Raw genomic sequence first — 72,089 nt, 5'->3', positions numbered from 1 at the left:
TAGGGTTGTATGTTCATCTGCCACAGAACTCAACATGCCAGACTTTCTTTATTGTAGAATGCTCCACCTGGGTCCTAGTGCCTACCTAGCCCTGTTCCCCCTCCCCATCTGTTTGAAAGTAAGAATACATTTTGGCATTCAGCTCTCGTATTAAAGTACCAGGTTTAATAATGGTTTTGACAAAGGCAGTGTGTAAAAATGGTAATTCTCATATTAGTTTGGGACTGTATTCTAATGTAGAAGCATACTATTTTCTCAACTTCTGCACTCCAACTGACCGTACTATATTGTTCCACAGAAAGATGATAGTTTAGTCAGTTGAGGTGAAGTGGTTGAGAAACTTACATGCTTCCACATTAGAATGTAGTCCCGAATGAATATGAGAATTATCATTCATTTTTACAAGCTACCTTTGTCAAAACCGTTATTTTGTGCATTACTGAACATGGTACTTTGATATATTTTTATTTTCACACTTTTAAACGGTTGGGGGAGCAGGGTTAAATAGGCACTAGGACCTAGTCACAGCATTATACAACAGAGAAGGTCCAGCATTCTTTGTTCTGTGGCAGAGGAATATACATCATCTTTCTGTGGAACAGAATATAAATTTTTTTTTCTGAGACAGAATATAATTTGCCTTGAATTGTCTGTGGAATAGATGCCTTCAGATAATTTGAGTGAACCAGTCAAGGCAGAGGAGAAGGTTCACTGGTCATCAAATCACTCTGTTCCCAAACATGATCCCAAATTATTTGCTGACCTGCATAGTACCGGTATAACCACTGTATTTCCTCTCTGGTCATGAAAGCTTTTCATTTCCCAAGAACTCGCATTTCCTGCATGTGGCTTGCATAACTTGCTGTTCTGTGAAAATAAACAATATGTGAATTTTCAGATTGTACTCCAAAAGCGGAATAACATTTTTATATAATTCCCTTCTTAATCTACTTGGAACTGCAGCTCAGATTCGTAAATACCCAGTTACTTATTTCTGAGCTTAATTATGGTTTGATACTTGTAGAACCGTAAAGGTAAAAAGAAAGGAGAAAGCAGGAGTGAGCAATTCAAAAAGTCCCATTGAATTTCCTGAACATTGTCTCCTGTCTGAATTTCAGAATTTGAGGTTTTTCTATCGTAAGAACTGCTAAAGGAAGTAAGAGGACTCTGTTTCCCTTATGCCTGTGTTAAGTTCTTAGACATATTCACTGATGTCACAATTTCTGCTTGGAATCTGTTCACACTTTTGCATTATAGGCTCATGTATGAACCAAGGTCAGGGAGGGATGACAATTGGAGCAGTGTTTATTTGGTATTCTCAGGGAGGGAGGGGAAGGGTTATGTAAACCATGTACTGAAGAATTAAATAGCATCATCTTCTCTTTCTCTCTGAGGTATGTACATAAATGGGGCTAGCAAGGACCCCAGCCAGTTGTCTGGTTTCAAAAACAAAACCACTATACATGTAATACCCTTTATTATGACCAACCAAGTGGACACAAAGCACTGTGCAAACTTTTCGAGTTCTCTAGATCTCTTCATCAGGTTGGATTTTCAAAATAAAGAAGAGGGGAAGGAGGAATGTTTCTGTCCATGATTTTTGTTGGGATTCACACAGACTTTCTTTTTTACCTCAGCTTTTCCTTTCCCCCCCTCTTCATAGAGAATTTAAATTTGAAAGGGTCACAATGTTGTTAGTAAGGTGCCACTGGACTTTTGTAATATAATTTTAAGGACATTTCTGTATCCCTGTGCTTAGTGCCTGGTGGACAAGTATATAAATGGCTGTCAGGTTACACACTGGTTTCCATGAGCAGGAAAAAATAAATGGTGCCTCTCCATTGAAATGACAAAAGCCAGCAATTTTCCTTGTATCTCCTTGGCACCAGGCAAGATGCACATCTCCCTTGAAGGTGAAAGCAGAACTACGTGATAGTCATCTTAACAGTTTTCAAGATAAATGTAAGGTGATGTAAGAGTTACAGAGTCAATTAAAGACAGATGGGGTAGTTCTACCTCTGTATAATGTCAAGCTTGTCTCTGTACCTGGGCCAGCTCTTAACTGTAATAAAGGCTGAATCCTTTGTTTGTATGCAGGGCTTGTAGAATTTCCTTTTCCACAGGAAAAAGTACCTCCCTGCTTCTCATGCTTGAATTAACAGTGCAGTGGTTCTCTTGCTCTTGGGTTCTAATAGGTGTAGTGGATGCTCTTATGATGGCGGCGGCAGGGGGAATGCAGAACACATGCTACAGTTCTGGAGTCACCATGAGAAACAGATTGTGGGGAAATGTAAAAGCCCAAAATGCAAAGAACACTGTATGGCTGTAATGCATGACCATTATTTAATTGTGTCTGTGACATACATTCAGGATAATTAATGTTTTAATTTTTATCATACTTTTAAAGAAAGGTAATAAGTATAATTAGAATGTATTGTCGAAGGCTTTTGCGACCAGATTCAACTGGTTGTGGTGGCTTTCCTGGGTTGTGTGGCTGTGGTCTGTGACTTCTCTCTGTGATACACCTCTGAAGATGCCAGCCACAGCCACAGATGCAGGCGAAACATTGGGAATAAGATCCACCAAACCACGGTCCCACAGCCCGGAGAACCCACCACAACCAGTATAATTAGAATGTTTACACGCCACTGGATTGGACCCCATGAATTCCTGATACAGGTCTCTCTGCCTTCTCCTTGAATCCTCTGGAAACTGCTTCAAAGGTTTTGGGGTGCTTTGGATGCATCGTTATGGCACTGCAGCTCTAGAGATAGTTGGCAGGTCACCTCCTGTTTTAGCATAAACTGAATAAGAGGTCATGCAAGAAATTGACATATTTGTACTTCTGTTGATTTAAACTTGTTACTGCAGCACTGTATGCCATGCATTCTTGAATGGAATGGTTGAAATCCAGTTTAAAAATGAGTGCTTTCTTTTTGCATCTCAATCAGTTAATCTTCCAAGAAACAGCAAAATGATTGTGCACAAATTGTCTTCATGGGTCATGGCATCATAAGAGACCCAGAGCTGCTTCCACTCTAGTTCTTTTCTCCCTTGCAACTTTTAGCACAGACATGGCATGGTGTGATGTCATCATCACACAGCATGTCTCCTTACCAGCCAATGATTTGAAGCAGCAGCAGAGAAATGCACAATGCAGAGGTGTTACATCATGCTGTGTGTGTATTGGATGCTATGAAAAAGAGGCTTGGAGTGACAGCTGATCTGGATCATTTGTGTCGTCTAGTTTGGCCCTAAACGCTGCTATGTGTATAGATTATGCAACTGCACATAACTTTTCAAATGACAGAGCTTTTTTTCTTTTTGGAATCAACAGTACCTGAGGGAAGGCATGCCAAGCTGCAAAACTAAAAATAGTGGCACTGCTTGGTGTTCTCAGGCACTAACTGCTGCTTCTAATTAAAATGTTTGCATTATTGCAGCCTGATTTTTTGTTTAAGCAGAGCATATAGATGTGATATGAAAACTGGCTTCTTAGAAAGTCTTTGGGGAACAGTTTCTGTTTGTGTTACATTGACAGTAAATTTTACGCTGAAAAATGACAAAATATAAATTCGCTTGAGGGAAGAAATTAGCTGCATGTGCGTAGACTTCAGGTAGATCAGGTACAACAGTTCTTTAGAACTGCTAGTTGTGAGTGGCTACAGTCTACTGAATTAGGTTAGTACTAAAAGATAGGTTACTTGCTGCTAAGGTCAAGTCACACTTTCAACTAGAAGATGCTATTTAATTTCAAGCCTGTGGCTAGCATTGACTTTAAGCAACTTGGCAGGGAAGTTTTGGTGTACAGAAATAAATTGTGCTACAAACCAGTCTTTCTCAAACTGTGGCCCCTGGGAATCAAATGAAGGTATTCTAGGAGATCTGCAAGTCTTTTGGAAGGATAGAGGGTGAGTCCTTATTGTGCCTCCTGGTTAACATGAAAACATGTCGCTGGCCTCTTTATAGAAGTTATTAACTAATAATTTCTTCCTATCCCTATTACTTTAGTCCCTTCCAGCCTAGGAGTGAGTGATTAGAACCTGGGTCGGAGCTTTTTTAGTTGTGGACCTGTAGAATCAGCTTCCTTTTGAGACCTGACCTTGTAGGCCACGTACAGATGGCAAATATGTATTTTTCTGGAACTTGCTGTTAAATGTAGCTGATACGTGTCTCACTGTATTATTCTGAGAACAGGAGCCTCCAGGCTGCATACACAACTCACACTTGCTTTTCAGAAGCAGCTCTCTGGCCAGTGGTGTGTGAAGGTGAGGAGGGAGAAGGAAGGTACACAAATTAAAAACAGATTGAGGAGTTACTAGACTTGGATAATAGGTGCTACGGAAGACTGACATAAATATGTATGGGCAGAAGGTCCTTTTAAAGAAATAATTTTCTTATAAATTTGCGACAAATTGTTAAGGTAAAACCAGGAGATGATTTCAGGTGGAGAAATGGATGGGTGAAAAACAGCTTAGAAGGAGAGACTTGAGCAGGCTTCTGAAAACCTAGAATGTTATATGTGACAAAGTAGTACACACTTAAATAGTTAAACACTGCTTTCCGATGAAACATCAGTATAGCCTGCTGTAGTCGTACCCACGAGGTCCCAGGGAAGAGACGAGGTCCCAGGGAAGAGACGACACGCGGAGATTTCATCTGGTGGAGAGAGCCAGCAAGCAGGAAGTGCGGGATCCCGTGATCCTGGCAACTCTGCTGTGCGCTCGCCCCTCACACCTTTTATTAGGATTTCAATGGGGGCGTGTAAAAGGGGTCGGGCAGGCGGGAGAACGGGAGAGCGGGAGATCATCATGTGATGCATGATCTCATCGGGCTGCTACGTGCGGGAGGAAGCATCCATGTCTGGGCCTAATCTTCACCTGAGGGCAGGAGCCTTTGTGTCCCTTTGTGTGGGACACCTGGTGACCGCGAGTCAGGCAGTTCATGACCCGTGACTCATGGGGGAGCGGGGGTTGGGGGAGCGTGTGCGCCCGGAAGGCCGTAGCCGGCACCGGCATGCCTAGTGCTCCTTCTACGGTTCTGCCGGGTTCGCGGGCTCACCCCTACAGCCTGCATCTCAAAGTTTGGGGTTTTTTGCAGTAGAACCATATTTTGGTGTTGGATGCCTTCCTTTATGCTTCATAGCCTTCCTCATAGATGTTAGTCCATGTCACTGAAAATTATCTAGACAAATTATTATTATTTGTTTCTTTTTGTTTGTTTTGTCTCTGCAGTGATCTTGACCACTATTGTCAATTTATATATTCCTAATTGGAAAGAATCATGTTCAGGAATATCTGAATAAAGATTGTTCAGAGCATTGTGTGTATAATAGGAAAGATACATGTGTAAAAATCACATGTGTAAAAATCACAAGATGACACAACTTTGGTGAAAACCTACCAAAACAACCTGGAACACAGAAGAAGGTCACATCTTATTGGTCTCAATAGGATTACTGTACCGCATTATAGAGTAGTGAGGAACGAGGCAAGTCTTCTGGAATTTTGTCCCTAGTCAAGATCACCTTTTAAGTCCACTTTAGAGTCCCTGCCTTGTGTCACCTTTGAAAACGGGCTTCAGAAAGAAAGCTGTTTAGACAGCGCTCTGTATTCTGACCATTGCATGTGAACAGTTTGTCTACCAGGAGAAATAGAAAACAAGGTCATATTCATTGGGACATCTTTTGTCAAAAGGTTGGGTCCTGTCTAAATTCTATGTGTGGAAGCACAACTCCGCCTTCCCCACTCCAGATAAAATGCCCTCACCTGAAATACTGTGGGGTGAGAAAGGTAAGGAAAGTTGTAGGGCTACTGCATGGGATAGAGAATAAGCAAAAATTATGTCCTCCCTTGCATACACAGATCTCTTCCTCAGGATCCAGCCCTCCAGTTTTCCCCCAGCCTCTACACACCATGTAGTCCACACAGTGGTTGTGTTTTGATGTGGATTTTGTTACCAATTTAAGCAAATGTCTCACCACTACTTTTATAGACCTTGCATAATTTATTAGTATGTTTATTAACTATACTGAGAACCAATAATATTTTTTCTAACCATCTTATAGATTGTTGGGAAGCATTCACTGTTTTAGATTCTAAATACTAGATTCTATTGGTGCTTTTGGCAGATTACAGCTCAGTTATAAAGCAAGTTAAGCTTAAGTTTTATTTGGTCATTTATGTGCTAAAACAGGCAAATTTACCGGTAGGTCCTATGTACTAGAAGGTTTGATAGTAACTATGTTTGTAATGGCTTTTATTAAAGGATGTAGATGCCTTCCAATAAACTGCCCTTCAGACTTAACTCAAGTTTTCTTCCAACAGGAATCTCCAGAAATTAAGTCTTTTTGGTGATATAAGCATTCTACAACAACATGGAAGTATATCGAATACATACCTCAGCAAGGTGGATCCAGATGGCAAAAAGATTAAACAGTGAGTTTTCAATGAGTGGTATTGAATTTAAAACCGTTTACTATTTTACTTGACATAAACGAAATTGTTAATGCTTTAGCTGAATAGAAATAGAATAGAATCCACAGGATTCTGTCTTTTGTAGACACAGAGTGGCCTGGGTTGAACAGAATTGTTTTGATGGCACCCCTTGTGTACTTATTTGTCACATTTTCTTTTGCAAACCATGCGACTCCTTTCTTTTTGCAATTGTTCTAAAACATAAACTGTTTGCAAGAGGTGGGAGACTGGTGTTTTGCAGGATGGAAACTTTTGTTCTAGAAGACTATTGGAGGGGGGATCAAAGGCCATTTCGTTCAGCCCACTGCTGCAGCAAGATGACTCATCTGTCTAGTTCATTTTTATCTTACTCTTACTCCAAGGAACTCAGGGCAGCGTACAGTTCTCCCTTCCCCGTTTTATTCTCAGAACAACACTGTGATCATCCATCAGGCTTCATGGCAGGATGCAGTTTTGAGCCTGGGTCTCCCAGATCTTAGTCTAGGGGTGGCCAACCTATGGTGCTCCAGGTGTTCATGGACTACAATTCCCATCAGCCCCTGCCAGCATGACCAATTGGCCATGCTGGCAGGGGCTAATGGGAATTGTAGTCCATGAACATCTGGAGCACCATAGGTTGGCCACCCCTGTCTTAGTCAAATATTTTGGCCACCAAACAGCACAGCCAGTTATGAGCCAGTCTATTAGCTCCCCACTCATAAACTATTCCACAGTGTGAAAAAAAGCAAATGTTTCCTTGATGCAAAAAGACTGATCTAGAAGACTGTAAATAGACTTTCATGCGTCCTGCCAATATTTGCTTAAATCTCAGTATTCATCCCTCCCTACTAAATTTATTTTTATTTTATTAAATTTCTATCCTGCCCTCCCTGACTGAAGTCGGGCTCAGGGAGGCCTACAAACAATTAAACAATCTTACTAACACATAAATGTTCTATGCCTATTTTAAGGATAGGCATAGTATGTTTATGTGTTAGTAAGGTTGTTTAATTTTTTGTTTTACACACTAAAGCACAAGATGGCCATAAACAAATTTAAGCCTATGAAAACCATCTTGCTCAGCTCAGGTGTAACTCTCCTTAAAGCTATCTGAGCATGGGCCAAGTTCAAGAAGGGGCAATGCATAATAAGCATGCACTGACTGTTGTAGGGAGTCTAGCTGATGACATCAGGACCCACAAGTGACCTTAGCCAAAGCCCTTGCTAACATCTCTGTCTTACAGGCCCTGTTGAACTGTTTAAAGTCCTGCTGGGCCCTAGTGTCAGCTGACAGAGTTCCACTAGGCTGCAGTCAGAGCAGAAAAAGCCCTGGCTCTGGTCAAGGCCAGTCACACATCTCTGGGGTCAGAGACCTTCAGAAGGTTCTTATCAGAGGACTGAAGTCTCCTCTGTGGGCAATATGGGGTAATGCAGTTCTGCAGGTGCAATGGTCCCAGACCACTAAGGACCTTAAAGGTTATAACCAAAACCTTGAACCTAATTTGGAATTCCACTGGCAACTAGTGCAGTTATCAAAATGTAGGTGTTATATGCTCTCTCACTGATGTTCCTGTGAGGAGTCCAGCAGCTGCATTCTAGACCAGTTCTAGTTTCCAGGTCAGTCTCAAAGGCAGGTGCAAGTAGAGCAAGATTCAGTAGTCTAGCCTGGATCGTTGAATGGATCACTGTGGCTAAGCCAGGGCAGGATAAGTAGGAGTTAGCTGCCTCGCCTGTCAATGGCAATCCTTGCTGTATTGGTGATCTGGGCCTCGATAGAAAGGGAGGACTCCAAGGTCACCCCCAGGTTTTTAACAAAAAATGTGACTGGATGTAATGCCACATCACCTCAGCAGACCACCCTGACACAGACACAGGACCTCTTTTGAAACCAACCAGACATAGCCTCCAGACACTGTGCCAAGACATCTGGGGTGGCTGACTGCCGGCCATTCATCAACAGAACAAGCTGAGCATCATCAGCACATTGGTGACAACTCAGCCCAAAGGTGGATGCATCACATTACGAATCAGAGTTGAGCCTGTCTATCTAGGGGTCACTAACTTTGACACTTGAGGATTTGCCTAGGAGCACAATTGAATTGGGGCTTAAGCTTTAAACTTCAAATGGGTTCTTAACTATAGAGAGTCACATGTATTTTAACTACTTGATTGTGGCATACTGAAGTCTATAGAATTTTAAAAATTGTGCTAGTTCAGATTAAAGCTGCCCCTTCATCCCATTGCTCTTTGTGAAGCATTCCCTCACTTCTCACCTGAATTTTTAGAAAAGCCCCCCTAACAGAGGAGAGAGAATTCTGAACTGCTGGGGGAGGAGAGAGAGATGTAGTAGAAAAGGAAAGGCAGAAAATATTTTTTCTGCAAACTTCCTTGGTTCAGGATTCAGTCCACTGTTATAATCCATCTCAGAACAAACAGCATGGAGTGATGGGAACTGTAGTCCATAACATCTTGAGGGCCGCAAGTTTGACATCTGTGGCATAGATAGATCTTTCCTCACCTCGAATGTTGCTTTCAAGTTCAGTTTTAAATTGAGTGACAGTCCCATGTGATTAACATATTTATTTACAGTTCCTGTGGTTACATATGCAAGCAGGGTCATATTATGTTTTCATTAGTGTGAATTTAACCCCTCTTATGCTGTGTTTTGTGTGAATCAGACATAATTTTTACTGTGTGCATCTAATTTATATTACGTTCCAAATTTCTGAATCAGAGAATGAGTATGAATGATATGAAGTCCATAATGCAGCAGTGACTTCCAGCAGTTGAGAATAGTCAGTCTGAGCAGGTTCTGATTAAAAAATTATGGTAATAAGCCATCTTGTACATTTTATCATTTGGTGGTTCAGTTTGAAATGGGTAAAATGGATTTTCTCTTCCACTTGTTCAAAAATAAAAATGGAGGAAAAGAATAGTGTTGTTGAAGGCAAGCTGCTTGTTCTTGATGGAAGAACCAAGTAGTGGGATTTCGCCCTCTTTACTGCATCTCACCTATCCAAATTGTTTTTCCACCAAGCTCTGGAATCGGAAGGGACTGCGGGGAGGACGGGAAAGTGGGAAAGATACGTGATCATCCGTAGGTGTACTGCTGGATCCAGTTCCATTATGTATCTGTTAAATTAGGTTCTGAGTTTTAACAAAATGGTGCCGTGACAGTTGAATTTGTATTTAATGGGATTTTTGTTGATTGTGTTCTATTGCAGAATACAGCAGCTGTTTGAAGAAATATTAGGTAACAGTAGGCAACTGAAATGGCTGTCATGTGGGTTCATGCTGCAAATTGTAACCCCCACATCACTGTCATCTCTCTCAAATCCCATCGCCAACACCATGGAACACCTGAGTTTACTGGACAACCACATCCCTGGTAATACCACTCTTATCACTGCAGTTGAATTGGAGCGCTTTGTCGGTCTCCGCTCACTCGCCTTGGATTTCTGTGATTTTACAGCAGAAATGGCAAGAGTCTTGGCTGATAATAACCATGTGCCTTTATATCGACTGTCTCTTCTGGTCCACAATATTTCTGTAATGCACAAGTCCTTGGAAAACATGCCAGAAGATGAGGATTGGAAGGCACTGACACGCAACAGCACTAATCTTCGGGTCTATATAATGGCTTTTGATATCAAGAGTGATGATATGTTAAGGATTCTTAAGCCCAGTATCCCACTGGAGAGGATTCACTTTGACAGCTACATCACTTGTGTTTCAGGAGCAGTTGTTGATCTCATATCTAGGCAGTATGATAAGTTCCTCACTCACTTCATACTAATGAATGATGTGATAGATACTTCTGGCTTCCCAGATCTCAGCGACAACCGAACCGAAGACCCTCTGGTTTTGTTGGCCTGGAGATGCACAAGGCTGTCCCTTCTGGCAGTGCACGGTAGGCAAATGACATAGGTGAACAACTCCAACTGTTTAGAAACTAATGGGGGAGTATGTGAATACATGTGCAAAGTGAGGTAGCCTGTGACCTGATTGTTGGAAAAATCATTGTACACAAGCACCAGGTGTGTGTTTTGCGAGACAGCCGGATCTCCACTGTTTGAATGTCCTTACTCAAGTCATGCATTACTGATTCCTTTGCAGCCATTAACCCGTGTGTGTGGGGGTGTGTGTGTGTGTGTGTGTGTGGGGGGGGGGGGGGTTGAAGATCACTGGCTGCTTTAACTCTCATGCAGAATGGCTTTTGTCTAAAATGTTAAATGCTGGTGTATACAAGGAGTCAAGTGTTCCACTACTCAGAAGTGTTGTAGGGGAAAGGGAGGGGGAAAACAGCCACACAAAATAGTAAAAAAATGTTTGTGTAGCACACTTATAATTTTTATAAGCCAAGAATGTAAACCAACCAATTACAGAAGCAGGTTCTTATGTGAAACTATCTGTGGGGTTGGTACGAGAGGGGAAAGAAATCTGAAGTTCAGCAACAGTGATGGCTTTTTTTTTTCAGGTTACACAGTTTGGGCTCACAACCTGATTGCAATTGCTCGTCTTCGTGGCTCTGATTTGAAAGTTCTTGAAGTCACAGAAGAAAGCATTGATTTTGACCAAGGTGAACTAGCCGATCAGGATGTGGATCCAGTACATAATCTCATTGAGCAGGTATCCCTTGGATTGGGTCGACCTTGGCACGCAGTCATGGACATAGAATTACTCAGTGTCTTTACTGAGCCAACTCGTCATTTTTACAGAGAAATGCAAAGCTTCAGTGAAGGCATTTAGCTCTCTTTATTTACAGTTCCTGTGGTTACATATGCAAGTAGGGTCCTATTATGTTTTCATTAGTGTGAATTTAACCCCTCTTGTGCTGTGTTTAATCAGTATTAGCTATATAGAATTATATGTATATTCTACTTCTTGATCAAAGAACGTAGTCGGGTATTGGTTTAGAAGCTGAAAGTGGCAACGCTTAGGGCTTTCACGGTTAATGGACTTGTCTTTAAAAAAAGAAAAACTCAGATGTGGCCGAAGGTTGTCTGAGGTTGCCGGCTAACTGTCTTGTTTGAACTGAGTAACTCTGCAACTTCACTAATTTTACCTGTTGTCGGAGTTCTTGTGCTTTGGGAGCCAAAAAGTTTACTATCCATAGCCCAGTGGATTTGAATGCAGTCATTGTCACGTTATCTGGTAGCATGCTACTTTAGGCTTAAAAGAAAATCAGACAACTATCCAATACCATTTACTGTAAACCTTTTGCTTTAGTTTCACATACAATATCTGAAGCATGAAATATTGCCACTCTGCAATCTCTTCCTTCAATATGAAACCGTAGTTTCTAGCACTGTATAGTTTCTTCAGATGTTGACCTGACTCTGGAGACTATAAGTTGTAGTTCCATTGTAAATGAATTGTAGCTTCTTTTTCTTGTGGTCTGTCAGCTTCTCCGTACAAGTTAGCTTTGGGCCCAGATTTAAAAGGAAATGTTAAAGTCTGTATGCTCCGATGGGGTAAAACCATAACAAGTTAGATATAAATTTATAAGTCTACTTTGCTTGCAAACAAACATTAGTCGTGAAATCCCTAGCAACTAAGTCACTGGATTTTCTCTGTCAGCGCCTGTGTCAGCTGCCAAAGAATAGATTAAAATGAAGAAGTGCCCACATGCTGGCAGGGGCAGGCCAATTTTTGGCCAGCCAGATACTGCTAGATTGTAATATATAAGGTCGAATTTCGACCTGTGGTACACAGCTGTGCTGTGGCTCAGTCAGCAACCTCAGAACTCTTAAACATGCACCTGTTTCACTGTGAATAGTGAATGTAAAGGAAGGAAAGGTAAACAGATACAAACCTTGTTCTATCACAGGTATGAGCTGCTATGATGCATGAAGAACATTCCATGAAGTATGTTTTAAAATCTTGTTATATCTGAGAGGCTTTAAAAGCCGATATAAACTGTTTCAGGGCAACCGCGGTACAGACGTGGTCTCTGTGAGACTTCCACCTGACCCAAGTTTTAAGTGGTACGAATGTTGTGCATTTAATGTTAAAGGACAGTCTGCAATAATAAAAGTTAAGTGGCCAACGTGGGTGCCCAGCAGTGCTGAGACCTGGCTGCCATATTGTAAGCTTTGGAAAACACAATTTATGCAACAGATGTCCAGATATGATTCTATTTATGGAAAAGTTTATATGTGTTTTACAAATGGTTTTACCATCTTATATTAAAATGACCTTTTGACAGGTGTGCGCTGTTTTGTCTCCAGTGAGCACATACCATGCGGATTTTATATGTACATCAGTAGAGTGAATCCACTGGCACAGTGTGTGTATATGCCAGATGTGGTGAGATTTTATCTTATAAATGTGATCAGACTTAAAAGTATCTCCTGACAGAAAATGTAAGGAAACCAGCTGAGTGTTTGACTTGATGACTGATGTTGTATGGTTTATGTTAAATGTATATTCTTTTAATCAATGAATAAAGCATTAAAATTGATGGCTGCAAAATATTTTATTATATCAACATGGTCATTTTAGCATCAGACAGATCATGCACGTAATTGTAAACAAACAGCTTGCTTTTTTTCTTAAGTGCAGCAAGCCTTGTAATCTGAAATGATCCACTGGTTTATTTTCTAATGCTGCATGAGCATTTTGGGATCCTGAGCAAAAGAGCAGACTAATCGGTGTAATTGCCATGTTGTTTATTTAAACTGGCAGATCTTGAAGTATAATATTCCACAGTAATTGCTTATATCAAAACCTGATGTTCTAAATCTAGGAAGTTGTTAATATTAATATCCTGTCCCCTTATTAAATGGACCAAACACATATTATACCATTTTATCTATTAATGAATTTTATATTGGTGCACATTCTACAGAGTTTTATGGTATATTGTCATTAGTCATTACTGACAGTCAGAAATCCTAGGAATAATTTGTGTTAAGAACAACTCTCTTCCCTTTGCAGTATGTTATTCCTCTCTCTCGCTTCATTACAGCTCAACAGAACACACTTGAGGTATGTGCCAGAGTAAGTGGCGTTACTACTAGTGTAGGGATATATCAACTCGTGCTGGGGAGTGGGCCAGAGTGCAATGGAGGGGCGCGCCTGCTGTAGAAGGGGTAGCAGTTCTGATACACCTGCTGCATCTCGTGAGAAGCTGTCAGAGCAATTTGGGTGGCATCCATAGCACCCACCACATTGGGGAAGCCCCTGATAATCTGGAATCTGATCCTATAAGAGCAAGGTCTGCCTCCTCCATGGGAAACTACACATAGCTGCCCAGGTTGGCTGGCATTGCGTTTGGGAACCCATGAAGGCATCAGTATGCAGATGACTGTGAGACCTCCAGGACCTCTGCTATGACATCCTGGAATGCCTCCACTGCCAAGAGCCATAGAAACAGGTACATTTATTGGAGCATGGGGATGGCATGTGGAGCTGGGAACTCTTTCTGGAGGCAGTGGCCAATCTCCTTGCAGATCCCCTGATTGCCCTAAGATGCCCCCTCCTTAGGGGCACTAAGTTGCTGAGGTGATTGACGTGCCTGTATGTTGAAGGAGGGGGCATCTTAGGGCAATCAGGGACTCCACTCACCCTAGTGAGCCCATTCCAAACCCAAGGCCCCACCCCACTGGCCCCTATCTCCTGTCACTGCCTTAGGGCCATCCCAGCCCTTTCTGGTGGTCACAGCGATGGTGGCCTTGCAAGCTAGAAGTGTAGCTCCAAGGGGGAGGGGGAGTGCGCCCCTGTGGGGGTGTGGCATGGCAGGGGCGGAGGATGCACCAGTGCACCGGGCGCTTTCCCCCCTCACTCCATCCTTGTTGCAAGCAGTATGGGAGCTGCATGGGATCCTTGCTGGGTGATAAGGATGAGGGGCCACCATCCATCCAGCCTATCTCTCCTCTAGTGCTCTGTATGTTCCCATGAGATTCTCTCATCTGGTCCCAGGCCCATTTCTGCTGTCTCCCCTCTGGAGTTGAGCCAATAGACGTATCAGCTGTCAAGGGCCCCAAGTGTTCCACTGTGGCAGGCCCGGTGCCCTTGCAGGTAGGTGTTCGGGGAAGGGTTGATGGAGCAAGGGGTATGCCAAGGGCACATCTCCATAGTCTCTTCTGCTGCTGCAGGTCCAGCTCCCATGTCTCTGTCATTCGAATCTGCCGTCATCCAGCACCTGAGGATGCTTGCCCTGTTGAGCACAGTTGAACCATGACTGAATCCGTGGTACTGATGTCTCTCAGGATCACTAGGTAGAGGGGCCTCAGAGGGTGGTGAGTTGTCACCGTGGGCAGACTTTCCATGTTTGGATGGCAGCACTGCTCCTGACAACATCTGGTTGGAGCCAAGTCTCCTCCCCCAGATCAGTGGATGGAGAGTTGGTGGCCACCATCACAACAGCCTCTGCCAACCTTGAAGCCTTGTTTGATGTGATGTGGAGTCTCACTGATGGCCAAGCATGGATAGAGAGGGTCTTGGACATCCTCACCCACTCTCTCAGGGCTCCAGCACCCACCTCTCCTCTGATGGCAACGTATGGACTTGTCCAGAGGGGTCACCTCAGTGTAGATGTCCATTGGGCCACTAGGCAATGATCCCTCTCCTCCGTAGCACCTCCATGGCCCCTTGGTGCTTCACTGGTGCATGCCTGGTCCCGGGGGGCGGGGGGGTCACTTCTCTCTCCCACCCCTTAAAGTACTCACAGTCCTAAGTTACTCTTGGTCCAGACCGTTTAGGGTTTTTCATGTCAAATTTGATGTAGATTTTGCCTGTTACCAGGCAAATATGGCACACTCCCTTCCACTTTCACAACAAAGCAAGAATTTGACCTATTTGAAATTGCTAGACAATCTATGTCAGTTTTAAAAGTTGTACCAAGGAGGCCTTCCACCAGCACTATTCTTTTTTTTTAAATTTATTTTTAAAAGATTGGAAGTAAAACATTCCTAACAAAGACAACAGGCAGCATGCTCTAGCCATCCTAGTTCCTCAGTGAAAAATGGCCTGTTCACATATAGGTAGGCTGAGTTACTTGAGAAGCAACCAACACAATCAGTGACAAGCAGGGCAACCCTAAACACAGTCAAACCCTTACAAGCACACTGACCTGACTTCAATGGAATTGGGATACAATTCTGTATAAGAATGTGGTGTTAGTTGATTACCTAAATAATTGGCCTCTACCTCAGGTAAATGGTGGGAGCATGCTATCTAGATGTAGTAAAAGTTGTCATACAGGTTTGACTACTTCCACATCATTTTTTGAAAGCAAGTGTCAACGTTTTAAAAGGAAAAAAATCTGAAAGTCAAAATAAAACAGGGAAGTGGGCACACTGGACTTTCAGTGATGGTTCTTCTATGGGTAAACCTTTGTTTCTCTTCAGGGCTTCTACAGATGTCTGTAGCATATTTCTTAGCTCATAAAGCACTTCACAAATCCTTTCAGCTGGTAACTCATAAAATGTAACTCTACATGCTTCACAAGTTTGTTGTCCCTTCATAAGAAATACATCAGAATTACTTTACCAATTAAATACAGAAAAGGGAGCGCCCATTTAAGAGCTGAAATGGTAGGCAGGACTCCCAGCTTTAAGTCCAGAATTTTAGCTCTAAGAACTAGGTCAGGCTGACTGACTATTATGATTGCTTGATGGCCGCCTGATAAGCTTCACAGCTGAGCAGGAAGTAGAAACTGCAGCCATCTAAAGGTTATGCTCACTGGTTTGATGGAGCTGAGAAGAGTTTCACTCTGTTCAGGATGGCATTGTGAGTAACCCAATTGTTACCAGACTGACCCATTGTGGGTGGGTGGGGGCTCTTTTCCTAAGACTACTCTCCCCATCCTGCCAACCCTTGGGGTGCCTAGCAGTTTCAAGTTGGGGAACCCATTCTCTGCATTGGCTAGTGTACCCACAAGGACCAAAATCTTGTCTGGACTTGCCTTTGCCCATATCTGCCTTGAAAATATGCAGCAGCTCCCTTCCTAAAGGGATTAATGCAAAGACAACACTTCTCCCGTGAAAGCCTGCTTTCCACCTCCAGCCCTGGACTATCTACCTTGCTAAAGGCCAAGAACATGTGAATGTGAATACATGCGCAAAGGTTCTTTTTCATAGGCTTTCATTCTTGCTTGAAATGCCTTTGCAAGAACTGCTGGTCCATCCAGCTTAGCACAGTCTGCAGTCTGGAAGCCCTCCACGATCACTGACCTGAAAATAGTAAGGTTTGAACATGCTCTCTTAGATGAGCAAAGCAAATAATATACCTCTGATCTGTGGCTCACTGTCAGCATCTGATTCCCATGTGAGGGCAGATTTTAGAATCCAGTTGAAGTGGTAGGACACTACTGAAGGAAGAGCAGGCAGTCATGCGGCTATTGGTCTTTTTTAGTGATTAAAGATACAAACACAATTTTGAACCATTAATTGAGACTGGTCCCTGTCGGATGAATGTATAAGAAATACATATGAAAATACATTGTGGGAGCTTTACTAGTCTTGTGAGGTTAAAACCCCTTGCCACCAGTTACCTGTGATACTTGTGCAATCACATTTTCATACACTATACATATCACTAGTGGATATACAGCCCCCAGAGGGTCAGACTTACTAGATCACACTATTTTCCCTATATTCTCCTTGATGGATAAAAGTTCCAAATCCAGAAACCCACAGCAAACAGACGAAGAAAAAGTGTGTGATTTCTACAGGACTGCCAGGGAACTGATGCAAAGGAGGAAACGATGTGTTTTGTTAAGAACCTGACACACCACTTACTATTAAATCTTTTAATTTTTTCACATTTGCCTTTTCATTTAAGTCTTCTTTTCACATGCAGTTACTACTTATGAGACCAGACATGGCCAGAAACAACTGGATAGGACGGATTTGTACATCTACATTCAAATATTAAAAATAATTTAAAATTGCTACTGTACAAAGGCAATCATTTATTCACAGTTCAACCAGTATTTACAGAGCACTCTCCTGAGAATAATTCTATGAAGCTTCAATTTGAGCAGTAACACTGAGTTGCTTAAGTAACAAGCTGTTACTTAGCAGCAAATAATTTTGTCAAGAGAAAAGTGACACTGCATTACTCCAAAAAGAATCAGATTTCCTGTTGTGGTTCTTGATGGTCTGTAGAGGGTGCAGTTGGTAGCTGTGCTGATCCAGCAGGCAGTTCATTGCTGTTCTCAGAGGGTGGAGGTGGGAAAAAACCACCCCTCGGAGGTGGATATTGAGAAAAAGGCCTCAATGGAAATGGAGTTCTCACTGTTTAAAGAGAATGATCAGAGTCCTCTTTAGCCATTAAGGAACAAAAGGAGCTAATTTCTTAGAGACTTTATGTGCATGCAGGTGATTGAAAGCAGCAGCAGTTTTAAACAGGAAGCAAAAAGGAAAGACTGGAAAGGAACTGAGCACATGCATGCCAACACTTGTTTCTCAGTAAAGCCACTCTATGGTGCTATAAGAATATTGACAAGGAAAACAAAATGAACAGTGAATGCTTCAGTGGTAACCATTTCCACTAATAAGTATGGATTTTGTCCTCCTAAGCGGCTGTTGCCAATTCTACCTCCACAATGGACACTGGACAGAACAGTCTAGTTTCACAATAGCACATGAGAGACCCAGGTCCAAAGCCATACTCTGCTATGAAGTTGGCCTAACCTACCTCACAGTGTTGCTGAGAAGCTAAAATGCAGGAGCAGAAAATGATGCATGCAACCCTGAGCTCCTTAGAGGGATAAAATTATACTAAAATAGAAAACATAGCAAATCATTTAAAGTACCAGCCTCTATCATTTAGCTCAATATTGTAACCCATTTACTGTGAAAACACTTGGGCCTGTTTTGCAAATATGGTCTCTGCTTGAGAATGGAAACAGATAAACAGTCTTGTCTAAAAATCTAGAATAATTTATAATCAACAACTTCCTTTAAACTTAGCTGTGAGATTTATTACTGTAAACGGGTATACATTTAAGCTCTACTAAAGTCATATTTTTCACTGACAATAGTTGTCATTTCTTTAAAGTTTTTTCAACTTATTTTAGCATCCATGTCTAACTAAAGGTCCATTAATTTCAGCTGTACCTATCTTTTCTCAGATAATGCCTCAAGTTATCCCAGTCCAAATGAACATGTTCCAATAAGAGCATTTAATGGCTTAGAAAAATAATATTAAGTGGAGCGAATACGCACTTAGCAGTGAAGGACGTGGCACGCTGGCAAAATCTCTTGGAAAATATTCACGAGGTCCATATACACCACTAGGAGGCACTGGTGGAAAGGGGGGCCCTCTTCTCATGAAAGGCCCCCGTGGATCCACTGGCATTAGAGGAGCCCTCAGTAAAGGGAGAGGGGGAAGAGGCACAACCCCTGGACGAAAGGATTCCGCTTCAGAAGCAACAGGATGGTCTGACACGTTGGACAAATTCTGTGGAACAGCACCAAGAGTTGTTATTTTATATCCCACTTTTCTCTACTGTAAGGAATCTCAAGTGGCTTAGAACTACCTGTCCCCCGCCCCCACAACAGGCACCTTGTGAAGTAGGTGGGGTTAGGAGAGTTCTGAGAGAACTGTGACTGGCCCAAGGTCACCCAAATGGGCTTCACATGGAGGAGTGAGAAATCTAACCTGGTTTTCCAGATGGCCCACACGGCCCCTTGTGGACTGGGCCGTTCACAGACAAGCCAGCACAGTCCTGCTGGGCTGGCAGGGGGCAGGGCCAGGAGGCACATATATGGCAGCACAAACTACCTCCAGTGTCTCTTTGGCTCCCACCCTGGAGACCTTCCTATCCACATGTCCTTAATTGCATGGCTTGTTTTGCATTTTTAAAACTCTTGTGGGTTTTCTTTTATTGTTTGTAATTTTGCTCTTTTATTTCTTGTCACAGCTTGGTGGGTTGCACAATGGGATTGATCCTTTAGGCTGAGCCTGCGTGCCTGCCTCCCCATTAGCGGGAACCCCCCCTAAGGAGCCTTGAGGTAGGGTGGGCCTTGATGCTGCATGCCCAGATGGTAGGCTATTGATGGGCCTGCACTACCCTGGCAGCAAGAGGAGATCCATCTAGTGGCCAGTGCCCAAATGCTCCCATCAACTTGCTGCTCCAATTTCCCAGAACTGAGCTCAGGGAATGGTGGGTTCAGTGGTCTTGCTGTCCAGCAACAGGATCTCCCCCACTGCCCCAACCTCCATGCTGCACCTCTGCTTCCTGTGCCTATAATCAATAAATACTAGGTTTGGGCCAAATTTTATACCACAAAAATGTTTTCCAGTTCATGGGCCGGTAACTTCTGTCTGTATGAGGGTTGACTTTACCAGACGAACTGTCTCCTGAAATCTTATCTTTGCCTAATCACACCTGAAAATGGTTATCGCAGGTGGTTGTGGTGGGTTTTCTGGGCTGTGTGGCCATGGTCTGGTGGATCTTGTTCCTAACGTTCCGCCTGCATCTGTGGCTGGAATCTTCAAAGGTGTATCTCAGAGGGAAGTCTGTGATACACCTCTGAAGATGCCAGCCACAGATACAGATGAATCGTTAGGAACAAGATCCACCAGACCACGGCCACACAGCCCGGAAAACCCACCACAACCACCTGAATCTGGCCGTGGCAGCCTTTGGTTATTGCAGGCTTAGGCTTTAGTGATGGAAGGGGCGGCCCCTCCTTGAGCGGAGTAATTCACTTTTAAAGACAGCTGGGAAGTAAGAGAGGGAGGAGGCTGCGTTTTTATTGAGAGCCGGTGGTTGTTTTTCTTCTTCCCTAAGCCTCTGTGGCTTGAGTGTTAATTTTGTATTAGCTATCTCTTTTAAGATTTGATATATTACATGGGGAGCTATGATTTAACTTCGGGAATTTTTGCCAATAAATCTTTGGACTTCGTTTGGACAAGGGTGTTTGGAGCTGTGACTGTGTTTGCAAAGGTCCCTGTTTACAAACTCACCGAGGAAGATTAGAAGAGGAGAGACCTTCAGCTCAGGAACTGAACTGCTGCGCCCGCTGACTGAGTTTTTTGGAGTGTTGGGTGAGCAAACAAGCAGTTCTGTACACCATACTCCCCTCAGCCAACAATATGCTGGAAGACCCACTGGCTCTTCTTAGGTAATTTAACTGAAGATTTCCTACACCAGAAAGTCTTCAATTGCAGCTCAAGATGTGAGGGAAGAAGCAGAAAGTTTAAGGCTTATTCTCCTCCAATTGAGAGTTGTTTGCGATACCTGAACAGTGGCATGCTAATTAAAACTGGTCCTCATCAAAACATGACCAATGTTATCTATGTGTTGAAAATATATTACAGACATTTCCCTGATGGCAGCTTTAGATGGTAGTCTCTATGGTATACCATAAAGTCTAGGAAAAGCCTCCTCAGACTCACTCTCAAATCTCCAGGAATTTACCAAGACAGAGCTGGCAAACGTAATCACAGATAATGTGTGTTCAGTATATGGAGGTGTCAGCAAGACAATTATGGTACAATACAACAAACATTGGGGCAAAGGAAAACATCCTTTCAAACTAGTACTCACACTATCATTGGGATTATCTTTTATTCCATTTCCACTCAAATCCATTCTCAGATTATTCTCAGATATGTGTCCATCTGGGCAAGGGGAAATATAATATTCATTTTAGCATTAGGCAATCTTCCAGACAAATTTCCTCAAGATTCTAGGAACACTAGACTTTACGACAAATTCCACAGGGGTCAGAGTCAAATAAATCAGTTGCAGCCAAACTATCTGTGGTTCTCAACTTTCCTAATGCCGCGACCCTTTAATACAGTTCCTCATGTTTTGGTGAACCCCAACCCTAACATTTATCCATTTTACAGATGGAGAACACTGATGCAGAGAGTCTTAGGCGACCCCTGTGAAAGGGTCGTTCGATCCCCAAAGGGGTCCCGACCCCCAGGTTGAGAACCGCTGATCTAAGACTTGTGGCACTTCAAAGACCAAAACATTTGTTGTGGCAGAAGCCTGCATGAGATAGAGAACCTACTTTATCACACTCTTAAACACCATGTTTCAGCACATTTGTTAATGCAATTTGTGAGTACGCATTAATGCTTCTGATTGTTTCAAATACAGCTTCTGTGTTTGAGCTGTTGTTTTACTACCAAGACTGAACATATTTTAAGGCCACCATAAGATCCTGAAGATGGAAGTTCAAGTAAGTAATTTTATCTTCTGAAATTCTTGCCAATATAGTAATTCATCATTCTCTGTAACCAGTATAGCACTTACATAATATTGTAAGTGCTATACTGGTTGCAGAGAATGATGAATTACTATATTGGCAAGACTTGTGTCAAAAGCCCATTATTCACAGTGCACTTTCTGTGTCCTCATGTTTCCCTATTTAAACACGAGTAGGAGCCTCATTGTCTGCTGCACAGCCTCAATCATGTTCACGGTTGCCTGCCCCCACTCAAAAGGCAAGATATTACCCTTTAAAGGTAATATTACTTTTATTGCTTATATCGATATTGCTGAGGCTGCTTTTCATTGCTTTTGCATTTTTAGGGAAAAACCAGCCGTAGGTCCCTCGGGAGCAGGGGGACAGTCTCCTTCCTTACTCCTCTCAGGGATCCACAGCTGGTTTTTCCCTAAAGATGCAAAAGCAACGAAAAGCAGCCTCAACAAAATTGATGTAAGCAAGATCAATATTCTCTTTAAAGGGCTTTAAAGAAACAAAACGGGCAACGGGCAACTTTAAAGAAACAAAACGGGCTTTTTGACTGCAGCGACCCAGAACGAGGGAAACCCCGCAGCAAGAGGGAAGCTGCTCTCGCAAACTGCGGGGCACCCAGGATCTCTGGTGACACAACTCTAATGGCATCAGTACAAGAATCTCTGTCCCACAAGAACCATATATGCTCACTGCAGGGTAGAATGCCAGTGCATAATCAGTCAAAGTCTACATTGATCCTTCACCCAACTTTCAGCTACCATGTGGGGTGAAAGGATTTTTTTTCTAGTTGATTGCAGTATTTTCTCCAAGTGTGACAATAGTTGACTCAGGGATAAACCAACTTACTTATAACAAGCAATAATGTTACTTATATCAAGCAAAGCACATTAGTCTAATTTAATTGCAAAAGGACAGCAAGTTTCCTAAACTTTCATTACACCTCTTTTTTGTTTCATAATTGTGGGTTACAGCTTGTACTACCCACAACAAAGAACATTCACTTCATAATATCCATCATTACTGGGATTGATTAATATGTTACTGGCAGAGAACAGAAACTTGAATGTTCGGATTTCTTGTCCTAACTACTCTAAATGGTTACTTGCTGCGCTAAGCAATTTTCTAATCAAATCTTTCATTAAGGCACATAGAGACAGCAATTCCTACCTGCTTTATCAAAAGAGTGCATATTGTAACTTCTTAGCTCTGCCAGTCCTGAAAACCTTCCAGAGTTTGGAGGGTTGGGATAAAATCTCTCTGGTCTTTGAGGGGGAAGAGACTGGTCATTATACGGCTGACCTACAATTAAGTAAAATGTATGTTTTATTCAGTGGATTGGTTCCAAAAAGCCTGTCAACTTAATTTATCATGTAATCCATGAGCTATGCAATATGCAACATTAAGACATGAGAAACAAGCAGCACTTATTCTCATTAGTGGAAATCTGACATTCAACTCCCACCTACAGAAGTTTTCCACCCCCCAAATATGATGGAGTCCCAAAGCACAGATAGAATTTTTAGAACCTACCCACTGTCTTATTGTTAGATATACCAACAAACCACCCTCAAAATCCTTACTCCTGGAGAGTCCAGGGCTGCAGCCATGTAAAGGGGAACATAGCAAGGTGCCATTTTAATTTGTAACAGCTGTTTTAGAAATATGTATTCCACAATGAAGGATGCTCCATATTTAGTTACCTGCAGGAAGAGGCATTATCCTACGATCTCTGTCCCATGGTGGTGATAAAGAGCCACTGTCTGAAGGTGGTCTGTGAGGATTAGGTAACCTGTCAGAACTCGGCTCTTCTCTTTCATTACCAGGTTCATACATGGCAGCATTCCCTGGTCCTCTTGATCCTAAATCAAGCAAGTTAAGCAATTCATTTATTCACTGGAGGTATTGGAAGAGCTTTCATTGAGTCTCGAAGAATCAAAGCCACGACTTTTTAAATTGTTAGAAATGTTTACATTGTGAGAAATGGGAGCCAATAAACATGGCCCCAGAAGCCCCTTCCCTTCGTGAACTGCAATCCCCTGCTCTTTCCAGTAGGGGTGCAAGTGATCAGTCACAAGTACTATATCTGCTTTGAAAGGGGAAAAAACCTGAAACAAAGTCTACATTATATTCAGATGCCTCTCACTGAATAAAGAAAGAAAGAATGTTAAAGCCTTTTCATCAACCTAATCAGCAGTTGCAACAATTTGGCAGAGATTATTTTCTCAGAGCCCTCACCTGCCCCCTCCCTTTCCCAGTAGCTTGGAGAGAGACCATCAAATTAATTTTTTCTCCTGAAGTCACTGCCAAACCGGCTGGACAATTCACTGCCAAGAGTTGCATTTTTAAAGAAAGAAAAAAGCTGAAAGAGACTAGAGAGGTTTCCCCACTATTTAGAAGAATATATAAGAATAAATAACTGATAAAAGATGCAGTAGAGACATTTACTTTATTAGAATGGCCTCAGAATTTAATTACTATTCAGAAGATTGATGTCTTTTAAAGTTACGTCTCATTCTTCTAGCCTATACTGTTACAGCTATACAAGCTCAGACTCTGAACAGCAGCAAAGTACTAGCTGTGCTTTGAAGTCAGAAATTGAAACTTCCTTCTGCCTCAAACAAAGGAACAACTGCCGAGACCATTCACCATGTTCGATCCATTTTCATCACTTACAAAAACTAAACTCTTCTCTGTTTCCTGTTGAGGCATTCTTGTCACAAATAAACGTCCTACTTTCATCTAACTTCCTTAACTTTCAAGGTGCCATTGAACTCTTTTTATTATTACTAAAAAAATGGTTGGTTTACTGGCTTTTAAAAAGCAGGCTTGTTTTTTAAAAAAAATAATTTAAAACATTCGGGTTTTTTGCTTTGTGTAGGCTCAGGCATCCACCCAATTTGTATTGGTTCCCAGATTCCAAGATCTCACATGAACACACAAAGCCGCCTTATAACGAATCAGCTCTTTTGTCTGGCAAGGTCTGTTTTCTGACTGGAAGTAACTTTCCAAGCTCCCAGGAACAGAGGTCTTTTGCCTCATCTATTCCCCACCCCCCAGCAAATAGATATTTTTCAAATGAAAAACAAGTCCAAAGTAGGTTGTTCATTCACTTGTCTAAAAATGCAGCTTTGGATCCAGACAATGAAATGGGAGGGAAATTACTGCTACCACTTTCCCAGAAATCTTGCAAAAGTGCTAGCTGTGAGATTTGCACAGCAACTTTTGTACTTCTGCAAGTTGTTGTGAAAGCAGACAAATCTCTTTACATCTCATTTTACTTCTCAATTAAAAAAACTCTAATGTAAGGGGGTTTACAACAGCCCTTTGTGAGCAGGAAGTACCATATCCATGAGAAGGGAACCTTTGGCTCCAAAACACATTTTAACGCAAACTATATTTAATAAATTCCCAGAGGTATTCCGTTACTGTGACAAACCATAGGGCATTTATACTGATAAACTTAAAAGGGTCCTTTTAATTTATATTTTCAAAAGTCATTGCCAAGAAAGGAGGGATAGACGAAGAGGATAGAGAATTCATATTAGTTAAATTTTTAAATTTAAGAATTGTACCTCTTCCTCCTCCACCTGGAAGCACAGGTGAAAGTCTTAAAGGACCCTCCAATAAGGTTGGGGGGGAAAGAAAAGCTCTTGTTTCAGATGAAGGTCTGCCCATTGGTGAGGGTCCATATGGGGATTGCTCTGGAATAGTTAAAACAAAATACTAAAATTCACAAGGTTAGCGTTAGTAGGTATATGTGTGTGTGTACATACATATATATATATATGTAGAATAACTATTTATACCTCATCTCAGATCCTGTTTAAAATCAACTTGTGACACAAGAAAAGATTTAGCATCTTTTCTAGAATGAAAGACTTTTGGGAATGATTGAAATGATGTTTCAGATAGGGAAAAGATAAGTTTAATTGAATATCAAAATAAATTTATACTGCGCTGCAGATCACTGAACTGCTAATATCTTGTATGCATACAGAGCCAACTATACTTCCAGTAAACATTTCTGCAAACTGAATCAAGATCTCTTCATACTACAATAGAAAGCACATTTTAAAAAGGTACTATACCTCTGCCAAAGGTTCTAACTGGAACATCGAAAGCATAAGGATCTTTTTCCAAAAGGTCATATTTAAATTCTGCTTCTGTTAATCTAAAGAAAGAACAATACATTATAGGAGTATTTTAAAATTATAGGAGTATTTTAAAATACAATTACGTCCATTTATAATATAATATGATATGATATTTCTCTCTAGGACTCAGTTTTTTGGCTCATGCAAGATAACACTTGTTAATGAAATAAATTATGATTAACAGTTAATACGTCAGATAGTACATAAATAAAAGGCTAATAATCTGATCCTAGAATTTCTTATGTCAAAAATTAAACCTGTAGTAAGGATACCTGCAAGGCTCTTCAAGCCATCATGTTAATGCCATACCAAGAATACAGAGAAATTGTTAAGCTTGCAGTGCATTTTACACTCTGGCTCAGAAGTGGAAGATACTTACTGAGGAGCAAACTGGATGTCATCGTACCCCTTGGATGGTACCACAGTTTAAAAGCCTATTGAGGCAAGTTAAAAATGTCACAAGGGCCTGAATCTGACTGGGCTGTAATGTGGTGGGACAGGGTGCTCTTGTCCCCTATGGACTGTTTCAAGTACTAAAACCGCCATGGATATGGGATGTGAAGTGGTTTCAGCACTTGAAATGGTGCGGGGTGGGGGTGAGGAGAAAAGCACTTAATTACACTGAGGCACAGACTTGATCAGGATCCAATCCTTGTGACATTTTTAAACCACCTCATTTGGCTTTAAAATGGCAACAGCTTCCTTGGATCAGGCCCAACAATGCTGCCTTGTGTCGTTTGGCCATAAGGCAGATCTTTTCCACCTTTCCTCTTCCCACAGCAGCATTGGAAACCCTGAAAAGGTATTGCTAGTGGTCACAAGACCTCAGCAGGCAAAAAACTTTCAGGTAAAGGGGAGGGGGCTGCAGTGGGATGAGGGAAAGAAGTGCAATTAAATTTCCATACTGCTTTTGCACCCATGGAGTGTATGGCCCTTTTTGCAGGGCGGCGGCAGCCAACCTCCACCGGCATAACTGATGCCAGTGGAGGCTCGAGGACTGCTCGCATGGTAGTGTGCGAGCAGTCCCGGCTCCCTCCCCAGCCGGAGAGGTGGCTCCGCATGGAGCCGCCTCTCCTTCGGTCCCCTCCACTCACCTTTTTGTTCAGTGTCGCCGTGGAGGGCTGGAGGGGCCCACCCACGCTGCCTTCCGACCCCTGGAGGTTGGAGGGCAGCATGGGCAGGTCTCTGCCGCCCTCCATGGCGACGCTGAATGGAGGGGAAGGGGAAAGCAACGTCTTCCCGCCGGTGCTGTTCGCGCAGTGCCAGTGGGAAGACGCTGCTTTGGAAAAACCTCGCTCGGGGAGCACGGTTTGAAAGCGGCACCTTCGCGCCACCTGGGGGTGCTGAGGCTGGTGCTGCATGCGAACCCCTCCCCAGGGACGCAGTTTTTAGCATCCCTGGGGCGCTGTATTCCACCCGTGCGGAAACAGCCTTTGTTCTGCTGTACTTGACATCAGTGCAAGAGCAAGCAGTGGTGATTTCGCCCAGTTACCTCTCTTGTCTTCGGTGCCTTGTCTACAGGGGTCCTATGACACTCAGAAGTAGCTTTCTGAAGGTCACACAGGTCTGCTACAGGAAGTGAGGGGGAGATATGCTACTGGGAGCACCTTCCATTCATGCGACCACAGGACCCAATCCATAGTGTACCAATATTTTGCTGTGTAAGTTCAGAACGACTCATGAGAAACAGGAGCACTAACTTAGGATTATTAAGGTTATGACATATACTAGCATCTCAATATTTTAGGTTTTCAAGAGTCAGTTAAACATCAGTAGAAGAATATTTTTTTTACAAAATGCAAAAGGGCGACAGAACAAAGACATGAGTTCTTCAATTGCGATTAAATCCCCAATGACAAAACAGACTTTTCTTATCCAAACAATACTATTATTAATTGTTCTTTTCCAAAATAACCAACTCATATCTTATATTCTAATAACAAAGTTGGCCAAATCTGTGAATCCAGTGACTGGAGCTGTGAACACTGTATCGAGGGAAGTTAAATGTGTTACTATTGGGAGCCTAAAGTAAATGAAAGCTATGCTTCTAAAAAGAATATGCAATGAAAATAAACCAACAATGTCCTTTGCGTGTGATTCTTTCTTAACCGATATAAGGTTTTCTTAAAGAAGAAAAATATAGCAGTATTAATTCACACTATGCGACACAAGAACTAACATAAATTTATATACATTCCAACTATTGTATGCTCTTAACACATAATTTCATACACAACCATAACATATTATAATCAACTGAATTCCGTTTCTTACAGATTGTCTCTTGAATATACCAGCATAAATATCCTAGTAGAGAGTCCTTGTAGGTTGAAGTAGAATATCCCTACTACAATCACCGCAGTTGATATCAACTCAGGATAATGCCATAAATGAGGACGATGCTTGCTTCTTAATGATATGTAGATTATGAGGTAAGGCTTTTGGGCTTTAAAGGCTATTAATGGCCAATTACGCACTGTGAGGCTCCCGCGACTTCAAAGAGAATTAGCTAGAGAGTCTTTGTTTTGGGGAATGTTCGGCATTATTACCCATTGCCCTGTTTGCAGCAGGTCAGGCGTTATCCATTGGCTGGCTTTTTGCTTGTGTCTGGGATTGGAGTGGGGGTGATGTTAGTTATGATACAGTTCTAATGTATATTAGTAAAGTCAACTTAAGGTTCATCACAGAACAAGCAGTGATTGCTGGCACTACTATATGTTCTTGTCAACGGGACTGAGGAAAGATACCAGTGACATGTTAAGGATGCTTTTATTTGATGTTTTACAAATTGAATTGTCAATCCTAAACATGTACAAGGTTAGTGCAGTACTTACTGTTGTCTACAATGCAAATTTTCCTTCCTTATATCATTGAGGTGTCTTTCAGCTGCTCGGGCTGTTAGCTTTAAGAATAAAATGCACATCAAATACTTATTTTAACGAATGGTAAAGGAACAGTTTGTAAACGTCTTTGCAAACATAAGCTGTTTGAGAAGCACCCCTCCCTCAGCAAAAGACAGTAAAAATAAAGGTACTAATTCATACACCTAACTGGATCAGGGGCAACCATAACTCAAATTTCTGTAATCCTAAAGGGCAACTGCTGACTAAAACTTTATGATATCTGGTGCCTTTTCTCTCTACTTATCTTTTTCTTGATACTGTATTAACACAGCTATGGGGGAATTGCCATCTGGACAAAACATTTGAATATATTTGAAATATATAACAGTGGAATGAGAGTTCTTTTTTATTTGTTTGATTTTGCAGTAACATTTTGTTCTACTAACTGCAAAGTTATCACAGGACAGACTGTCTTTACTGTCGGGTAACAGCAAAGAACAGCCAAAACATTTATCAAAATGGCATTGAAGCAAGGCCAGAATGCAATGGAGTAAAGCTAAATATTGCAAAGGACACCGAATCATAGAGTTGGAAGAGACCACAAGGGCCATCAAGTCCAACCCCCTGCCATGCAGGAACACATAATCAAAGCACTCCTAACATATGATCATTCAGCCTCTTATGTTCTTATGTTCTCTGTTTAAAACCCCCCAAAGAAGGAGACTCCACCATTCTCTGAGGCAGTGAATTCCACTGTCAAACAGCCCTGACAGTCAGAAAGTTCTTCCTAATGTTTAGGTGGAATCTCTTTCCCTGCACCTTGAATCCATTACTCCGTGTCCAAGTCTCACAGGCAGCAGAAAACAAGCTTGCTCCCTCTTCAACATGACATCACTTCAAATATTTAAACATAGCTATCATGCCCCACCCCCACCTTAACGTTCGCTTCTCCAAACATCCCCAGCTCCCTAAGCCTCTCTTCGTAAGGCATGGATTCCAGACCTTTTACCATTTTGGCTGCCCTCCTCTGGACAAATTCCAGCTTGTCAATATCCTTCTTAAATTGCTGTGCCTAGAACTGAACACAGTGCTCTAAGGGAGGTCTGACCAATGCATCTAGTCTGAAGGATTTATTTTTACATCCTACCTCCTGCTGCAGCTGGCACCTGCAACAGCTTCTGTGATGTTGTATATCAAGCAAATGAGAAAAAGCTGCCCTTTCACCTGGGCAAATCCACACTAGCACTTTAGCCCTAGAGTTTTGCACTAAGCTCTGTAGGAACCCTCATTCCACTCTTTATTCTCACCTCCCCCTGAATGTGCTCCAGATGTGTACTAGCTATTCCAAAATTCTAGAGTCCAAAGAAACAGCTGTGGGTTGTTTATGGCTTTTTGTGGTCCAGAGGAACAAACACATGTCTCAGAAAAATCCAGATGAGCACTAATCCCTACTAACACACGTGACAATTGTAAATGCCACACATTTCACAGCTTTAGAACTGATAACTTACCCAGTTGTCATGAGCTTTCTTCTCATGTGACATAATCTGTTAAAGATTATTACTTATTAGTTCTGAAATGTCCAGCTCAAATAATTCAATTTCTCTATTTTCAAGCATTAGATTTGCTACATTTCCACATTAACTGTGGCAAAAAAGTATATTTTAATCCAGTTTTGTCTTTTGCAAAACATGCACAGTCAGATTCTTTGTTCCTCTGAAGTTGAGTGAACTGTATCGCTACAAACCCACTCTGATACCCTCATCCTGATTTTAAAAAACCCTTTTTTCCCCTCTATTCCACAGTTTTCTTCTGCTCCCAAAAATGTTGACTTGTCTCTCTTTCTCTCTCCATCTCTAACTCCCCTTTACTTGCTTCCCAGGTCCCTCACCACATCTCCCACTGCTCAAGCACCCCCCACCCCACAGGGCAACCTGCACCCCATTAACCCCTTGTACCCATTAATGCACATCTTTCTTTATGCAGCACAGGTTTCTCTGCACCCCCATCTCTCTTTCCCACCTTTTCTTATTCAACTTGGGGTTTTTTTTCACTCCCTCCCTCCTATTTGCAGAACTCGTTAAAGGATTTCACACACTCAGAAATTCAAACCAGTGAGGGTCCAAGATGCAGGAGCGTGCCAGGAAAAACTGGCTGGCCCCTCCACCATGTGCTTCTAAATCTAGGGAGGAGGAACACTGCAGATGTAAAAATGCAGCCCAGTGCTGGGCTTGAGTGAGCTATGGAAGTTTCTGCAAAGAGGGAGGAAAGGCCTGCAAATGTTGTGTAGTTGGGATTTAAAGATGCCATTGGTCCATCACTTTCTGTAATGCAGACACACATTAGATGGTATCTCTACGCTTTACTCAAAGGTAGGCTCCATGAACAGTTAATAAGGCTTTAAGTGAGATGATTCACAAATAATTTCAGCAACGCTATTTATTAAAACGAGACAATTAAGTTTGAGATTCTATTCACACTTACTTGGGAGTAAGCTCCTCTGCTATGGGATTTGTTTTGGAGTATATATGCTTTAGCCTCATGCTGTAAGGACAGCAATTCTGAGCATAAATATTACCAAGTAAATTTTCTGAAATTAATGACAGTAAACCTGGTCAACCATGTGACATTAAGGGGAGTGCCAAACTAGCAGCTTTTCTGAAGCTGAAAATCAACTGCAGTGTCTCATTCGAGCAAGCAAAATATACATACCTGATTCTGATAGGAGCGAACTGTTCTTTCTAGCTCATCTTCTAGATCTTTTGCCCGCTGTCTGTAATGGAATCATTACATACTGAAATTAATTTTGCACAACCAGTGTTTAATGGAAAGGAACATCATCATCAAGGCTGATCAAGAAAGGGCACAGGGTAAATCAGTTAACATCAAACCTAAAAGAGAACCCTACAAAAGGAAAAAAGGGGGCACTAGTTATATTAAAGCTATGCCAACATAGAACTATGCATTTCCTGCACGTTACCATATGAAGTTCAAAGGTTTAGTTTTGTATATTCTGTAGAGCGCCAAGATTTAATCTTTCATAATCTATAGAGGAAGACAGAAACAAAATCTGTATTTACCGGTAGGTGGTCAGTTCTTCGGCAGCATGATTAATCTTTTCATCAACTTTAGAAAGCTTTTCTTCTTTTTGCAGCCGTTCTTTTTCTTCTACAGTTAATTTCCTTACCAAAGGGAGAGAGACAGAGAGAAAGAACAACCCAAGTCATAGACCATTGTTAGCCACTACACACAGAATTAGAAATTATTCTGGAAAGACAAAAACAGTGGCATGCCCCACTGCCTACATATTCCCATACTGTCTGATTAAGAACTATTAACTTTTTATTTAAAGAGATCTTTATTATCACATCTGTACTGTACATGGAGTTGACTTTTAAGACCGAAGCTCCAGTTGGTACAAAACAGGTCAGAGCAGCTCACACAATTGAAACATGAAGTTCCAGTGCCAGCTTAAGCCCACAAGTGATAAAATCATCTGGCAAGCTCAAATGATACCACAACTGACAGAAAATTAAAAAATAAAAATTCAATATCTGGGGGAAAAAATTACCATCCATTAAGCCAAGAATCCATCAATACCTGTGGAGGTTCATTTCATTTTCTTGATACAGCTCTGTCATGACTTTTAGCTTTTGCTGAAGCTTTTGAACTTCACTTCCAAAATGTGCCTTTTCAGACTGCAACGTGCTGTGTTCCCTTTGTATATTTCCAATACGTTCTGTCAAGATTACAGTTAATTGCCAAATAATTAATGTTGAAAAGCCACAGAATAAATATCCAACTGGAGTAATTTTAGTTATAGCATTTTACTTTAATCATGAATAAGCTCCAAACAATTACGCATGCTTAATTAATGCATGCTTGATTAAGAATGTAATTACTACCTTCCAAGAACGGGCCAAGACCTACCTAGTGCCACACTCTTTGATGCAACCCCAAGCAACCACCAAATTCTATGTGGTGCACTGGAAATCCAGCAGGAAATTAGCCAGTGCTCCATTGTCTGCCTTCTGCCCACTCCTGGCATGGCCAGAATTATCCAGTTTATATTTGCTGTAGTCTAAGAATTCTCTGCCATCAAGTCCCATCTGACTTAAAGGGACTCCTGGTGCAGTTGTCAAGGCAAGAGACATTCAGAGGTTGTTTGCCACTGCTGTCCTCCATGTCATGACCCTGGTATTCTTTGGAGGTCTCCCATCCAAATACTTGCCAGGACTGACCCTGCTTAGCTTCTGAGATCTGATGAGATCAGGCTAGTCTGGGGCTATCCAGAATCTGCAGGACAAAAAGCTCCATTAAGGCATCAACCAAACCACAGAGATCTAGAGTTCAAAACCTGGCTTCCAAATTTGTGCAAGCCAACTGCTTGCATTTCAGATATGCCTGCATTTAACTTGTCATACTCTTTCCCATCTTTCAAATTAACTGAAAACCCATTAGGATAAACTTTCTGTAAAGCTGAATATACAGGTCTTTTTATACCTTGTCTCAAAACCACTCCAAGAAAGTTTTTTTTAAAAAGGTAAGACATTCAAAATCAACGAGAAATATTCACAATTACTTGCAAGTTCCTCTTTAGCTTTGTTTTCATCAGTTAGCTTTGAATATATCTGATTTCTTTCCGTTTCCAATGATTTTAGGCAAGCATTTAACTATATTAGGGAGAAAAAAGTTATGTACGGTAAGACAATAATTCTAAGAGCAACTACCAGTGTATGTTTGTTCTTACTGAATACATTCTCATTAAGGTCTGGATTCTGTTCTGACAATAACACTTTATCTAATGCCATGAGAAAAGGTATTCTATAATTGAGCAGCAGGACAGCCCTCCCTTTATTATTTTTTTAAACATACACACCCTGTGGAAATTTAGGGTTTTAAAGTGATTTCTAGAAGAAAGTTACTGGCATAAAAACAACACACTGATATATTCTTAAGCTTTTATCCTTTCAATAAACTAAGATGCAAAGACTATAGACACAGAATACTTTCTTTTTCCTTTATTATCTCTAACCATTTCTAATTGTGTAAAAAAAACCCTCAAAACCAAATATTACCTTAGCAGCATAAATCAGCTTCCTCACAGTTCGTTTTTCCTCATCATCTGGTTAAGGGGAAGAAAGGAAAAGAGAACAGTACATCACAATGAAAGGAACATTACTTTGGTACTTAAGAGATTCATTTTGCTCCATTACAAGTTGGTGGTTCTTTGTTTAAGAAATACAGGAAATGGGCAGCAGAAGACAAGAAGAAGATATTTCTAATCTAGAAAACTGTATTAAATTAGAAATAGTCTTATTCATTTTTCTGTTCCAATTACTTGCACTCAGGAGAAGATAAGACTGAACTAAGTACCTGTTATTGAATCAGTTTGTGTTCAAGCAAACTATACAACTGCAGGGAGCAGTCTCATTCAGTTTAATGTTTAACTGTAAAGTTTCCTCATAAGAACATCCATTTCATACCAATCTGAGTAAGGCTAAACTAGATTAAATGAAGAGAACAAATGCCTGCTCATCAGAAATCTGAAAATAAACGGTAATCTTGCTTCCCACTTCCTCTACCCAGAAAAAAACAACACCATTTTACCAAGATGTTCCCCATTTTCTGTTTCCTCCCTCATATCGTTTTCCCAATAGTTGTCTTCACCGTCATCATGTTCCCCTACTGCACTGCTCCAGTCTTTCATCTTCAACAAGCATTCAGTCAGCGACTGCATGTTAGATAGCAAAAACAGGAATTACTGTTTGGCTCCACAAGGCAAGATGTATGTATTAACTTGTAAAACAGTTGAACGTGACTATTTTGTTGAACATTACCAGTTATCTTCCCTGACCCAAATAAACAACCGTGCAAGCAAAAAAACCCAGCATTTTGGGCTCTGAGTCAGTAAAGTTAACAGCAGTTCGATTAATTCCTATGGGAGAAATCTATACTCCTCCAAAGGTCCTGGGGATGAGGGGCAACGAAAACTAGCAGCTGAGTGTGAAGATTTTAGAAGCACAAGTAACAGAACAAAGAGGCTACACCCAACAAGAATGGGAGGCAGAAATGGGAGAGTGGGAATTATTATATACATAATAAAACTGGTTCTTTCTTGAAGGAGTAACTAGGAGTGTGAGTGCTAGAGTCAGTTACATGCAAAATTCACATTACTTGTTTCAGTGGGAACACATGCTGTTCTCCATTTTATTTTTTTTGCACCTTTGTGCACCTCTGTTTAAGCCTGGCTAAAGACTGTGTAACCCCATTAAGCATTTTTATCATATCAAATAAAACTCTGTCAGTCTTTTATAAGCATGCGGAAAAGCAGGATGAGTCACTGCAATAAACTGAGCAGCATCTTAGCCAATGTAATAATTATGTCACACTGCTAAGTGAAAATACTTTACCTTGACTTGACTATCTTTGTTTTTAAGAGACTCCTCCATATCCGCTTTAGATGATTCAAACATTTTTGTTTGTTCATTTAGTTCACTAAATCGTTCACCCCAGCCTTCGGCTTCTTGTAACAGCTAGAAAGTATGCGAAGATCAGTATTTAATTTACAATTTTATCACAAACTTAACATGAAAGGTTTAATTTTAAAATCTTTAGAACTGCCAGACCCTCTCTAGGAATTTAATGGCTAGCAGTTTCAGTGACAGATAAGACATGGGAGTTAGACACAGATTCAAGTGAGCTCATGGGGCTGAGAGTTTCCAAGACCAGGGACCGGAATCAAGTATTACTTCCACATTCTATCTCATTAAACTGAAGGAACCCTGGGTGAGAGAAGGTGGCTTGCATTCAGATGGTTTGTTTAATTGTGAGTATTGTAGCTGCAGAGTATGTAGTCATATGTCTAGCAACATAACTGATTGGTCAAGTCACACCTGATTGATCAACTAGGATCAGGCCACTTTCTGGCAGTTGGGCATGAAACAAGATTCTTCATTCTAGCTTGTAGCCTTCTGGAAACCTATTCTTTTGATTGGGTTAGGTCTTGTGTGGTCAGGCACCTGCTTTGGAGCTCTGAAACTTTACCAGGACTCTGTCTCTCAGTCTCGTCAGGTACCAACTGGAATCAAAGCCTGCATACGTATTTTGGGTTAGCTATTTAGTTTTATTATTAGTTTCTCCTTGCTTTGCACTGCTCTGCAACCTTTTTGTACATGTCTTTTAATAAATCTTATTAATTTTACCTTATGGTGATATTTGGGTTTGGGGGTTTCACGCTAAATCCAATCCTTCGGCCTTCATTAGCTACAACTACCAAAGTGTTTTTTGAACTCAACTCACAAGTGTCTACCATGCATGGCTGATTTCCTGATTAATACCTGGGAGTGGAGTCCTTTAGTCTGCAGTAGGAGGGTTAGCAGAGGGACTAGTGGTGGCTTGCTACCCTGAGTGGTAAGGATTTACCCTCCAGATTTTTTGTGTGTTGCTGATGTTGTTTAACCTCTCGCTACCTTTTTGACACACACAACTAGAGATGTAAAACAAAATCATTATTAAAGAACAGTCTTCACACACACAAAGGGTCAACTGCTGAAGTTAATGGATTTTTCGCTCTGTATGCTTATCTGCATGGGAGATCACCTAGGAGCATTATACAAATTGTTCTGAGCTCCTCTGAGTAAAATATGCATAAGACAAATGTCAAAACACCTAGGAGGTGGACGTTTTGCTGGGCAGAATCCATTGTGAACTGTACGTCTGAATGCTCCCTAGCATTTAAAGACACCGAACCAGAATATCAGAAAGATTTCAGCCTAGCTTTTTTCCTTGTTGTACTCATACTTTAAGTGCAGGGGATTTTTGTATTAGAAAGCAGTCTGCCATTCAACTTTGCCTGCAATTTAAAATCTTCCACCTTTCAAATCTTCTACCACATACCTACTGTGATCATTTCTGCTCTGTTTAAATCTACAAATTGTCACTCTGAGTGCTGTGTTCCTGGACTACAGAAAGCATATTCTTTTAGTCAAAGCTATCAAACTGCAGATGGTCTCTCACATTTTTACATGACAGGTTTTTGGAAGTTCTTTATTGTCTACAGACTGACCATTGCAGAAACAAAGGGGTGCCTCCCCTCCAAAGAACCATTATATCAAATATGCAGAAAAATGGTAATAGAAAAAAAAGGTGTTATCAAAAAGGAGTCAGTACTAGCAAGCTAATATTAATGTTGGAAATGGGCTGAAAATCAGAAGAGAGGAAAAGTACAGCCACAAGATGTAAATTAGACTCATTTGAGGTCACTCATTTTAACAGGAAAAGTACCAACTGTGTGCTCTGAAGACCAAGCACTGACTGTTCTACAAAGCACTCTGCCCGAATGCTTATTTGTTTTATTTTATTAAATGTATATCCCATCTATTCCTAACCAAGGTCAGGCTCTGAGTGGCTTACAAAAGTTAAAACAAATGTTAAATGTTTGCTGGATACAACCCAGTCTGTGACTATTTACCACACAGTTGAAAACGTGAGGGGAACCACTGAAGGACCAATGAAATGTGTTAAAAACTGACACTGTAACTAAGAGATGCTGTGCTGAAACTATCACATGCATAGATTAGACAACAGAAGGCAGACGGAAAGACCTGAAGAAAAACAAACTTATCAAGGATGAACAGTGACTGACTACTCCAGCAGTATGGAATTAACCAAATTAAGGTATAATGTCACAAAATGAACACTACAAAATTACACTGTGAAACAGACAAATTACCTGTTTTTCACTTTCTTGAAGACGGCTGTTTTCCTCTAATGCATCTTGAACTGATGTCTTCAGTCTCTCTCTGTTGATATCATATACTTTTAATGTAGTTTTAGCCTAAATGATAAAGATTTTACAGTTAGTCTACATAAAGACACACAATAGCTTCTCCACTTCTGGATATAACTATTCATTCTAAAAGAGAACTGTGTGGAAATAGACCAATTTAATCAAGTAAAAATGACCTCCTGGTAGCCCACAATGCTCCTGGGATAAAATTGCATACAGTCCTTATAAACCCTACTCTGAGTTTTTGTGTAATTTGTATTTATTTAGACCATTTTATACCATCATCTCCTCAGATTCAAGGCAGCTGTACCTATTAGTATACTGTTGTACAGAGACTGTGTGCTCACGGGGACATGTGGGGTCACATGTCCCCCAGCACATGCCAGCTGGTCATGTGGGGGGCATCACATGTCCCCACACCCCTCCCCTCGTCCCAGCCCCGCCAGGCTCCTCCTTCAGCTGGCGGAGGCTCTGCTGGCTGAAGGAGCAGTCTGGCGGGGCAGGGCTGAGGGGCGACCCCATGGCAGGCCCCCACCGGCTAAGGTAAGTAGGGCATGCGGGCATCCGGAGCAGGTGTTGCCCCGGGCGCCATAGACAAGTGTATGAAAAATACAATTTGGACCCAGGTTCAGATTCCTACTCTGCCACAGAAGTTTGCTGGATAGCCTTAGTCTCATCCTAACCTACTTCACAGGGCTGTTGTGAGAATGAAATGGAAGGAGAGGAGAACAATGTAAACCCACTTTAAGTCCTCACTGGGGAAAAAGGTGGGCTAGAAATGAAGTAAACACAATTTAAAAAACCGAACTGACACGCCAGTTGACTGTAATAGGAAAGTGTTTCAGTAGAGTGGGCCATAAAACAATTTATGTTAGCCAGTTACAAGACATGCCAAGAACAATGAAAAATCTTGACAGCATAGTTCAAGGTGCTTGCTGAAATAGTGGAACAACTCTAAGAAATTTACATATAGATCTAAACTGTGGCTTACTTCAGCTATTTGTTGATAGATAGATTTTGCTTCATTTTCTAAAGACTCAATTCTTGTCTGTATTTCAGCCATCTAGAAAGAAAGATATATATGAGATTATCTCCTAAATTCTGAATAATACTATGTAGTCAAAATAATTGTGGAATAATATTTCAGTGAAATATATTCAAAATATGTTGTCCATCTTGCTTGTCTGAAAAATAGTATCTATGCAATACACTGTCATTTTTGTCATCATTGTTCCTCTGATAGCACACAGGCTGCATGAATGGGGAAGTTCTAGCTCTTGATTCCTCCCTGCTTTTTTATTTTAAATTTTCCTTTACACACTTGTGTTTCTACAGAAAAGCTGGACAATAAGTTCTGGCAACAATTACAGTTTTCAGTGCTAAAGTTTTATCTCAACTACTCAATGGAGCAGCTATCTGGGCCCAAGGGATAAATGAGACTATAGATCAGTTGCTAATATAATTTTTATGTCAGATCTGTGGGATCCTGAAATATGTGGCTGGAACTTGGCCGGCATTCTGCTGAATCTAGGGCTTGGATACTGACATTAAATCTGAAACAAAATATAGTTCTCTGAGGATACTGGAATAAGATAATTTCTCCAATTTATGGAATCAAGCTATAATTGAAGAATTTACTACCATACAATGCCAAGACAAAACAGTTTCTGTGCTACTTCCAAATCCATGGGATCCTGGCTATCAAATAGTTGACTGGGAAGATTGATATCAACATTACCATCTGCCAGGCTACGCACATTTGCTTTACTCTTCATATGGAAATCCCATCACTCTTTACTCCATATGGAAATCCCATCACTCAAATACTTATTTGACCTTACAAATCCAAGCAATTATGCTCACAAGACTAAATTTACGGTTGGCTGTCATATCAAAAGGCAGTATATTAAGTAGACCATTTTCAGATAACTATTGTGGTTTAAGCAACATAGACACGGTGAAGCATGTTCTCTTTGAACGTTCGTGGTATAAAGAGGTAGAGAGAAATGGATCAAGCCTTTTACATGCCAGTGAAATGAGATTCAGTTACTAAAACTTTAAAGGATCCTAGGCCAGCAAATACTCTTTCTGTTAGCTAAATTCCTTGCTCAGGCCAAGAGAGGTCAGGCAGCCTGTGGAGGCATCTTATCTCATATGGTATAGCCTACTCTCTCTGGCTTGCATTCTTCCTTTCTTCCTTGTATTTGTAGTTGTAGATGATACTACTTGACCTGTAGGTCAGAGGAGCAGAAAAAGAGAAATACCTGTATTTTTAAAAATGTAAATATCTGTATTTTTAAAAATGAACGTTTGCCACTTCTCTGGCTCAACAATAATTATCTTTCAGTAGTGTAACTGGCCAGAGAATCCATGTCACTTTATAATATCCAATTATAAATCCAGGTGAATAGATAAACTGTCAAACATCAGCGAACTTTTCTCTTATTTTACTACAAGAACATCAAGGGCACATTTAAAGTAGTGAATATTTCAATACCTGTTTTAAAAGAATGATCAAGCAACCTCTGAAAATTAATGGGTTCTGCCTATTACCTTTGAAAATTAAAAGCATCATTCACTGTGGAAATATTCTATGTAAACTTGCCAAGAGGCAGGCAATTCCAAATAGCACTTAGATATTGAAAGAATCATTTCTCTTAACAATTCCTCTAAACTAGCAACAATGAAAACAGAAAATCTAACTCAGAATGGTCGCATATGATGCTTACAAAGCACTCCTTAGGCACACAATGCTAAATTTAGAACTACCAGTACAGGCTAGAAGGGAATGTACCAATACATTAAAGTGTCAGTAATAGGCACACTAAGGCCTACTAAGTATTGGCTAAACGTTTCTCTATTGTTTGTGAAATCAAAGGATTGCTTTGAAGGTTCGGCCTCGTTTAACATCTCATATTGCCACTTTCTCTTTTCCTTCCTCACTTTTTAATCTTTTAAACCCATTTGTTTATTTATCCTAGCCTTAGCTTGTTTTGGCAGTACTTTTTGTTTTAAAATTTAAAAATAACCCATTAGTTCTTATAAATTAAACAAAACCTTCTTTTTAAAGTATAGGATTAGTTTATATTTAAAAAAGTAATATTAAAGCGGTAGTCCTATGCGTACTTATTTAGAAGCAACTCTGCAGGCCTTACTTTCAGTTAAAACGAGCTACAGCAAACCGACAAAGCGGTAAGCTGAACTTAAGAGTCCCAAAAATAAATTCGAAAAATCTAAAAATATCAAGAGCTGTCAAACTTATTTCATGACAAACTTTCTCTTGTCACCCACAAATGATTAAATATGAAGAGATGGATATACTGAGAGGCAACAAGTAAGCATGAAAAAACAAGTCAAATATCACACTCTTTGGACTGCAAAGTACACTATGTTTTTGATAAAATATTACACGGAGTAACGAACTCTGAATAATGAGATATTATCTACTAAAATTAACAAAGATTAGGGGAGCAGGGAATGATCTAAAAATTTAAAACAGTACCAGGAAAGTTATATGGTCATCTTTATATTTTAGATCACATTTGCTGACATGAAAGACGTACCAAGTCATCTTGTTGTGATCGTTTAGACTTCTCTTCTTCCAGTTCTTTTTCTAAACATTCCAGTTCCTTCTTGAGCACAGAGTTTGAGCTACTCAGTTGTTCACAAACTGTCTAAAGGAAGCAAGTTTTAAAACACTATGAGGGAACATTTGACACTGCAAAGTGTAATCTAGAATATCACAGTAGTCAACGAACACATTAATTCTAGAAGTATGGCACACACACTTAAAGGAAGGCTGCGTTAAGATATATATTTTACAACAAATGGTATATTAGGCATTCAGTTTGCACTTACCTATAAGCGTGGCTTATCGAGTGGTCACCTGCGCAAGCACACTTGGATCAGTGTGAATCCAAAGCTTCATAGAAATTCTGAAGCAGTAGAAATGCCCCCTCCCCCCTCCATCTCATGCTGATGTTCTTGCCCAAACTTGTGACAGAGGCAGAGACAGCCCTCATCCCCCAGTCCTCCCTTCACAACTATGGATAGGACAGGTCCTCAAAGTAAACAATCCAAAGTGTGGAAAAGAGGGAGTGGAATGTAGGTCTGCACAGAAGGCCACTCAATAAACAGCAGTTACAGGTAAGTGCAACTCTATTTTCACTTTTGTAGCTTCTGTACAGTCCCACACGGGAGAATAGCAAGCCCAGTTACTTGAGGAGGTGAGTGTGGGATTTTCAGTGCAACAATGACTGCAACAGGCTTTTCCTACCTCCGCATAACTCCTAGAATCAACATGGGATAGCGTATTGTGTCACAAATGTGGACGAAGTTGACCAGGAGGCAGCCATGCAGACATTATCCAAAGAGACCTTGCCAAGAAATGCAGCTGAAAAGGCCTGTACTCTGCTGGAGTGAGCTTTGTTTGGGAATGGACCAGGCACATCAGCCACTGTGCATGGAAGCGTAACTGTGGCAACAATTCACCAGGGCAGAGCTTGAGGGGATACTACCCATCCTTTATTTGGACAAAAAAAACCCCAACACAAACAAATTTTGGTCCTTTTCAAATGTCCTTTGTATTTTGCAAATCAAAAAGTAGATCTTTCCTGTCATCTAATGTGTACAAAGTCTTTTCTACTTGCGAAGACGGGGGGGGGGGGGGGGCAACACCTGAAGTATTTTATCCTGAGAAAGGTGGAACTGAGAAAGAGGGACATGGGCAGTGAGAGGGACACGGGCAGTGAGAAAGAAAACTTTGTCCTTATGAAATTTTGGAAATGAAGGGTTACATCATAGGGCATGCAGTTCTCCCAATCTGTGTGCCAAAGTGATTGCAACCAAAAGTGCACTCTTGTATGATAAAACAGGCAAATCACATGTAGCTTCTTGCCTCCCTATTGGAAGTGCTGGAAATCGCCCACCTGCAAGATGTCCTCCTGTCTTCAGTGGAGAAGGACCCTTCACGGCGAGCATTCCATTACAAACAGTAACAAAAGCAGTCCAAAGCAAAGATTATTTTATAAAAAGAATTTTGTAAAATTAGTATACAAAAAGTGCTTTTACCCTATACAAGTATTACCTTAATACTGGAGGCACTGGTTGACTCACTTAGAAGGCTGCTGTCTTTCAACGAGTTTTCTAACTCTTCATACTAACAGGGAAAAGAAATAAACACAAAAATGGAATTAAGAAAATCCACGGACATGGAGTTCAAATTGTTCTATGAAGAAGAGGAAGAAGAAGAGTTTGGATTTATATCCCCCCTTTCTCTCCTGCAGGAGACTCAAAGGGGCTTACAATCTCCTTGCCCTTCCCCCCTCATAACAAACACCCTATGAGGTGGGTGGGGCTGAGAGAGCTCCGAGAAGCTGTGACTAGCCCAAGGTCACCCAGCTGGCATGTGTGAGAGTGCACAGGCTAATCTGAATTCCCCAGATAAGCCTCCACAGCTCAGGCGGCAGAGCTGGGAATCAAACCCGGTTCCTCCAGATTAGATACACGAGCTCTTAACCTCCTACGCCACTGCTGCTCTTATGATGTAACTTATGTAATGTAATGTAACTTATGAGCATAAGTTACATTTATTTCTATGAGCACATGTCACATTTATTTCACCCCTTTAACAAAGAGACTATTCAAAAACTCAACTGAACCAAATGATCAATTTATTAGCAGGTTACCAAAGAGAGAATGTTTCTAACTGCACCCGCTGAGGGGCAGGCCTCTTAAGTAGGCTTTGTAACGATGACATGAGGTGTTACACTACTGTAGTGAATAATCTGAACATCCTCTGCAGCATCTGGCAATTACTCAGCCACTTTTCTGTCATATGGTTGTGAGACAAGGACGCTATCAAAAACAGACAGAAGAAAAGATGCCTTGGAGCTGTGGTGTTGGGAGAAGACTTTTACGAATCCAATGGATAGCTAGAGTCACTAACAAAGCTGTCCTGGAGCATATTAACTCAGAGATGTCCCTGGAAGGCAAGATCACTAGACAGAAGCTGACCTACTTCGGACATGTGATGAGGGCAAATTCACTGGAAAAAGATATGCTACTCGGAATGGTCAGTGGTAAATGGAAACTGGATAGGTCAATGACTCGTTGGTTGGAAACCATTAAGAGAAACATGGGCATGAACATCAACCAACTGGAAGAAGTTGTGGCAAACAGGAAAGCATGGAGGGGACTGGTCTACAGAGTATCCAGACACAACTAAACAGATAAAGAAGAATGCCTAACAACTCCATTCCATGTCTACCACTTCTCATTCTGTTCCCTGCTGTTATTTCCTGTGCATATCACTCCCCATTATTGGTATTCTTGATATCATGCATTCACCATTATTGTTTGACCAAAATAATCAAAACAGTATCATTTTAAGAACAAGTTTAGTGTACAGATTGGATAATGGTCACAGAAGGATGTTGTAATTCAGTCTACTGTATACTTCTATTGACTGCTATTCTCCATCAGAGCCCTCTTATTTATTTATTTATTTATTTATTTATTTATTTATTTATTTATTTATTTATTTATTTATTTTTCATTCTTATATACCGCCCTTCCCCCGAAGGGCTCTGGGCGGTGAACAACAAGATAAATAAAACAGACCAGTGTTGGAGCAAATAAATAAAAACAGGTTACAAGAAGATAGGCTCCACTTAATCATGACATTAAAACCCAATTAAAACCTCATTAAACAGCACCTCATTTTATGTTTCATTTCTGAGACTATTCACTCTCAATCCTTAATTCACACAGCTGGGATTTACTGCCAAGCAGTCTATCATCTTTGTCTTAATTTACAATGTCAATGATCCCCCAATGGTGCCCATTAATATATTTCCTGGTGCCCAAGTGCTTCCACTTCTTCCCCAAAGCACAGAGCCAACCCAGCTTCCCTCTACCTCAGTGGAGGAGGTAGTGCTTCAGAAAAGCATTCCCCTTTGTGTCTTCAGAGAGCAACCATTCCAAGACATTTGCCTCCATCACAGTCTGACACAGTTTAAAACCTGGATTACGTGGTTTGTCCCAACCCTCCTTTTTGTCATTGGTTGTGGCTAGGGTTCCCAACAACGTGAAGAAAAATATCCTGTATAGCTATGGACTGAATGAAAACGCAACGCAATTAATAAAAATATCCTGCCCTTTAAATAGAGGGTTGGAATATGGATATGGGCAGACAAAGCTTTCCTTGGCATGGAGGTAAATAACACCACCAGATAACATTCCATTAAGTCTCTATTACTGAGGTGGGAGATTTTTCCTTCAGGCTATTGGCGACCTTAGCTGTTTCCCCAAATGGTGGCCATTTTGAGATGATGTCCAACAGCAGTTCTCAAAATGCCAGAAGTGTCTACATGCTTAACAAGGTTTGGAATTCCCATAAATAAGTGATGTTTGATTCTTCGTTTTCGAGCTACACTGGACAGCTAGACAGAATCTTTACTAAAACCCTTTATGCTGACAAAGCAAAACAATATGCCCATGCAGTGTATGAATGATTAGTTCCATTGCAGAGCTTCTGCCAGCATAACCTTTGCACCAACGGGTCAGCACCAGCCCAAGGGAGAAAAATTGGGTAGAGTCAGGTAAATGTGGGGCTTGGAAAGAATCCCACATTCACTCAGAGGCTAGCCAACCCCTGTGTCAGCATATTACATCAGCCATAAAGATGGTGTTAAGAAAAGACACCCTCCATTGTATACAAAGAAAATGATTATTCAATGAATGGCTGCATTATAGAATACTTGAAACCTTAGAAGGAAGCAATAATAAAAAGTTTTTTTTTTCATTTAAGCATAGAGGAAAACAGTAATCAAGGTTACCTCTTTTTTGCAGAGGCTGAGCTTTTCTAGTACTTTACATTTATCTTCAACAAGTTCAGCAACTTTACTAGCAAGCTGCTTCTCTCTACCTAAAAATACAGAGGAAAATGTGGTAACTGGAGGGGCAGAAAATAGTTTCAACTCAAGTCCTTAGCTAGACACAACCCACTGACAAAGTGGTCAAACTTACCAGCATAAAGTCTACTTCTAACCTGCAGAAGAAGAGAAAATATTGCCATCTGTTTACTGCATTACACACAATTAAAGCGCAGTTTTCAATCTTAAAACAAGACTGACGTACCGAAGGTAGTAAAAGCTAAAGCTGACTCTCAGGTCTGAAGCTAATTAACTTCATAAGAGTGCTGAAAAAGGTCAAGGGGCAATGTACTCCCTCCCTACAATCTCATTCTCTTTCATCACACTCAACATATTCTTATGTATTTTTTTTTACTTCTACCCCGCCCTTTCCCAACTAGGGTCAGGCTGAGGGAGGCTAATTTAAAATAAGTACAATTTAAATAAATATATTATATAGCACATACATCTGGATTCAAAATAATTTCCAGTGTTAACAAAATTCCAAGCAGCGGGCCTACTAATAGCTAATAATAATCCTAGTGAATGTCACATTAATGCCAACAGTGCAAAATATATCCCCCAAGTGCAGTTGGGCACAAATTCACTTAGGATGTATGGGAATGCAATCCCATCACCTACTCCCAACTATTAAATCTACACTGCTGCAAATTACAAATCTCTCTTGAATGAATCTTGTGAACAACTGAGAAATATAAAATTCTCCCAGTCCGTCCTTTTAGTGCTCTAATACAAGAAAATATTCAGTATCAATTGAATATTGGTTATCAAATATGAAAAGAAATGAAACCTCGAAATAAATACAGCCACAACATAGTCTAAGTTTATATCAAAGGCAGAAACAGTTATTTTCTTACATCATCTTATTCTTAAAAACACACATAATCTCAAACAAATAAAGTTGGCTCTATTCTTCAGGATACCAGGAAACAGCAACAGAAAAAAACATCTTTGAGGGGAGCGCCAGAGCTGGGAGAGTGCAGGGATTATTGTCCTGACTGGGTAATCAAAATTTAATTGTTAGAAGACACAGATGAAATAGTTTGAAGAAGAAATTAGATAGGTAACTACGAACAAAAGCTGTACTAACAAGTATAATTCAGTTAATTTTGGAAGTATAGCCTAAACTTCCTTGAGGATTTCAAAAACAACCTATCAATATTTAAATAAACACAGTGAAATTGATTTTGATAATTAGAGCGCTAAAATAATAGAATGGGTACTCTTTAACACACCACAAATCCTTCCTGGGCAAATGTCCCAATACTGTGTCAGAATGTGTCAAAATATAGCAAAGCTGCTAGCGTTTCTTCAGTATTAAGACTTACAAGAATTATATTCGCCAAGAGGATGTACATAGTTGTCTCTCCACAACCCCAAACCTCGGTGAGTACGTTAGAACATATTTCCAAGTAAACATAAAGCACAGAAATCAAGCTGCATAATTATGCTTCAGAAGGGAACTTCAAACTAATGTTGAAACAATTCCTGTATAATTTGGTACAATATTGCATGGATCATACTGCATACTTACAGATTGATAGCTCCTGCACATTAGTAGAAAGACAATAAAAAGGGCAACAACCGCAGAACATATCACCATTTCCCATGGGAATCCATAAAGATTTGGACCAGGTCTCACATTTTCAGGCAATGCTGCAACAACCTTCAAGAAAAAACATAACACAAGTTTTTCCCCAAGAAATGTGAGCTGGTATATTTGATTGTGTTGACTCAGGATTTTTCCAGAATACAATAGTTAAAAGGCTTTGCATGCTAGAAATACTACGGAAAGGCTGAAAGGAGAAAAGGGATTATTGTCTCATGATAAGCAACTGTGTACACAAGGGCTGATTACTTGCATTCTGCAGTTAAGTAATTCAATCAGAGTTGGCATTTATTTGCTTTTTGAGAAAAGATAAATGGTTAACACAAGCCCTATATTTGATTTTCAGATTTTATTTACCTAACTGTTATTGTAGAAAAGAAAACAAGTTTTATGGTCTTGATATGAAACATACTTGCAAACTCTGAAACATGACATATAGTTTGATTTAACACACTTAAATAACACACTTAAATTTAATAATTCCACTATAAGCAATGAGACTTGCTCCAAAGTAAGTGGGTGCAGAAATTTCCAACCCAGAGAAAAATTACTTGAAAGTAAATTTCACATAAACTTAAGGAATCTCCTCCCAATGTAAACATGCATAAATTCATACTGCCTATTGACTTCTATCTTTCACCAGAAATAATGATGCGCAAAAAATGCAACAATATAAAAGAATGTGAAAAGGTATGTAGTTTATGCAGGAATATGTATAGTTATTAACAAATCTATTGCTCACATCCGGAAACAACTGTCTGTTGTGAGTTTCCCCAGTATGTGGCCGTGGTCCAACAGCTTTTGCTCCTAACATGTCACCATCTACAGCTGGCATACTAAGAGGCATGACATGATGAGTTACAGAGATCTTGTCTCTGGGATCTGCGTCTCTTATTTCTCTACTTCCTGGGAGCCTCTTACAACTCAGCTGCCCTTTTTCTACAGTTGTGTAGAACCACTTATTCCAATAATGTAAGGTTTTAAACTAACAGCTCTCCTATCCTTGAACATTTCTGTAGTTGAAATGTTCATGAACATTCCATGACTTCATACCAATCTTAGCAAGCATCAGTAGCTTAAATGCCACATTCACAATACAATACAAATTATGTTGTGCTGGTCTTCCACAAATTGAATGCAGTAAGTAACTACTGGTCCAACTGCTGGGATGTTATTATGCTTCAGTTGTGGCCTAGGCACTGATCGGCATAAAATTGCACTATTCTGCATACTCAGGGAATTTTAAAGTATCATTAATTTCTATCAGAAAAACTTAAAGCATTCCCAAAAAACTTTTTCGGGGGGAATTTCCCCAAATTAATTTTCATTTTTTCTGTTTTCACATCTCACAAGACTAAAAACCACCTCAAACTGTTAAGAAGGTATAGAGCACATAAATCAAATGAAGGGAGGACCTTATGACAATGAAGTTGTAATGTGAAAATGCCAGGGTTGCATAGATTATCCTGTGGTAGCAGTAGTTCTCAGCCTTCCATATCTTGCACCTCATCAATCTCTCTTACAAAGAACCCAGATCCCACCATGAGAACAAAAGACTCCCTTTTTCTAAAAAGGGCACACATACGCATGCACACACACACACACATATACACACACAAACATCATGGTATTACTACTACATGTTATATACACACAAAAACATCATGTTATTACTACATGCCAAAATGTCACAAATAGATAATCTGTGGCAGACAGGCTCATCAGGTGGACATAGGGATAGAGGGAGAGCAAACTGTTCCTCTGAGTACCTTCATACTATGAAAAACTTGTGTCCCACCAGACTACTTTTGCATCTGGTTGAAAACCAATGTTTTAATGTCCACACAACCAATGTTAGGTACTAGGCTTGCCACCTGTCCCTGATTGCAAGACGTGGGTCCTTATTTTGGAAACACTCATGGAAAAGATCCACTGTAATTGCTATACACACACACATATAATGTAATACATCACAAAAATGACATGTTAATATTCTTAAATGCTCTGATAAAAGCTTCATTTTGTCACAGTGTCCAAATGTAGTCCTTATTTTAGAGAGCTTCAGGTGGCAGTCCCAGGCAGTACTCACATACATATTTTAAACACACTTCTACAGCACTGTCCTATGTAAAAACACACCACAATGCTCACCCCACCTGTCCTCATAACTGTCAGGCCTGTTGGGGCTGACTGTTGGGGCTGACTGTTGGGGCTGACGAGCATTTGCAAGGGAACTTTAAGGCTTTCTTCTCTGCAGGTGCCCCGTTATCACTCTCCCAGTGTCTGTGGCCTTGGAGCCAGGAAGAGCAGCAGATTATCAAGTGTGAACTGTTCTCAGCTGTCTTGCACTTTGATAAGGGTAGGGCAGAACATTTTGACTAAGGGGGGCTGGGAGCTTTAGGGGATATAGGCAAAGTGTTGGGGGGGGTGTCCTCAGAATCGTCTTTGCTGATGTTTACCTTTCGCTTCAAAATAAAGACTTTAGAGCAAATCTACAGTTTCTATTATTTGTGGACCTGGGGTCTGACAATAACACACGGATGAGGCAGGTTAAGGTGAGGGAACTATCAGAGAACTTTGGGGAGGAGGATGGTATCAGAGGATGGAACTTAAGCTTTCAACACAATAGGCCAACTCACTTGCCAATATTATCATAAAGTATGTGAAAAAGCAAGATGTGAACTAATGTAGATACTGTTATAGGTACAGGAACCTCGTCAAGACACAAGTAAAAAAATCCTTTACCCAGATTAGTGGTTACAGCTCTAAAATCACCACCATCCCAAGCAAGGTAACACTTGGGAGATTTCACCCCTCGTTTGCAGAAACTGCATTGATGATATTACAGAGCCTCAGGACAGAGGCTATAGGTAGGCTAGAACTGGAGCCGGGGCCTTTGCTCCAGAAACTAGCTTCAACACCCGGAATACGTGAAGCAAGAATAACAACACTGAGGATGTACAGAGCAATCACACTCCCCTCGCGATTGCGTATGCTCAGCCACCTCAAACAGCTGCGGTTGGGAGCTCTTATAGGTCGAAGGCGCATCTCGTGTTAGAAAAGGTGGAAGGAGATGGAAGCAAAGCCGAGGACTTGATAGCAGCAGATCATGATCCCACACCTGCAAGCTCCCTACCCCCTGCCACTCACGCTCCGAGCGCTGTCCAAGGCCAGTCGGCAGTAGCGCTCAGCGCTCTCCCTCCAGGTCGGCCAAAATCCCGCGACATCCTCCGGGTTGCTCCCGGCGACGGCTACGTTTGCAGCAGCCATCTTACTGCGGCTCTGCTCCGCAGGGGCCCCCGGCAACTGGCAGCACCACCCGCACTACCGCTTCCTGTCCTGGGCGAGTGGGACGCACCACGGGCGGCTTCGGAGAGGGGGACAGGAAGAATCCATTGAGACAGCGTGGGGAGGGGTGAAAGGGGGAGGGCCATAGGGACAGAAAGACGAGACCGCGGCCTGATTCTATTTCCGGTACGAGGCTAGACTCTGCGTTCCGTGCCATTGTCGCACAAGGGGGGGTGGGGGGGTGGCGAGAAGGAGCGACACAGAGGGGACGGACCTGGTTGGAGAAGAGCCTGCTTCAGAGCAAGGAAAGACGAAAGGAAGGCTATACGGACTTGCAGTTTTGCAGTCGAACTGCAACTGCATACTAAAGACACAGCTGCTTCTGACAAATTATTAACCAGTGCTTGGCTTCAGTAAGACTTGCGCAACCGCGTGTTCGCTGGAGCCAAGGATAATTACACCACTGCGACAACAGGTTTAGGAAAATAAATGAAACCAGTGTGGCAAGTCCTTATATATATCGGGTCATGTGAGAACAGGTCTTTTTGGTGCCTTCGACATTCATGTGTATACTTTTCACAAAACAATCGCCATAAGAGTGGAAAGAGTCTCAAGGTAAAGGTATAATGTCTTGGCATACCTGGGCCCCAGTATCTCTTGCTTGCCAAGACAAGCGTTGAGGAGCAGTAAACAAGGACCAGGTGCTTTTGCTATTCACGAGGGCAAAAAACCCAAGTGTGGTGTTAAATATGCTGAACTGTTCAGGATGACATTCCTTGTAATCAGCTCTCATTAGGGGTAAAAGTATAGACAGTAGGAGGGGGGAAATGCGATTATGCCTGGAGAGACTCAGTTAAGCAAACAGCTTGGGATATCAGCGAAAACAAGGACGACAAGGTAGAATATAGAAGCTTACTTTGTTAACTGATACTAATGGCTGGCCTTTCTAAATAGAAATGGGATATAGAGAGAAAGAGGTAGAGAATACATTTTAAGGAGCTTGAGAAGCAATTATGCTTCAGCTGGTATAGGATATTTTCAGTTGGAACAGGCTATTTATAACACAACATGGAAGCAGTTGTCCCTTTTCTCAAAACGAAATTCAGTCCACCTGTAACCCATTTCAAGTGCTTCTGTTCACAATCCTAAAGAAAATCTGCAAATTAAATAAACAAACAACATTGCCAAGGTAAAGCAGCACTTCGTGAAGTGTTTCTGTAGCAGTCTCACAATTTTATCGTAACATCAATCTATGCATACAAAAAATTTCCACCCTTGTCAGTTGAATTAGTTTGAAAAGAAATACATACCTCTTCCTCTTCTGTCTCCATCAGTAAACCAAAAATTGTGATCATACAGATATTAGTTTTAGAAAAGCCAAAGAAGCATTAAAACAGCTGTAGTTCATGAAAGTTCCCGATCTTGTGAAGCTTGTTTCCAATGGACAAGAGAGCGTAGTCTGATATTTATGCAAGGGTGGGGGGGCAAAAGGGAGGCTAATGACAGGCAACTTTTCTTACAGTACTCCCACACCCTCTTCCTTGTGACACACATGGTTTAATTACACGCAGCAGGTATACGGAAAGGTATTGGTAAACACAGGATCAGAAACCACTTGCTTGCTTTCTAAACTAAAACGTGTCAGCAGTGCCGTGGCTCAACAGAAAACATGATTGTATCAGATTCACAAGAAATAATGGCTGAAATACAAGTCATGAATGGAATGAGAATGAGTATTTGTAAGCATGCTTGTTAGAAAATAAATTCAATTAAATTTGTTGGATCTTTAGTAAGTACATTTAGGACGGGGCTATGCACAGAATTTTCCTTTGGAAGATTTTTATACACCTTAGTTCTCTTTAGATTTCTGTTTAAAACAACCTAGGGAAAGGTATGTTAAGGGGAAGCTGCTGCAACAAAGAAGATTCTCGCAGAGACATAAGAAAACAGTCATATCTTTGCAAAGGAAAGGCCTAGAGACTTACTTTAAAAATACGAAAACAAGGAATTCAAATAACCTGCTTAAATTATCATTACACCACTTCAGCATTATATCACTATTTTTTTAAAAAATAAAGAGGGTGCTCTGATGCCACCAGTGGCGACAGCACTCTCTTGAAAATCCTAATTATTTAAGCCATGAGTGGAAGAAAATAAACTGACTCCACAACTGTAAAAGTGCACACGGAGGGAAGATATGTGGAACAAATCTGCCCAAATCGATTCCAGTGCCTGTGGATCAGCACCCAAGAAAATCAGGAGTAACTTAAGCATGTGGAAAAGGTCCCTGTGCCAGGTATTGGTGACAATATAGTTTGATTTTATGTAATCCTCTTAATAACATTGAGTGGTAAATAACATTGAGTGGTAATACCATTGAGTGGTTTGGAAGGGAGAAGGAAGGCTAAAGTTCCTATTAATCTATGAAGCTTACTGAGGCGGTCTTGACAAATTGTTATCCCTCAGTTCAATTTGCCAAGGCTGCCTCAGTAAGCTTCATAGATTAATAGGAACTTTAGCCTCCCTTCTCCCTTCCAAACCCAACCTTTGGAACATAGGGGCTCTAAATAAGCTGTCATTAGTTTCGAATTGTCATACAAAATAGCCAATTCCACCTAAAAAGTAAACTAATAAACTGAGAAATTAAAATGCATTTGTTATGGGGTGGGTTCGGGGGGAGAGGCAACACCAGCGCCCGCCCCTGGTTTGGGGGAGGGTCCACGCCTCCTCAAGCCCTGCCCCTGGCCTCGGTGCTTATAAAAGCAGCTCTCCGAGGCCAGGGTGGCAGACTCCCCTCCCCTGCCCTGCCTGCCCCCCCCCCCGCCCCCGGGCTGGGCTCGCAGGCAGTCCCTTCTGCTTTTCCCTCCGGGCAGAGGTGTAGCTAGGGAAAATGGAGCCCAGTGCAAAAGCTGAGCTTTGCGTGCCCCCCCTCATGGGTGGCCACTGTGATGCTGGAATTCCCCCCCAAACAGCATCATTTTCAATTGTGTTTAAACTAGGGAGCCAAGATTCTCCTTTTAAATCCACCTTAAAGGGAGAATCTGGGGCCCCCAGTTAAAACAACATTGAAAGTGATGCTGTTGGGGGGGGATTATCCCCCACCCTGAAACAGCATCACTTTCAATGTTTAAACTGGGGACCTCAGATTCTCCCTTTAAATCCATGCTGAAGGGGGTGGATTTAAAAGGAGAATCTGGGGAAATTTGGGGGGGTGCCTGCTGTCAGGGGTGCAATTGTTAAGCTAGCAGCACCAAACTTTCAGGGTATCTTTAGGAGACTCTCCTGATGATGCCACCCAGGTTTGTTGAAGTTTGGTTCAGGGGGTCCAAAGTTATGGACCCTCAAATGTGTAGCTCCCATCTCCTATTAGCTACCATTGGAAACAATTGGACCCCCTGAACCAAACCTCACCAAACTTGGGTGGTATCATCAGGACAGTCTCCCCAAAAAAATCCCTGAAATGTTGGTGCTGCTAGCCTAAGAACTGTGCCCCCTGCAGGCCAAAAACTGAAAAAAACATTTTAAAATACAAAAAACCACTAACAGGGGGCAGAGCTTCGGACATGTAATGGGGGGGTTTATACCCGGGAACCCCCCCTTACCTATGTCCTTGGGGGGCAGTCAAGACAAGACAACCTTTAATGGCATAGTAAAGGGGGAAGTCTATTTTCGCCTGCCTTAATGGTTGTACAAATATTTGTAGGCCAGGGTTGCCAACTCTGGGTTGGGAAATTCCTAGTATGGAGTTTGGGGTGGAGAGGGAGTTCAGCAGGCATGTGATCACATAGAATCTATCTTCCAAAGCAGTCATTTTGTACAGGAAAACTGATCTTTATAATCTGGAGTTTAGTTGTAATTCTAGGGGATCTCCACACCCACACACTGGGAGGCTGGCATTCTTATGAGGATTCCTCCAGAGTCCCTATTGGAAAAGGGGCATAACTAAACTCAACTTTCAAAATGGTGGAGATAATTTGCTACGATGTGCCATCACAAACCCTTTAACACTTTTTTTCCAGTTTCCCTGCCAAGCCGCGCTGCAGATCTACAGCACAGCTTTTTAAGGAAAGGAAAGGAAGCGATAGGGCTGCAGTGGTGTCTTGATGTGATCAGAAAAAAGATGAAAAGCAGGGGTGGTGGGAGAGAACAGGAGGGCACAGGAACAGGGATGTGGGAACAACATTTCTGCTGGTATCCATACTACTCTCTGTTGTAATGGTAGAAATGTTTTAGTGCCCCCTTGTGGAAGCAGCCAAGAATAGTGGCTATTCACAATGGCTGTTACTGGCAACAACAGGGACTGTATCCGCACTTTGCTGAATGTTGTACTATTGTTGCACTGGAGCAGTCATTTGCAACTGGGTTTTTCTGTCCAAACAATCCAATTAATTTAAGAATATAGTGTACTGCTTGTACATTATGCATCCATGTTTGGATGCAACCACAGTTTTAAAGCTTTTTTTAATATGGAACACCCTGGGAAGACCCACAGCCATGAAGCTCACTAGATCAGTGGTTCTCAACCTTCCTAATGCCGTGACCCTTTAGTACAGTTCCTCATGTTGTGGTGACCTCCAACCCTAACATTTATCCATTTTACAGATGGAGAACACTGTTGCAGAGAGTCAGGCGACCCCTGTGAAAGGGTCATTTGACCCCAAAGGGGTCTCGACCCCCAGGTTGAGAACCACTGCACTAGATGATCTATTTGTCAGTTATCCATCTCATTTACCTAACTTACTTCATACAGCTATAGTGAGCATCAAATGGAGGAAGGGAGAACCTCACCCTGAGCTCTTCTGAGAAAGAGTTGTAATTGTACGTGTATATATATATATACATTTATATAATTATTTATAATTTATAATATAAAATACATTTATATAATTATTTATAATTTTAAGTGCCAGAGAAAAGCAACTTAACAACAGCTGCATTTTACAGGGCAATCGTAAGAGCACTTTCCTGGGGGTAGGTCTGAGTGAACAAAATAAGACTTACTTCTGAACAAACCTGTTTAGGATTGTAACACATGAGAAAGCTCCATGTGAGGTACAAAATTAAAGATACTCACCTGTTTGCTCATAAACATCATATATGAAAATGCAGAGTTTATAAGATCACCGATGTCATTCAAATACAGGATTATCTGGAATAGCCATTCTCTTTCTGCTTCATATAAAAGTGAGAGAAAAGGGAAACTAGGTGTATACAGATGAAACCTTTTTAAAAATATGTAATTTTGGGTCCTAGTTTTTGGATACTACTTACCATATCTAAAAGTAGAGTTCTGAGTCATTGGATTTCTCTGTAATACATCTTTCAAATTCAGCTGATCGCTGTTCTCTGAAGTACATATTTTCTCCTCAATAGTTACTGGAGGAATTCTGTTTGTTTTTGAATACTGAAAACTGTTAGGTTTCTTGGTGGAACTTACTTTAGCACCACTGCCAGATAATTTTCCTGTATTAGTTGTACCTATAAACAACAATAAAATCGTTTCAATTTATATTTATTTGAATCCGTCACAATCTTTTGGCATATAAAGATATAGCAGATTTTTTTCCAGGTTCACATTCACAGCTGATTTTCTTTTAATCTTTTAATCAGTCTTCCCAATCAACTATCTCCCAATTTAAAACCAACCAAATTAGTGCTAGGACTGACAATTTATTGCGCTGGTTATTATTTATTTGGCTGTTAGCATATTACTACTGCTTATATTACTGCCATTGCCACCACCACAGATGTTTATAACAAAATATGAAGACACTTATGGAAAATGGTTCAAGTAAGGGATTATGAGGGACTGCCTTAAAATCCCAGTCTACTATGAAGTTTGCTGGGTGATCTTGACACTCACACATGCTCAGTCAATCTCTCAAGGCAACCATGTATTAATCAACTAAAATACTTTGTTTTGGATCTATCTGAACACTTCCACGGAACAGCCACAGAAGTACTCCAGCTTTATTGGTTAGTTGCTTTACTTTTTCCAGCTGTCTGCTGCTAAATGAGCTTTTATCATGGGGTACTGCCTGTTTGGTTTTCCTAATGATGCAAAAAATCTATTTTGTGCATTTTAAAATTATATTTCCTACAACCTACATATAGCATGGTACAAAGGGATGCTGTATCCCTGAAAGGGGTATTGTCCAGCAGTTTTATAAGCATAGAAAAAGAAACAATTTCTTATCTCATTTTACAGTGAGAAAAATGTTCCTTTTTTCTTTTTGAATTTATTGCTCTTGCTTTCTCACATTTTTTAAACCACAAGAGTGATCCTGTACCTGAGTCTGCATTTTGTGCTTCACATTTGTTTCTGACATCCTGCATCAGACTTTGTAGTTCTGCAGCTAAATCAGTTTTCTTGTTCAAACACCTCTTGCGTTGATTCATAAATTTGTTTTCATATTCCACAGAAGTTAACACTTGCTTCCTTTCGCTGAAAACTTCTTCACATGGAAAATCAGTGATATCATTAAAATGATTTTCAAACTCCTGTTGCAATAGCAGCAATTCATAGCTTTCACACCTAGTTGCTTGAAATATCCTTTTGGATTCCTGAACTAGATTTATGTAATGTTCTGGGAATCCACTGAGTGTACTAGCTTCTTTTAGAGCCAACTTGTTATCACTTATCAATTTATAATCTTTGACTGTTTCCAGGACAGCAGGTACAGTCTTCTGATTTGAAAATGTATTATCTTTTCGACTATCTCTCAAGTCTATAGTGACAGATTTTTCTTGGGTGTGTTTATACATTTCCTCTTGATTCTCCTGTTCTGTTGTTTTCAAATTATCTGCACTGTCGTTTATAGCTTTTGTTTTTTGAACTTCATCTTCTTCAGAATCACTTCCCAACATTTCATCCTTCTGCCTCAGGGTTACTATATTATCAGTACTTTTTTCATGTATTTGAGAGTCTTCATTATGCTTTTTACCCAGGATACCTTCTGTCCCAGTCTTGTCACAGCTGCCTTCTATGTTTTTGAGCATTATCTCTTCCTCACTTTCTGTAACCTTTTGCCTTTTTTCTTGACTGTTATCTGAATCAGTAAATTGTTCTATATAGTTTAGAGTTTTTGGAAGAAAAACAAGTCTATCTGGGGTCAAATTCTCATCATTCAGATCTATAGTTAAATGTCTCATGTCCAAGCTATGTTTAGTGTGCAGAGGCACGTGGTCCACAGACCTGGGTCTAGGATCCACAGACCTGGGTCTAGGATCCTTTTTATGTCCTACATTAAATGTCTGGCTTTGCATGTTTAAAATGCTGTTAAGTTGTTTATAGCCTTCAGAGACTTTAAGCTCTGGCACATCTAAATCTGGTGTTCGTGGAATTTTTTCTCTTGTATTGTGTACCATCTGACATGCACACTTTTCACCAGGCCTGTGACTCAGAATATCATGCTCACAGTCTGATAACTCAGGATGGGAATATAAGACTTCTTGTTCAGCATTTAAGTATTTTTGATCTTCCTTTATATAGGGCAAACTTTCAGGCATTTTGGAAGAAAAAGTACCAGAACTAGAATAAGATAAGATCACTTTTTCTTTCAGGTCATGGTCATCAACTACCTTTGCTGTTAATGAAGCATCACTGATTTTAGCATTATCAAGATGATCTTGCATTGGTTTTGAGCTGTGTTCCTTTTCACCACGCTTTTCAGCTATCCACTTATGTGGAACCTGAATGCCTTTCCTTTGTATACTGTTGACAAAATCATCACTTGACATGCAGCTGCCATTCCCAGTAATTTCTTTTGCACCTTTAAATGCTTCCTTCCGTGAAGCCTCTGGAGATGGTTCTGGGTTATTTAATATATCTGGATGATTTTTATTTGTTTGCTTCTTCAGCTCATCTTCTGGATCTTGCATACTGTCTCCTTGTTTGCCTTCACTAAGTTCTGAGACATGTTGTAAAAGTTCCCCTTGTTCTTTTATTCTCTCTTGGGAAAAATGATTAATACTTTCATTAGGAACTACATTTTTATTAGATTATCAATATCATCAGAGTTTGTAGGAAAATAATCTTTGGCATGATACAGAAAAACTTTTCATTTGCTTCTCAAATCTGAAGATTCATTTTTGTCATATGAATCTGCAAAATAGTCTCCCTGTATATTATACATTTTTCTGCTTGTGACAGTTAAAAAGACACTGGATTTGAAACTTGCTCTTTCTTCATCAGGTCAATATAATCTATGCTAAAGTATATGACCCTCCCTCTCCAAAGCTTTTGAGAAAACATTCTTCTGCATTTCTTCCTTTTCATTAACAGTACATTTCTGTTGTTTCAGTAAATCATCTGTATTTGCTAACCCCACATAAGAATACTGCTTGTCCTCTAGAACAGGAGTGTATCTTTTATACTGGAATTGTCCTGCATTCCAAAACTCTCAGGTTTTCCATATGTAGCTATTTGTAAGTGCTGACCATAGGAGATCCCTTGTTCTAATTTAGCTTTAACAGACGGAAAAACTGAAGTACTATCTTTCACTAATTCATCATCCTGTGTTTTTTCTCTACTTTCTTCATGATTTTTTTTGTTGCTAAATAAGCCAGTAGAAGATTTTCCTGGGAAGCAGCTGCATCAACAATTACTGAAACTTTTTCAGTGATTTTCTGCTATCTCATTTATTTATACAGTTTATCTCCTTTATACGGAATACTTTATCTTCTTTTTTAGACTGGGAGCTTCCTTCTCTAGATATTAGAGCCTGTGCAATAATCTGTATATTCCTTTTTCCCTTTGATGTAAAACCCTCAGCATTCCATGTGTTTGTGAAAGGACTGAAAGAGAAGGAAGACTGACATGTTTGAGGACTGCCAAAATTTTCCTCCCTTGCAGTTAGGATATCACTTGGGAGAAAACCTTGATCTGTATCATGAGATGGTAGAAACTGATCTACAACTAATTCCTGCAACCTCTGAATGGATACATTCATGAGCTGGTTTATTATCTGATTTGACTCTATTAAAATCAAATACGTTGCTATAGATATCATCGCACCAAACTGACTGGTCATATTTTCTTTCTTACTCCTTCATTCTAGCTTTAATTTTAATGTTTTTCATAACTTTACTGTCTGATACTGAACTGTGCTTTGCGTGGTAAAATTTGAGGAGTTTGTTACCTGGCTCAGTGGAAACAGATGTATCTGTGGTCTCCTTGAAGTCTGTAACTCCATTTTCTAACTGCACTTTGGAATCTGTTTTTTGAACCTCTGTAATTTCTTGAACATATTTTTCTTGCTCATCATGGTGCAGTGACTCAGAAGTTTTCTTTCTCAAACGATGATCCATTAAAATTAGAGGCAGTGATTCTTTATTTATAAATGTTGCCTCTATTCCTTCATTATTCTCTCTTTTAATTTTGTTCTCATTAGAGTCCCCAAAAGTTAAAAGACTACTTATATCTAAATCAAACCAATTAGATTTGGATACTGCGGCATCCTCTTCTTGTGTATCTGCTACTGTAGTACTCCCATGGGGATCAACTTCCCCAGCGATCCTGGAGATATCTTGGACATCTGGATAATTTTCTTTGTACTGCAAACTGAATCCAGCCTTCTCACTTCCAAAATGCATCCAATCTGTCAAAGAACTCTGAAACCAGGTCCTTGGCTCTGTTTCAGTATCATCTTTTAATTTTTTAAAGTCACTGTCATCAGCAATAGCTATTCTTCTGTGTCTGAATGTAATTTTTTCTTCAGTCTTGATCTCTCTTGCAGGCTCCTCTTCATGTTCGCCTCCCAAACCAAGCCAACCTGCAAAACCAGAAACAGACCATGTAGGTGATTTGGGGACTGGTTTCAGACCCTGACTCCTTTGATCTTTTTGCGGAATGCTCCCATCTTCTCCAGTTGTGCTGCCTCTGAGTTCTGGATCTCCATGCCTTGGAGTTCCCAGGATATGCTGTTTTTCGGATTTGCTGTCATCCCCAGCAGGTTCTTTATATTCCCTTGAGAAAGAAATATCTGTCACTTCCACAGCCTCATGTCTGGGCATGTTTAGTTTTGAGTATTCTTCTGTATAAAAAGGTATATCTTCATTTTCTTCATCCTGAGTATTAAATATGCTGTCTTTGTTTTCAAAAACATATTCCCCTCCATCAAGACAAATGAAATCAGTTTCCTAAAAAGAAAAGAAAGAATGTACCATCGTACATTACTATTACGTAGGCAGCTTTTACTGACCACATCTACAAAGAAGATCTTCCCATTTTAATCATTGTCCAGTGATATCATGTTAATTTTACCTTAGTTGGGACTTCAACTTCTTCTGTGACAAAAACTTCTTCTGTTTGGACCACATTCCTTGGGAAATATCCAAAATCCTTACCTTTCTATAAAAAATGGAACATTCAGAGTTTATATAAAAATAATAATTCAGTTGCACTTCAAAGATATCAAACAAGCAAACAAAAATAAGCAAAGCTTGTACATTTTTAATTAAATAGTGATAGTAAAACTCTTGCCTTCAGAATATTCTCCTATTTTATATGACTAGCCTGGGTGAAACTGCAATGCATTTTTCTTCTGTGGTTATCCTAAAACACTTTGGTAAATGCAGCTGCTGAAACTATCTTTTTAGGAACAAGATGCAGTATTTAACCCTTTCCTCTCTTGTGTTCTTCCCACTGGATTCCCTGTGAAGGTGTTCTTTCAGGGTTGTACAACTCCCTCCAGGACATGCTGACACTGCATTCTCTGAGCAGCTTCTCCACCGTCAGTCTTTTCTGAAAGGAGCTTCAGTTTCTGTGTAGTGCATTTCTTATTTTGCTTTGTCTGCCATTACATCACATCCCTATTTCTAATTTAATTAATGTAATAGGAAGTTTCCTATTAATATGAATGGGACATAGCCATTATTACAGGCTAGTTCGGCATTGAGGTTTTTCTCTGCTTTGACTTCCTGACTGAGTGGCTTTAATTTTGGGGGGAAATATCTATATGACATTATCCTGTAATTGTCCTTTCCCACCAGCCTGCTTTGCTCCTCTTGGCCAGAGCCATTCCAGGCATCCATCACTATGCAATGGGTTGTCTCCAATGGTTACTTTCTGTCACTGGATTGCCCTCTTGCTGCAGCACACTGATCTGTCCAGAAAGAAACTCCTTGGGACTAGGAAACCTTCAGGAACAACATTGGGGGCGTAGTGAGGGTTTGCAGTGGGAAACCTTCTACTTGTGGAATCCAATAATAACCAAAATGACCTGTTAATCTCACTTAAAGTTAATGGCTTAAAAAGTGTTGTATAGTGAAATACTTACACTTCCTGCCCACAAATCCTCCCTTTTTCTTGAAAGTTTGAAGTATACCATTATCTCTTCTCCTGCTTTGAAGTTCAGATAGCGACAGTCAGGTCCTGTGTAGTCTTTAATGGCTTTCACTCGGATTATTGAAGCTGGATATATGTAAAAAATAGAGACAACACGTGAAGAAATTTGTGATATTATTTGTTCAGTTAGGCAGGCTCACATGAAACTGCCTTGTACTGAATCAGACCATTGGTCCATCAAGGTCATTAGCGTCTTTCACATCACCTACAGCCTGGTCTTTTCAACCTGCCAGGATTTTCTACATGCAAAATGGAGGGTCTTCCACTGAGCTATAGCCCCTCAACAAACGAATACTGGTCAAAACTAGAATCGAGAATTTACTCTAGACAATCAGACAATCACTGGGATTCGAGTTCTGTAGCATCTTAGAGACCAACAAGATTTTGGGGGTATGACCTTTTGAGAATCAAAGATCCAGAAGCTTTGATTCTTGAAAGCTCGTGCCTTGAAAATCTTATTGGTCTCTAAGGATCTACTGAATTTGAATCTAGCTGTTCTACCACAGACCAACACAGCTACTTTCTGAAAAACTATGCAAATATTGGGTTTTACTGAATTGCTCAGTTCCACTGAGGGTGAACCTACCCTCTGGCAGTGGTTCTCAACCTGTGGGTCGGGACCCCTTTGGGGGATCAAATGACCCTTTCACAGGGGTCGCCTAAGACTCTCTGCATCATTGTTCTCCATCTGTAAAATGGATAAATGTTAGTGTTGGGGGTCACCACAACGTGAAGAACTGTATTAAAGGGTCGCGGCATTAGGAAGGTTGAGAACCACTGCTCTGGCAGAATGAACTTTCAGTCAATGGAAGTGGCTCCTTCCATTAGTAGAAAGATTCTTTCACTGATGAAAAGTTCAACCATCAGTGAAATGGGTCACTGGATACAACCCGCTGGGTCACTCATGATAGATGTGGCTGACAATACCATGGCTGCAGAGGAAAGAGTACAGCTGTGCAACATTTTTAACCCCTCTCCCTCCAAATCAGAGCAGGATGTTAAGAACATAAGAACATAAGAACAAGCCAGCTGGATCAGACCAAAGTCCATCTAGTCCAGCTCTCTGCTACTCGCAGTGGCCCACCAGGTGCCTTTGGGAGCTCACATGTAGGATGTGAACTGTAGTCGACCCACGTGGTCAGCGTAAGAACGAGACGAGACGCGGAGATAACATCTGGTGGAGATCGCCAGCAGCGGGAGCCCGGAGGTCCGTGTTCCTAGCGAGTCTCCCGCCTGCTGGTTCCTGGCACCTTTTATTGTTATTCTATCGGGGGCGTGTAGGAGGGAGGACCGGGGGGAGTTCCGGGAGAGCGGGAGGCGGGAGGTCGGGAGATCATCATGTGATGCATGATCTCACCTGGCTACGTGCGGAGAGGAGCGTAAGCGTCTGAGCCTAATCCTCACCTGGGGGCAAGACCATTGTCCCTGCGCCCGGTGATTGAGCCAGATAGTTCATGACCCGTGACTCATAGGGGGATGAGGAGTGGGGGTGCGGTGCGACCAGAAGGCCGTAGGTCCGTTGGCGTCCCAACGTTCTACTACGGTGCTGCTGGGTCAGCAGTGCATTACTACAGTGAACGCAATGGCCTTCTGCGGCTGTTGCTCCCGATCACCTGGTCTGTTAAGGCATTTGCAATCTCAGATCAAAGAGGATCAAGATTGGTAGCCATAAATCGACTTCTCCTCCATAAATCTGTCCAAGCCCCTTTTAAAGCTATCCAGGTTAGTGGCCATCACCACCTCCTGTGGCAGCATATTCCAAACACCAATCACACGTTGCGTGAAGAAGTGTTTCCTTTTATTAGTCCTAATTCTTCCCCCCAGCATTTTCAATGAATGCCCCCTGGTTCTAGTATTGTGAGAAAGAGAGAAAAATTTCTCTCTGTCAACATTTTCTACCCCATGCATAATTCTGTAGACTTCAATCATATCCCCCCTTAGCCGCCTCCTCTCCAAACTAAAGAGTCCCAAACGCTGCAGCCTCTCCTCATAGGGAAGGTGCTCCAGTCCCTCAATCATCCTTGTTGCCCTTCTCTGCACTTTTTCTATCTCCTCAATATCCTTTTTGAGATGCGGCGACCAGAACTGGACACAATACTCCAAGTGCGGTCGCACCACTGCTTTATATAAGGGCATGACAATCTTTGCAGTTTTATTATCAATTCCTTTCCTAATGATCCCCAGCATAGAGTTTGCCTTTTTCACAGCTGCCATGCATTGAGTTGACATTCCCATGGAACTATCAACTAAGACGCCTAAATCCCTTTCCTGGTCTGTGACTGATAGCACTGACCCCTGTAGCGTGTATGTGAAGTTTGGATTTTTTGCCCCTGTGTGCATCACTTTACATTTTGCTACATTGAACTGCATTTGCCATTTCTGAGCCCACTCACCTAATTTATCAAGGTCCGCTTGGAGCTCTTCGCAATCCTTTGTGGTTCTCACCACCCTACATAATTTGGTATCATCTGCAAACTTGGCCACCACGCTACCCACCCCTTGTAGACAGGGAGTGCACAGCTCTTTACTATCCCACACGCCAGCATGTCACCTTACACTTATTTCTGGGGCAGAAGAAACTCAGTTGAGGGCTGAGTTTTAGTATTTATTTAGAAAAAAATAATGCCATCTTTTCAGGATCCTGCCTGAAGGAGCTTAACAACACATTTTAAGATATTAATTAAAATTTATCATTAAAAACCCAGCCTAGCATATTTTTTTAAATTATGGCCCTTGGTGAAACTGACACATGCATGGTATTCCATTTCTTTGGCATCATGTGCAAAGTGGTGACTGCATGAGCAGCATTAACACTACAGGTACCCATGGCCCAGGGGGAGGGGCTGGCAGTGGCAGAGCATGCAGAAGATCCCAAGTTCACTCCACGGCATTGTCAATTAAAAGTTCAGGTTGTGGGTGATGTGAAAGATACTGGAGAGCCACTGCCAGTCTGAATAGATAATACTGACCCTGATTAGCAATGGTCTGATATAGTATATGTCAGTTTCATGTGTTCATGTAAGGACATAATTCCACTGGTTATGGCTATTCATTTAGGTTTGGTTTTTTAGGTTTTCTTTTAACCCCCCCCCCCCCCCTTTAAAAGCTAGTGATAAAATAGCAGTGGAGAATTTCTGCTAATGGAAGAAAGAGGATTTCTACCAATTCCTCCTTTTCTTGGCAGGCTGCAATTCTCCTCTTTTGCTGTTCTAGGGAGTCCCTTGTCTTCTACGGTAGGAGTAGCACTTTGGGGAAAACATTTCGGGGCTGCAGCAAGAGTGGGGGCGCAAGAAAATTGTGCCCTTGCCTCAGCAGAAATTTCCAGTGGATCAAAGATAATTTTTTTTGCATACATGGGGAACCTCCAAAATATAGAGAAACCATTGCCTGTTTTTTGTTCCTGTTTTCATTATCAGCATGACAACCAGCCACTTTGTTAATGCAGTTTGTGCATATGAGGAAAAGTGAAGCCTTTCTCTAGGAAATAAAACCATCTCCACATCTGCCACAGGCCTCATAGATACCATCCCCAAGGGCACTGGAATATTTGAGTTTCCATTTGTCTGTTATTCACATGAACACATGAAGCTGCCTTATTGTCAGTCAGACCACTGGTCTTACAATGTCAGTGTTGTCTATTCTTGACTGTCACCATCCAAAATTCTTTCAAGTCCCTGATCCTCTTTAATTAGAGATGTCAGAAACTGAACCCCGGACCTTTGGCACTATTTATTTTTTATTGTTATTTACCGTATTTATAGTCTGACTTTCTCACTGAGACTCAAAGTGGATTTTTTTTTGCTATCAAGTCACAGCTGACTAGAGTTGTAAACCAATGCACTCAATAAGATGAGGTGTCTAATAAGAAACGTAATCAGACTAGGATTATAGAAATTTGAAACTAAGCAATATGTGTATTAGACATTATTATGTTAAACAATGCAGAAGAAGAAGAGGAGAAGAAGGGTTTGGATTTATATCCCCCCTTTCTCTCCTGTAAGGAGATTCAAAGCGGCTTACAATCTCCTTTCCCTTCCCCCCACAACAAACACCCTGTGAGGTGGGTGGGACTGAGAGAGCTCCAAAGGTCACTAGCCCAAGGTCACCCAGCTGGTATGTGTTGGAGTGCACAAGCTAATCTGGTTCACCAGATAAGCCTCCACAGCTCAAGTGGCAGAACAGGGAATCAACCCGGTTCTCCAGATTAGAGTGCACTTGATCTTAACCACTACACCACACTGGCTCAAAAGATATAAAGATATAAGAAAAAAACAAAATGGTAAGAGATAAACAGATAAGGCATACTATACAAAGTTGTCTAGTCCACAGTCTAATTCTTTGTAAAAAGCGCCCTCTTGATTTTTATTGTAATATATGTTTTATTGTAATATAGCTCTATTACGGTTCTATAAACACTTCCCTGAACAATTCTTACGTAGTTTGCAGAAAGAGAAATGAATGGGAGCTTCCACAAGGTGGGGGTGACAGCAGAGAATGCATGTGTACAGTTAATTGTTGATTTTGCCAGTTTGTCATGTGACACCATTGAATGCAGATTCTCTGCCCTTCCTATATTTTATATTACAACCTAGGTAAAACACTAATGCAAACTAGGGAAACTGGGGGAGGCAATGGCAAACCACCCTGTAAACATAATTGTCTACCTAGTAAATGTTGTGATGTGAAGTCACCACATGGGTCAGTAATGAACCTTTACCTTTACGTTTACGAAACAAAACAAAACAAAACAAATTAATCAAGGACACTTGACAGATACAAATCTGACAAGAAACAAATCTGTGCATTTTATAAAACATTATGGGGAGAAATACAATGTTTTGAACAAACACAGTAATGAATCTGAGGCTCTGGTCCTGAGAGTCAATAGCAAACTTCCCTACTGATCTTTGCCCCTTCAAATATGCCTCAACACAGTCCCTCAAAATGGCTTCTCAGCAATTATTCTTCTGCTATTAAAAACATACAGATTAATTTATCACAAAACTAACATTTTGACATTTAAATAGTGCCTTTCTTGCTGCACTCTGATTTGCAGTTTAAATTTGAATTGATTTTGAAAAGTGTTACATAAAACAAAAATGTTTCTACTTACTTTCACATTCTGGGTCACCACATTTTTTCTTATCTGACAACTCTGTAGTCTTCACATTTGTTAACAGAGAAAGAACTAACAAAATTCCAACATCTACAGTCTTCCACATCCTAAAAAATAAGAAATAACGAAAGAGTGAATCCTGAAGAAAATGCCCAAAAGATTTGTTTGTTGTCCTGTTAAAAGAAGAAACCTATATTTTAGGACTTTATCTAATTACTAGTACTTTTAAAAAATGTTATTCCATTTTCGTTGCGTCCTGCAGACTCTGTTCACACAGAACTGTGTTTCAACGATCTGCAAAGGCAAATAATCCTGACTGAGTAGCTTAATCATTAACTGGATCTGCTAACTGAACTAGTATTTTGAAATTTAAAAAGTCATTTTAACCCGATTCAGATGTTCTAATAGTATAAGCAAGAAACAAATCTGTGCAGTGGGGAATACAATATTAAGAAATACTAAGAACATAGGATAATAATTAGTTTGGATTTTATTCTGCCATAATTTTCTTCCTCAAAACTCATCACTTTGCTACAAATCACTCTCCTTATCTAGCGCTGGAATGTAACAACAGATACTTGTTTGGAAGCAGGAAAGGATAAATGGTAAAGATCCTTTTCCTTTGCTTATTGTAGTTGATGATGCCCCTTGCCTTACATCCTGACAACTGGGCTGAAAGGATGCCTATATTCTTCCTGCTTGTGTGTTTTGATTGACCTGGGTCTGATTGCCTGACTCACCATTTCTTCTACCATCACCATTCTTGATGCTCCATCTTGCTGCCTTGTTGATATGTATGGCGGCTGCAGGCAAAGAATGGATGGGCAGATAATCAAAGGGCAGGTCAACCCAACTGAGTATAGGATTGGCAGGACAGGACAGAAAAAATAGAGGAACAAATGAATGAGTGAAATCTTACACTACATTGGTGAAACTGAGTCAATACTCAGGATTCTGTGGAAAAGGAAGACAAACAGAGCATGCTGGGATAAAGCACTGTTGTTGAGTAGTCCCTGCAAGACATGAGGAACCTGTGCTATGGTTCAGGATGCAGAAATAGGAGGCTGTGTGATTCTCAGGTCTTGCGTGCTGCTTACAAAGCAGCAGATCACAATGTAAGGGGGGGCCACAGAGATTTTGTAATATGTAGCTATTGCTCCAGTATGGTGTCATGGGACTGTTCATAGGTCAGTGTTGTCTCTATACTCTGCTGTCCAAATATTCCCAAGAAAGCATAATGCATACTTTGTTGTGTTAGGTGGGTCAGCTCACTTTCAAATCAGCTTCTCTGATTTTCAGTTTTCAGTTTTCTTTCAGCTCAGCTTCTCTGATTTTCCTTTTATATCAGTCTATATAGTCTTATCCAGTTATCCTTCAATTCTTCTATTTCCATTTTATTAGTAATAATTAGAATACACACACATTAAACTCTTAAATTAGTATTAAGCCATTATAACAAATTAGTCAAGATTTCAGTAAATATTAATAAACAAGTCCAAAATATAAAATATTAATAAAAGTAATGCAATTGTGAAGTCACAGTCCTCAGTTTGTAAGATCTGAGCAAGGCTGTTAACAATAAGACTATTAATGTTCGACTATTAATGTTTATTTATTACAAATTTTTGTTAGCTGTCTTTCTCCCGAGCAGAGCTCAAGGCTGCTTACAATATAAACAAGCATTATAAAGACACAATAAAAACAACAATTATGAAACACATAAATGGCACAGCTTAAAAACTCCAATTAGGACTGCCAATAATAAAAGCTACATAAATCAAAATGCAGTCCTAAATAAAACTGTCTTCAACTGCCTCCTGAAGATTGACAGTGGGGGTGGAGAGCAGAGCACCTCCATCGGAGACTGCATACCTGCCAGAGGGACATGTGCAGGCTCCTTGACCACAGCTTGATCATGTGGATTTTGCACCCCCACGTGATTACATGGGCGGTCCCCGGGGACATGTGACCCCACATGTCCCTCTGGCAGGTACGCCTGTGGCACTAACAAATGACCCAATGCAATATTTTTGTCTATACATCCCTGCCATCACCCCAGAATCTCTTGGCACTAGTGTGGGATGTGAAGGACTTTACACTGTCTCTTAACCTCAGACGTCAAAGGGGAACTTGACTAGAGAGTTAGAGAGATAGAGGGGTCAAGGCACTGTGTATTCTTTTCTCTACTGCTCTGACACTAAATCTTTGATATGTAAATTGCTACTCTCAGGGTAGCAATTTATCTTCACATTTCTTCATCTTGCATCCATGAGGGCAGGACTATTAAGCCCAGAGGATCCACAAACACTCACAGGTTTTCACTAAGAAGCTGTTTCTCCATTTCTTGTTCCTGTTCTATTTAACTGCGTACCCATTTGTATTGCCTCCCAACAGGATTTAACTTTCAGGAAATTTGATTTGGATCTTTTAAAAGTTATTAAAGACGTGTTAATATACATTGGAGGTATATGCAGCACGTCAGCTCACTTGCTGTTTGGTTTTCTAGCCCTCTCTGCTTCTGATTTTCCTTTTCCCTTGCGGTCTCCGTCCAGTCATCTATAACTGTCTTTTCCCAACTCCCCTTTATCCAAGGTTCCTTTTAAGCCTCATTCAAACCTCCCTTCTCATTGGTCAAACCTAAAAGTTCTAAGTTACAGATTATCTTGTAACAGGATATTATTGCAGTTGGTCCAATATAAAGTACAATTTCCACTTGCTCTGAGCACTGTCACTATAAGTCATAAACCTTTCTCTCATGTTGCTCTCTTTTCAGTTGCATCGCCACGTTTTCCCTATTACCCTATCTCTCAAATATGAGGCTTGCTGTCTGAAGGCTCTTCTGGGTCTTGCTTTCATGGTGGAATCCCATGCAGTCACTTTGATTTAATACGTCCTTTACTAATTCAGGCTCTGCCTGCTGATAAAACAAAAAAGATATTGCTGCCAACATTTATGCTGGATGGGAGAGACCTCTAGATTAGTCTGTTATAACGTGTTCTATGTGAAACTATGAAGTTTGTCAGCACAGCTCACTTGGTCTCAAATGCTTTCCCCATCTTTCTGTCACATAAACACTGAAGGAAATACAATGCCTCCCTCCCATACTGCTAAGAACTACAAGACGCAAGACTGGCCACTAGCAGAAGGGTCTTTGCATTCATTCCCTCCCCGCATTATGGAGAACACTTTTCCCAAATGTTTCTTTCACTTACCTTATTATAGAAACAGCTGAAAACTATTGTATTTTACCAAATGTTTAATGTCTGCTATCAACAGTTCCTTGATTGATCAGTGATAATTTTTTCGGCTGTTGAATGTGGTTTATGTCCCTTATTATTTACATGCTGTGAATTTAGATGTGTCTGCCTGAGTCTTTCCTAGAAACTAAAATGACCAAACAGAGGCAATCATACTTAGGTCACTTAATAAGAGAAGAGTGACTGGAAAAGACAATAATGCTAGGAATAGTTGAAGGCAGCAGGAAAAGAGGAAGATCCAACAAGTGATGCATTGACTCTAGGCCAAGGAAATCACAGTTCTCAGTTTGCAAGACCTGAGCAAGGCTGTTAACCACAGGGCATTTGGGAGGTAATTAATCCATGGGGCCACTGTAAATCAGAAGCAGCTTGATGGAAGTGAACACATACCACATCATTCAATTCTGCTATGGTTTGGTGAGGCCAGGGTGGTATAGTGGTTAAGGTGTCATGCTGCATGTTTGTGTGTGTGTGCACCATCAAGTCACAGCTGACTTATAGTGATCCCATAGTTTTCAAGCCAAGAGGCGTTCAGAAGTGGTTTGCCATTGCCTGCTTCTGAGTGGGCTGAGAGACGTTTGAAAGAACCATCAGTGGCCCAAGGTCACCCAACAAGCTTCACATGGAGTGGGGAATTGAACCTGTTCTCCAGATCTGAGTCAGCCACTCTTAATCACCATATTATACTCGGTGTCAAGGTGTTGAAGTAGGATCTGGGAAACCCAGGTTCAAATCCCCACTCTGCCATGGAAACTTGCTGGGTAACCTTGGGTCAGTCACACACTCTCAGACTTGACTCTAGCAAGTATTTGGATGAGATTTCAAGGAGTACCATGGTTGCGATGCAGAGACAGGCAATGGCAAACTACCTCTGATTGTCTCTTGCCTTAAAAACCCTACAGGGTCACCAGAAGTCAGCTGTGATTTGACAGCAAAAAGAAAGAAAAGGTTTGATATTGGTATTTTGCTCTAAACTTTAAACTTAGTGTAAGATTGTAGGAGAGTGCCCTGTTCTAGATGTCTCCAAGTGCAATTTATTAGTTTGATTCCAACATTGTCTTATTTCATTAACCACATATATTTGCCTGCATTTTTATTTTCCCTCCTTCTGTAATCACAACCCAATGGCATTTTTACTAGAAATCTTTGCAGTTATATTTCATAATCCATGTACTGATTGAAGAGTTTTTGTTATACTTTTAAACCACCTTGAGTCCCAGTGAGAAAGGCAGACTGAATGGTAAATTAAAATAACAGTAGCTATGTGTGAAGTAGCAACTGACTCAAGGCAATCCTAGGACCATGGGGCTTTTACAGCAGATGAACTGAGAGATTGCCCTTCTCTGCATAGTAATCCCAGTTTTAATTGGAAGATTCCTATTGTGTCCAACTCTACTTAGCTTACAACTTCTGACAACATCAAGCTAGTCAGGGATATTCAGACTGTTTATAAATGAAAAATAATTCTGACCATTTCTTTCTTTCTTATATTTGACAATTGTTCTTGTTGAATTTCATTTTTTTTCATTGGAGGCTGCACACTCTTATAATCCCTGGTACAATGACTAAGCCTGAAAAGGCAGCAACGTAGGCTTCCACACAATAGTGGGAAATCATGCCCCCTATACACATCTGTGATTTTAAAAGGGAAAGAATTTTCAGGTAAAAGGACCCTACTCTAGCCAAACTGGGGAATAAACTGATAAGGAAAGAATTCCTAGCCCATATTCTAAAAATTGAGGTCATTCATCTTCTGAACTGCATGCGTAGAGCAGGGGGAGCTGACTGAGAAAAATGTTATCAGAGGGGAATTTAAACTTTGTGTGGGAAAATAATTCCAATCCCTAGTTCTGAGGTGGATTTACTTCAAAAGCTTTGAAGTGATCCTAGTTTGGGAAAGTCTGAAGGGGAAAGGGGTTGGCTGGACACTCCATTCCTTCTAGATTTAGAGTTTATACATGACCCTCTGGGTGCAAGTGCGAGTCAAAGCTGTGCAACAAGAAAGTCCATCTTATTGTAGAGAATTTAGAAATCAGGAACAAACTGAAATCTTGTCAAACAACCAAATGATATTTGTATATAAGACTTATTTCCTTTTCATCAAATTTCTCCCCACCCTCATCTT

General features: G+C 40.8%; 2 protein-coding genes across 5 annotated transcripts in view; one reads left to right on the top strand and one right to left on the bottom strand.

Annotated features, from left to right (window-relative positions):
* Window positions 1-12,918, top strand: part of FBXO33 (F-box protein 33) — a 21,547-nt gene extending 8,629 nt beyond the window's left edge. The window contains exons 2-4 of the mRNA XM_048485790.1: window positions 6,327-6,437; window positions 9,680-10,365; window positions 10,933-12,918. Coding sequence (XP_048341747.1) covers window positions 6,327-6,437; window positions 9,680-10,365; window positions 10,933-11,204 — 1,069 coding nt within the window. The 3' untranslated portion in view covers window positions 11,205-12,918. The remainder of the gene's footprint in view (window positions 1-6,326; window positions 6,438-9,679; window positions 10,366-10,932) is intronic.
* A 4,278-nt stretch (window positions 12,919-17,196) lies between these two features.
* On the bottom strand, window positions 17,197-66,836 carry MIA2 (MIA SH3 domain ER export factor 2). 4 transcript variants are annotated; one of them, XM_048484865.1, is made up of 29 exons: window positions 66,705-66,836; window positions 61,524-61,657; window positions 60,509-60,595; window positions 59,385-60,384; window positions 55,516-55,722; window positions 55,319-55,416; window positions 46,882-47,013; window positions 45,442-45,463; window positions 45,252-45,340; window positions 42,500-42,571; window positions 40,977-41,087; window positions 38,405-38,476; window positions 37,357-37,461; window positions 35,036-35,158; window positions 34,233-34,356; window positions 33,701-33,747; window positions 33,205-33,295; window positions 32,223-32,361; window positions 31,703-31,804; window positions 31,335-31,395; window positions 30,134-30,169; window positions 28,614-28,681; window positions 25,714-25,796; window positions 25,198-25,326; window positions 23,326-23,484; window positions 22,793-22,924; window positions 20,962-21,035; window positions 18,632-18,866; window positions 17,197-17,698 (listed from the first exon to the last, which is right to left on the bottom strand). In XM_048484865.1, exons 1-29 carry the CDS (start codon window positions 66,811-66,813, stop codon window positions 17,535-17,537), a joined length of 4,005 nt encoding a protein of 1,334 aa, XP_048340822.1. In that variant the 5' UTR covers window positions 66,814-66,836; the 3' UTR covers window positions 17,197-17,534. The 4 variants fall into 4 exon arrangements, with proteins under 4 accessions (XP_048340822.1, XP_048340823.1, XP_048340826.1 ...); XM_048484866.1 differs by lacking the exons at window positions 59,385-60,384; window positions 60,509-60,595; window positions 61,524-61,657; window positions 66,705-66,836 and adding an exon at window positions 56,535-56,607; XM_048484869.1 differs by lacking the exons at window positions 55,319-55,416; window positions 55,516-55,722; window positions 59,385-60,384; ... (1 more) ...; window positions 61,524-61,657; window positions 66,705-66,836 and adding an exon at window positions 51,555-51,685.
* Between the last annotated feature and the right edge of the window lie 5,253 nt (window positions 66,837-72,089).

This window comes from Sphaerodactylus townsendi, linkage group LG02, assembly GCF_021028975.2.
Source record: "Sphaerodactylus townsendi isolate TG3544 linkage group LG02, MPM_Stown_v2.3, whole genome shotgun sequence".
In the NCBI taxonomy this organism is placed as follows: Eukaryota; Metazoa; Chordata; class Lepidosauria; order Squamata; family Sphaerodactylidae; genus Sphaerodactylus; species Sphaerodactylus townsendi.
This window is presented reverse-complemented; position numbering and strand designations above follow the sequence as displayed.

What these genes read in the sequence shown, in the direction of transcription:
- MIA2 (XM_048484865.1), bottom strand. Translation starts at nt 66,813, where the DNA reads ATGTGGAAGACTGTAGATGTTGGAATTTTGTTAGTTCTTTCTCTGTTA. An exon ending in ATCTGTTTCCACTGAGCCAG is followed by an intron (nt 55,723 to 59,384) that starts GTAACAAACTCC and finishes TGTTGTTTATAG; the next exon opens with GTACAACTAATACAGGAAAA. An exon ending in TAGAAGTAGACTTTATGCTG is followed by an intron (nt 45,341 to 45,441) that starts GTAAGTTTGACC and finishes CTGTATTTTTAG; the next exon opens with GTAGAGAGAAGCAGCTTGCT.